General features: G+C 45.1%; 2 protein-coding genes and 4 pseudogenes across 2 annotated transcripts in view; 2 read left to right on the top strand and 4 right to left on the bottom strand.

Moving 5' to 3' along the window:
* Positions 1-9555, top strand: part of LOC132344347 (uncharacterized) — a 16783-nt gene extending 7228 nt beyond the window's left edge. The window contains 5 exon segments of the mRNA XM_059883836.1: positions 1-70; positions 1337-1418; positions 4427-4460; positions 5656-5780; positions 8789-9555. The exon segment at positions 1-70 is cut by the window's left edge and continues 54 nt beyond it. Coding sequence (XP_059739819.1) covers positions 1-70; positions 1337-1418; positions 4427-4460; positions 5656-5780; positions 8789-9409 — 932 coding nt within the window. The 3' untranslated portion in view covers positions 9410-9555.
* A 20602-nt stretch (positions 9556-30157) lies between these two features.
* Positions 30158-30924, bottom strand: LOC132344346 (endogenous retrovirus group PABLB member 1 Env polyprotein-like; annotated as a pseudogene).
* A 1772-nt stretch (positions 30925-32696) lies between these two features.
* LOC132344345 (endogenous retrovirus group PABLB member 1 Env polyprotein-like) lies at positions 32697-36634 on the bottom strand (annotated as a pseudogene).
* Positions 36635-41343: 4709 nt separating this feature from the next.
* On the bottom strand, positions 41344-42344 carry LOC132344344 (endogenous retrovirus group PABLB member 1 Env polyprotein-like; annotated as a pseudogene).
* Positions 42345-43977: 1633 nt separating this feature from the next.
* Positions 43978-48053, bottom strand: LOC132344343 (endogenous retrovirus group PABLB member 1 Env polyprotein-like; annotated as a pseudogene).
* Positions 48054-53586: 5533 nt separating this feature from the next.
* On the top strand, positions 53587-57632 carry LOC100138998 (casein kinase I). The gene is made up of 3 exons (XM_015461684.3): positions 53587-55423; positions 55693-56157; positions 56387-57632. Exon 3 carries the CDS (start codon positions 56388-56390, stop codon positions 57396-57398), a length of 1011 nt encoding a protein of 336 aa, XP_015317170.1. The 5' UTR covers positions 53587-55423; positions 55693-56157; position 56387; the 3' UTR covers positions 57399-57632.
* Positions 57633-71840: the final 14208 nt, after the last annotated feature.

Below are 71840 nucleotides of genomic sequence, written 5' to 3'. Positions count from 1 at the left end.
CAGACGCCTCTGGCCAACACTTCCAGGATCCAGCTCCAGCCAAACCGCCCAAGCTATACCCGCTCTCCCGGTGAGTACGGACAAGAAAGGGAGGGAGATGTTGGAATTAAGCAGAGAAGGAAATGGCAACCCACTCCAGTGTTCTTGCCTGGAGAATCCCAGGGATGGGGGAGCCTGGTGGGCTGCCGTCTCTGGGGTCACACAGACTTGGACATGACTGAAGCGACTTAGCAGCAGCAGCAGCAGCAGCAGCAGCAACAAGGCTAATCGGAGAAGGCAATGGCACCCCACTCCAGTACTCTTGCCTGGAAAATCCCATGGACCGAGGAGCCTGGTAGGCTGTAGTCCATGGGGTCGCTAAGAGTCGGACATGACTGAGCGACTTCACTTTCACTTTTCACTTTCCTGCATTGGAGAAGGAAATGGCAACCCACTCCAGTGTTCTTGCCTGGAGAATCCTAGGGATGGGGGAGCCTGGTGGGCTGCCGTCTATGGGATCACACAGAGTCGGACACGACTGCAGTGACTTAGCAGCGCTCTGCCAGAGAGCCGGAGGGAACGAAAGAGAACAGACAAGAGATTTACAATGCTAGCTGCTGCTCTGGGAAAGTCTATCTCGGGCCCTCCGGAAAACCTCATCTGCCCCAGGGACAGGAAAGTCCTTCAACCGGTCCCAGCGGAGGCCCCGGGCCCCATTACAGCCGAACCAGTGTGCCTGGTGCCAAGCTTTTGGCCACTGGAAGAATGAATGCCCTAAGGCAAGGAAGGAAGAGGAAGCTCCCGCAGTTGTGGGGCTTGCTGACCTGGAAATTAAATAGGGCTGCTGGGGCTCAGAGATATCAGGTCCCCAAGAACCCACGGTAGCCTTAAAGTGGGGGACCAAAACATTGACTTCATGGTGGATACAGGAGCAGAACTGTCGGTAGTAACAAAACCTGTGGCACCACTGTCCAAAAAGACTACCGCTGTAACTGGGGTATCAGGAGAAGAGATGATTAAATCGTTTTGCCAGCCCAGAAAATGTCAGATGGGGGGAGGGGGCACCAAGTGATTCATGAATTCCTCTACATTCCTGAGTGCCCAGTACCCCTGTTGGGAAGCGACTTGCTCTCCAAACTAGGAACACAAGTGACTTTCTCCTCTGAGGAGAGGCCCACCTTCCAGATGGACACTATGACTTACTTGCGCTCTCTCAATACCACCCCAAGATGAGTGGAGGTTGCATGAGCCTCCGAAGGAAGAACCGGGTGGGCTGGAAGAGCATGAGAGAGAGCTAACGCAATTATTCCCTGAGGTCTGGGCGGAAGACAACCCCCCTCCCCCCCCCCCACCCCAGGCTGGCTAAACATCAAGCACCAGTGATAATAGAACTCAAACCAGGCACCATCCCAGTTAGAAAGTGCCAGTACCCGCTACCAGTAGAGGCCTGGGCCAGCATACTGCCCCACATCAATAGATTGAAGCAGGCATTCTAGTAGAGTGCCAGTCGGCTTGGAATACGCCGATCCTGCCAGTCAAAAAGGAAGGAGGACAGGACTATAGGCCTGTACAAGATCTCAGGCTAGTCCAGACCCTAGTTGGGTCCTATATACTGATGGCACTAGCCTGATAAAACAAGGACAACGGCTGTCAGGTTAGCCAAAGAGGAAGGGGCTATCAAGACTGGAAAGGGATGGTGGGAATTGCCAAGTGGCAAATTATTGGTACCGGAGGAGCTGGCACACAATCTGGTAAGTCAAACACACCAAGCGACCCACCTAGGCCATGCTGCCTGCTCACAGGTTAATGCGGCCTCTCGGGTATTCAGACAAAAACCTCTGGATATTTAGCTGAAAGGCACGCTGCCCTTTGAACACCTGGGAGTGGACTTCACTGAAATGAAACCTCACTGACACTACCGTTACCTGCTGGTCATGGTATGTACGTTCTCGGGATGGGTAGAAGCTTTTCCTCCCTGGACTGAAAGAGCATCAGAAGTAGCCCGGTGCCTGCTTAGGGAAATAGTTCCCAGATTTGGACTTCCTACCAGCATTGGTTCAGACAATGACCCAGCTTTTGTAGCTGATTTAGTACAACAAGTAAGCAAAACTTTAAACATCAAATGGAAACTGCACACTGCATATAGGCCCAGAGTTCTGAGATGGTGGAATGAACCACCGGACATTAAAGAGACTCTCTAAGTGGATCTTAGAGACTGACTGCTCCTGGTGGACTTGCTCCCGACGGCTCTGCTCAGACTCAGGATGACCCCACGGTCCCAAGGCTATTCTCCATACGAAATTGTGTATGGGAGGCCCCCTCCCATAATAGAAACAGGTGTCAACAAATTTGCCTCAGCGTAAGGGGGAATAGGATTTCACAGCAGATGGAACTGGGTAAGGTAATAAATCGGTAACTAAGTTTGTACAAGAAAGGGTGCCGTTCCCCCTTGGGGAACAGATTCATGAGTTTATGCTTGGTGACCAAGTATGGGTCAAAGATTGGAAACATGATTGGCTAGCCCTTGGTGAAGGGCCCTTACTGTTATTCTAACTACCCTACTGCAGTTAAAGTTGCGGGTATTGTCCTTGGATCCATCATACGAGGGTGAAGAGAACATACCACGCAGACCCAAAAAAACGCTGAGTGACTGCACAGAGGGACCCCGCTGACCTCGAGAGGACTATGACCATCCTTAGCCAGAAGGAAAAGAAGATCCTGGATGAGCCCCTTCAGGATGAAGCCACACAATCAACTCCTGCTGCTTTGGCCTCCATCGACGTGGTTTTGAATTTTAAACTTCCATTTCAACTCAGGAACAATTTTTATTTCATGGGCATCATTTCCTACGTGGACTCCACAACACTTCCAACTGGCTGGGTATGGCAGGGCTATGCCTCTGTCAGCGATGGATGGTACGTTCCTTGGTGGGTGTCCACCACCTCGCCAAGAAGATTTTAAACCACTCTGCTCTTTTCTGGGATGACCGAAAAGAGACTTTCCTCTCTCTTGTCAATCATAACCTCTCCTTGCTCTCTTGGTGTAAGACCTACAGTCAATAGACTCGGCTCATGGGGTTACATTTGATATAAATGCCAGTGTAAACAAAAAGCCTAACCTACAACAAGCCCCAGTAAATCTACCTTATTTACATGCTAGGGGACAAGATCCGTGTTTCAATGGTATGCGTATATTGCTGCCTTATTCGTACCCTCTATAGGGACAACAGATATCATGATTAAAGTAGAGGCCTTGACTAATTTCACAAAACGGGCCCTCCTAGATAGAACAAAAGCCATCCAAGCCTTAAATGAAGAGCAAATCCAATGAGAAAAGCGGTAATTCATAATAGAATGGCTTTGGACATACTCACAGCCTGCTCAAGGAGAGACCAGTGCTATAATTAAGGTTGAATGTGGTGTATACATTCCTGACTTATCTGGCAACGTATCGACTGCTTTAGATGACATGAAAAACCAGGTAAAAGCAATGTCAAATGAAAACATTCCTTTCTGGACTTCGGTCCTATCTTGGGTGAAGGGCAATGGTGGAAAACTATATTTACCACTGTTACAGTTGCCTTGATAGTTTTGCTTTGTGGACCCTGAATTTTACAATGTATAATGAACTTTTGTAACCCGAAGGTTGATGTCATTCTCCAAATTGGCGGTCGGAGAGCCAGGGTGCAATATATCCCTATGAATGATGCTCATAATATGAGTTAAGAGCATCAAGAGGGGGGAATGAAGAAGGAATTCATAGGGCCTGGACTCCATCTTAGGCCTATTCATGCTGATCATGCTCAGGCCACCTTTCCAATGGACTCTGAACTCTGTGTTTAGTGCCTGTGAAAACAACAACAGAAGGATAAGACCCCTCCAGGCAGGGGAACCTTGAAGATCGTATCTGGGTTTACTCATCACCTAAGAGAAACATACACTGATCACCCTTCCTCCAGACAGGCCATAAATTTTTCTGTATCCATCTGAGTGTAACCTCGGGTTTATTGATTATTGGCTAATTGTTTGACTGTTTGAGCACATGAGCACATAGCACGTGAATGGTGGGATTATTGGGATTGTATTTTCCTTGGTTTATGTAAGTCTCAAGGAATCTGGGGTGGTGGGTTCAGACACGTACACATGGGGTATAAAAGATTTTCACAAGTGCTGGTCGGGGTCCTTGGCTAAGAGGAGACTCTGCCTTGGGCCTGCCGGTGTAATAAACTGCACTCCACTATCTGCATTGTCCTTCTGAGTGAGTTTGTTTCCCAGACGTGTGGGTACAACACTTGGTGCATTGGCCAGGAAACTCTTCACTTTGAGGAGACAGGTCTCATTTGAGGCCACCCTGAGGCTTTGTGGCTTGAATCTCCTAGAGGGGGGAAGGAGCCTTGCCCCTCTGGAAGAATTCAGCCTTTCAACGCCTGGTTTCTTCGCTTTGGCAGGTAGTGAAGGGCGGCAAGGGAACTGAGTGCTCAGGTGAGGAGGAACCCACCCGGCAGGGTGGAAGAGGGGGCCTGATCACCCCCCCTGGGAGGCACTAGAAGGGGCACGGACCCACAGGGGCCTGGAATAGGCAGGCAGCAGCGATTGCTTGGTACACAGGTCGACGAGCGTGCTACGGTTTAGGAAGGAAATTTGTGAAGGTCATTTAGGAGGTGTGTCCACGCTGTCTCAGGGAAAATTATTACCAGCGACCGCCAGGGGATTTTTAGGATAGGAAACTTTTCCTTGTATGCTCGTATTCTGCCCTCCCCCAGGAGGTGTCCTGTCTGCTGTGAAATTCTTGACCCCTTGGAATTGTTAGGCTAGAAGGAAGGGGATACATAAGTGAGTATGAATTGGCTTTCCTGGAGATGGCCTGGGACATGGGATATTTAACCCATCTGTGTTTTCATCCACACCTGATCAAGCCCACCAAGGCAGAATGGACTTTAAGGGAGAAACAGTCTTGGATCACGTGGGGTTCTGGTTCGATTGTGCTGACCGGCAGGTGAAGGCACGCTGATCCCCTTCTCCCTCTCTGGCAGGTAGGCTCTTCTCACCCCAGTTGGGAAGGAGGCAGAATGGCAATTTAAGTGTCATTGAGTGGAACTATCAGAAGTACATAGGGTACTGAGAACTTCGCAGACAGAACAAAAAGGAAAAGTAGAAGAAGGTAAGCAAGATGGGAGGAAGTGAATCTAAGGCAACTGTATTGGAGTGCATGATTAAAATTTAAAGAAGGGATTTGAAGGAGACTATGGGGTGAAGATGAAGCCTAACCGCCTCCACATACTCTGTGAGGTCGAATGGGCCCCTATGGGAGTAGGATGGCCACCAGAGAACACCATGAACTTAAAAATAGTGGAAGCAGTCTATACAGTAGTCACAGGAGAGCCAGGACACCTGGATCAATATCCATATATTGACTCATGGCTAGGGTTAGCTCAAGACCCTCCTACTTGGACAAGGCTCTGTATCCAGAAGGGAAAGGGAAAAATATTAATGGCACAAAAATTGACTGATGATAAAAAAGGAAATTCTACAGAATTTGGACGGGGACGACCTGACCCCTCCCCCATACTGGATAATGACGCGCCTGCCTCCCAGTGCTCCGCCAGGATGGGAGGCCGCCTTAATGCCCGATCCAGGGCCAGGTGAAGTCCTGCAGCAGCCGCTGCTCCTCCGCCAGCTCTCCCCGAGGTCGTAGAGCCGCCACCTCGGCAGGCTCCTCCAATCCCGGTGACAGACGCCTCTGGCCAACACTTCCAGGATCCAGCTCCAGCCAAACCGCCCAAGCTATACCCGCCTCTCCCGGTGAGTACGGACAAGAAAGGGAGGGAGATGTTGGAATTAAGCAGAGAAGGAAATGGCAACCCACTCCAGTGTTCTTGCCTGGAGAATCCCAGGGATGGGGGAGCCTGGTGGGCTGCCGTCTCTGGGGTCACACAGACTTGGACATGACTGAAGCGACTTAGCAGCAGCAGCAGCAGCAGCAGCAGCAACAAGGCTAATCGGAGAAGGCAATGGCACCCCACTCCAGTACTCTTGCCTGGAAAATCCCATGGACCGAGGAGCCTGGTAGGCTGTAGTCCATGGGGTCGCTAAGAGTCGGACATGACTGAGCGACTTCACTTTCACTTTTCACTTTCCTGCATTGGAGAAGGAAATGGCAACCCACTCCAGTGTTCTTGCCTGGAGAATCCTAGGGATGGGGGAGCCTGGTGGGCTGCCGTCTATGGGATCACACAGAGTCGGACACGACTGCAGTGACTTAGCAGCGCTCTGCCAGAGAGCCGGAGGGAACGAAAGAGAACAGACAAGAGATTTACAATGCTAGCTGCTGCTCTGGGAAAGTCTATCTCGGGCCCTCCGGAAAACCTCATCTGCCCCAGGGACAGGAAAGTCCTTCAACCGGTCCCAGCGGAGGCCCCGGGCCCCATTACAGCCGAACCAGTGTGCCTGGTGCCAAGCTTTTGGCCACTGGAAGAATGAATGCCCTAAGGCAAGGAAGGAAGAGGAAGCTCCCGCAGTTGTGGGGCTTGCTGACCTGGAAATTAAATAGGGCTGCTGGGGCTCAGAGATATCAGGTCCCCAAGAACCCACGGTAGCCTTAAAAGTGGGGGACCAAAACATTGACTTCATGGTGGATACAGGAGCAGAACTGTCGGTAGTAACAAAACCTGTGGCACCACTGTCCAAAAAGACTACCGCTGTAACTGGGGTATCAGGAGAAGAGATGATTAAATCGTTTTGCCAGCCCAGAAAATGTCAGATGGGGGGAGGGGGCACCAAGTGATTCATGAATTCCTCTACATTCCTGAGTGCCCAGTACCCCTGTTGGGAAGCGACTTGCTCTCCAAACTAGGAACACAAGTGACTTTCTCCTCTGAGGAGAGGCCCACCTTCCAGATGGACACTATGACTTACTTGCGCTCTCTCAATACCACCCCAAGATGAGTGGAGGTTGCATGAGCCTCCGAAGGAAGAACCGGGTGGGCTGGAAGAGCATGAGAGAGAGCTAACGCAATTATTCCCTGAGGTCTGGGCGGAAGACAACCCCCCTCCCCCCCCCCACCCCAGGCTGGCTAAACATCAAGCACCAGTGATAATAGAACTCAAACCAGGCACCATCCCAGTTAGAAAGTGCCAGTACCCGCTACCAGTAGAGGCCTGGGCCAGCATACTGCCCCACATCAATAGATTGAAGCAGGCATTCTAGTAGAGTGCCAGTCGGCTTGGAATACGCCGATCCTGCCAGTCAAAAAGGAAGGAGGACAGGACTATAGGCCTGTACAAGATCTCAGGCTAGTCCAGACCCTAGTTGGGTCCTATATACTGATGGCACTAGCCTGATAAAACAAGGACAACGGCTGTCAGGTTAGCCAAAGAGGAAGGGGCTATCAAGACTGGAAAGGGATGGTGGGAATTGCCAAGTGGCAAATTATTGGTACCGGAGGAGCTGGCACACAATCTGGTAAGTCAAACACACCAAGCGACCCACCTAGGCCATGCTGCCTGCTCACAGGTTAATGCGGCCTCTCGGGTATTCAGACAAAAACCTCTGGATATTTAGCTGAAAGGCACGCTGCCCTTTGAACACCTGGGAGTGGACTTCACTGAAATGAAACCTCACTGACACTACCGTTACCTGCTGGTCATGGTATGTACGTTCTCGGGATGGGTAGAAGCTTTTCCTCCCTGGACTGAAAGAGCATCAGAAGTAGCCCGGTGCCTGCTTAGGGAAATAGTTCCCAGATTTGGACTTCCTACCAGCATTGGTTCAGACAATGACCCAGCTTTTGTAGCTGATTTAGTACAACAAGTAAGCAAAACTTTAAACATCAAATGGAAACTGCACACTGCATATAGGCCCAGAGTTCTGAGATGGTGGAATGAACCAACCGGACATTAAAGAGACTCTCTAAGTGGATCTTAGAGACTGACTGCTCCTGGGTGGACTTGCTCCCGACGGCTCTGCTCAGACTCAGGATGACCCCACGGTCCCAAGGCTATTCTCCATACGAAATTGTGTATGGGAGGCCCCCTCCCATAATAGAACAGGTGTCAACAAATTTGCCTCAGGTAAGGGGGAATAGGATTTCACAGCAGATGGAACTGGGTAAGGTAATAAATCGGGTAACTAAGTTTGTACAAGAAAGGGTGCCGTTCCCCCTTGGGGAACAGATTCATGAGTTTATGCTTGGTGACCAAGTATGGGTCAAAGATTGGAAACATGATTGGCTAGCCCCTTGGTGAAAGGGCCCTTATGTTATTCTAACTACCCTTACTGCAGTTAAAGTTGCGGGTATTGTCCCTTGGATCCATCATACGAGGGTGAAGAGAACATACCACGCAGACCCAAAAAAACGCTGAGTGGACTGCACAGAGGGACCCCGCTGACCCTCGAGAGACTATGACCATCCTTAAGAAGAAGGAAAAGAAGATCCTGGATGAGCCCCTTCAGGATGAAGCCACACAATCAACTCCTGCTGCTTGGCCTCATCGACGTGGTTTTGAATTTAACTTCCATTTCAACTCAGGACAATGTTTTCATCTCATGGGCACATTCCTACGTGGACTTCCACAACACTTCCAACTGCTGGGTATGCAGGGCTATGCCTCTGTCAGCGATGGATGGACTTCCTTGGTGGGTGTCACCACTCTGCCAAGAAGATTTTAAACCACTCTGCTCTTTTCTGGGATGACGAAAAGAGACTTTCCTCTCTCTTGTCAATCATAACCTCTCCTTGCTCTCTTGGTGTAAGACCTACAGTCAATAGACTCGGCTCATGGGGTTACATTTGATATAAATGCCAGTGTAACAAAAGCCTAACCTACAACAAGCCCCAGTAAATCTACCTTATTTACATGCTAGGTGGACAAGATCCGTGTTTCAATGGTATGCGTATATTGCTGCCTTATTCGTACCCTCTATAGGGACAACAGATATCATGATTAAAGTAGAGGCCTTGACTAATTTCACAAAACGGGCCCTCCTAGATAGAACAAAAGCCATCCAAGCCTTAAATGAAGAGCAAATCCAAATGAGAAAAGCGGTAATTCATAATAGAATGGCTTTGGACATACTCACAGCTGCTCAAGGAGAGACCAGTGCTATAATTAAGGTTGAATGTGGTGTATACATTCCTGACTTATCTGGCAACGTATCGACTGCTTTAGATGACATGAAAAACCAGGTAAAAGCAATGTCAAATGAAAACATTCCTTTCTGGACTTCGGTCCTATCTTGGGTGAAGGGCAATGGGTGGAAAACTATATTTACCACTGTTACAGTTGCCTTGATAGTTTTGCTTTGTGGACCCTGAATTTTACAATGTATAATGAACTTTGTAACCCGAAGGTTGATGTCATTCTCCCAAATTGGCGGTCGGAGAGCCAGGGTGCAATATATCCCTATGAATGATGCTCATAATATGAGTTAAGAGCATCAAGAGGGGGGAATGAAGAAGGAATTCATAGGGCCTGGACTCCATCTTAGGCCTATTCATGCTGATCATGCTCAGCCACCTTTCCAATGGACTCTGAACTCTGTGTTTAGTGCCTGTGAAAACAACAACAGAAGGATAAGACCCCCTTCAGGCAGGGGAGCCTTGAAGATCGTATCTGGGTTACTCATCACCTAAGAGAAAACATACACTGATCACCCCTTCCTCCAGACAGGCCATAAATTTTTCTGTATCTATCGGAGTGTAACCTTGGGTTTATTGAGTATCGGCTAATTGTTTGACTGTTTGAGCACATGAGCGCATAGCACGTGAATGGTGGGGTTATTGGGATTGCATTTTCCTTGGTTTATGTAAGTCTCAAGGAATTTGGGGTGGTGGGTTCAGACACGTACACATGGGAATAAAAGATTTTCACAAATGCTGGTCGGGGTCCTTGGCTAAGAGGAGACTCTGCCTTGGGCCTGCCGGTGTAATAAACTGCACTCCACTATCTGCGTTGTCCTTCTGAGTGAGTTTGTTTCCCAGAACGCGTGGCTACAACACTCATAGAGTCACAGGGTAGCTGTGCATACCCAGTGAGAGGAGGTGGCTGTAGTTTTCAGCGTCATGTCCTGGTACAGGAACCTCTGAGCAGAGTCCAGGTGCTGCCACTCCTCTCTTCTGAAGTCCACGGTCATGTCCTCAAAGGACACTGACACCTGTAAACACAGCCCCATTTGGGGTGACCAGGTCAGCACAGGGGGATAAGGGAAAGATAGGAAATTGTTTTTAGTGATTTTTACCATAATACCCATAGGCTATGCCTTTCAGAGGCCTACTTACACGTAATGCATAGAATGAAAATATCTAGTCATAAATTTCTGCCACCCATTGTACATAACAGTCGTTCGTTTTTAAAAATTATACTTTTTATTTGCTATCTATTTTATACATAGTAGTGTGTATACCTGACTCAGTTTGCTGTAGAGCAGAAACTAACACAGCAGTGCAAACCAACTATACTCCAATAATAAATAAATAAACAGTGTGATTGAAAGGGGGGAAAATAATCATTTTGTCCAGGATTTGAAGTTTGTTCTACTTTGTTGCTCATGTTCATGGGAAATTTGTGTTTTATTCGTTTTTGAAGGAGGCATGTATACTTTATTAAAATGTATTTATTTATATATCCTTGGCTGTGCTGGGTCTTTGTTCCTGTGCATGGGCTTTCTCTAGTTGTGGCAAGCGGGGGCTACCATCTAGGTGTGGTGCGAGGGCGTCTCATTGCAGTGGCTTCTCTCATTGCAGAACACAGGCTCTGGAGCACACAGGCTTCAGTGGTTGGGGTGCACAGGCTCAGCAGTTTGGCTCCCGGGCTCTAGAGCGCAGCCTCAGTAGTTTTATCGCACAGGGTCACTTGAACGAGCGGCCCCTGCCTTGACAAGCGGACTCTTAACCATCGGATCAGCAAGAAAACTCAGCATCTACACTTTTTTTCCCTCAATTTACATAGCTCCCTCTACTGCTGCTTTCATTTAGTCTTCAAAAATACAGGCATTTTCTCTTGACGCCTTCCTTCTGGGTCAATTTTAACTTAATTCCATACTTGTCGGAAAACGTACTCTGTCTGATTTCAACATATGGTCTATCTAGAAGAATGTTTCATGTGTCCCCAGAAAAGAATGTGTGTTCAGCCAAGGATGGGTGCGGTGTTCTCTAATATAGAAGTCAACTTGGTCACTTTACTCATTTGTCCTCCACTTGTTCAACCAGTTCTTTGTCGACTTTTTGGTGAAAATGGAAACAGAGATGTTAGAAATTTATATTGCTATGCAAAGGAACTAGAATACACAAAGCAGAGATTAGCATGGAGGATTTCTATTATGTAATGTTAAGACTTACTGTAACGCTACAGTAATTCAGACAGTGTGGTATGGATGTAAGTACAGACACACATATTAATGAAACAGAATAGAGGGTCTAAAAAACGGATTTGCACACATATGGACAACTGTTTTATGAAAAAAGTGACAAAGTACTTCAATGGGGAAAAGGAAAGCCTGTTTTAAAAACTGTGCTGGAACAAATAGATAAACATTTTGGAGGAGAAAGCAAACCGTGATCCACACCACACACCATATACAAAAATTAACTTAAGTGTTCTCACCGCACACACAAACACACACACCCACACACAAAGTAACTCTGTGAGGTGAAGAATGTGCTGACGAACTTGACTGTGGTATGAAAACAGACATACAGATCAATGGGACGGAGGAGAAAATCCAGAAATAAACCCACACATTGATGGTCAATTGATTTTTACCAAAGGAGCCAAGAATATGAAAAGGGAAAGGACAGTCTCTTCAATTAATGGTTTGGCAAAACTGGACAGCCACATGCAATAGAATGAAACTGGAGCGCTCTCTTACACCACACATCAAAGTTAACTGAAAATGGATTAAAGACTTGACCATAAGACCCCAAACCATACAACTTCTGATGAAACCAAAGGTGGTAAGCTCCTAGACGTAACTGGTGGAGATAAATTATTGGATTTGACACCAATATCAAAGGCAACGAAAGCAAAAATAAACGAGTGGGAATATACCAAACTAAAAAGTTTATGCACAGCAATTGAGACCTTCCACAAAATGACAAGGCAGCTTACTGAATGGGAAAAATATTTGCAAATTGTATGTCTGATATGTGGTTAAAATCCAAAATATGTGGGGCTTCCCTGATGATTCAGATGACAAAGAGTCTGCCCGCAATGCAGGACACCCTGCTTAGATCCCTGGGTCGGGAAGATCCCCTGGAGAAGGAAATGGATTTAAGGAAATAGAATTCAAATCCACAGATTTAAAATCTGTGCCTTGGGTTGACAACACTTCAACACACCAAGAGAGATAACCAGGCATTCTGTGCCATCTGGGGGGATGAATTAACAAGCATTCAATACCACTTCTGAAGTACATTTGACTAAAATTCGAATCTGTTTTGATCAAGCCTCTAAAATTCTCAGTTCATATTAACGTATGGACATGGGAACTATGAAATAACACCACAAGAATACAATTAGGAAATTCCAAAAGGTGGAACATAGTTCACGGCAAATGGCCAGGTTGCTTCAACAAAAACATAGCCAGGGGTAGAGCCCATTATATCAGTTCCGGATTAAAAGGGACTTGAGAGATTATTGGGAGACTATCCTCCACAAATCTCATATTTCTGTATATCTTTCAAGCAGACCAAAGATTGCCTTTTTTCCAAACTATCTTTTTGAATATTTATATAGTGAACAGCCTCAAAAGATAGAGCCTCCCTCTCCAGAGCAAAGGGCAAGTTACACTGGAAATTATGCTCAAGACACTTCTTCCTCAAGGCAAGGATCAGGCAGGCTTACTAGCCTTTATGAAAGAGTCGACACCCATAAGCTAGGGGTGCTTCACCTATAACGGAACCTACTGCACACGCAGGATTTATCTGGCCTTCTGCAACACCCTGTGGGGACTGAGGCTTAGGGAACTCGTGGAAATGTTGATACTCTGGCTGCCACTAACGCTGTGAGTATTCCAGTCCTTTGTCTCTCACCCAGGAGACTCATGTTTTCTACCAGCAGGCATAACACCATGGCCAGCTAACTCGTTAGCTTTCACGGAGGATAAAATAGTAGACCCTATGCCTCAACTACGGAAGCCCACACACCTAGAGCCTGTTTTGGCAACAAAAGAAGCCTCCACGGTAAGTCCGCACACAACAACGAAGAGATGCCCCTGCTCGCTAGAGCTAGAGCGATGCCTACACGCCAATGAACACCCAGCACAGACAAAATTAATAAAATAAAAAAAAATAAATAAACGAACCCATACCTGCCAACATCTTGACTTTAGCCCAATGGGAGCCATTTAGGACTTCACAACTACAAGACTAACATTTTGTGTTGTTTTAAGCCAATGAGTTTATGGCAGTTTGTTACAGGAATGATAGAAAACGGACAGAGGCAAATTCAGGAGATTTGAGAGAAGTCTCTGGAATCAGTAGTGGAAATGTTGATCAAATTGTACGGTCAATAAACGGTCGTCCACTTTACTGCCAGTCAGTGAGGAGGAACTGAAGAAGTTATTGCATACGAAGTACCCTGAAGTAGGTTTAAAGACAGGCAATGGCACCCCACTCCAGTACTCTTGCCTGGAAAATCGCAGGGACAGGGGAGCCTGGTGGGCTGCCGTCTGTGGGGTCGCACAGAGTCGGACACGACTGAAGTGACTTAGCAGCCGCAGCGGCAGCACAGGATGAATATCATCCTAAGAAAAAGGTAAAAAATCATTAGGGAGGGTGGAGGAAAATGGAAGAGGAAATGGGAGAATTAAAGTCACTTTCTCTTTCACCAAACCCTCCTCCTCCTTTCTCTGCTGTCTCCCCTCATTTTGCTCCCTTTCCACGGCAGCTCTTCATCTTCACGCCTCAATCTGACTCGTAGTAAGGGCGAAGCTATGTTCTTCAAAATGGGCAGTTAAATAGTAGATTTCCCTGCAAAGAAGGACAAGGAGACAGTAATGAATTATCTCCCTGTGTGAGGTGTGTGTTTGTCATGCCCTAGCTCTGATTCCATTTCATGCTTAGCCTAGATTTTGACCTCCAGGAGTATTTTCTTATCCGCAAACTATACAGCTGGGAAAACAGAGATGATAAAGCAATATTATTAAGGAATAACTGGGAAAGGAAACCCAAGAGTCATCTAATTCTACATTTTTCCTGAAGACAGCTAGCCTTCCCTAACCACTTTGCCAATAAAGCAAATGCCATCAAGTAGCTACCCAGGGTCGAAACAGTACAAATCTACATGCTGTTCAACTCCCCTACATTATTCACTGAGGGCTTCTTTTCCTGAGCCCAGGGAAGACCGCAGAAGTTTGCGCAAGTACCTGGCAGTGTGTTTTCAGTTTACAGCCCTGCATATGGGGATGTGCAATTGTAGTTGCACAGAATTCTTCAAGCAGCAGCTTTGGTTGTTTGTTGGAGCAGGCATGTCAGGACCAGAATGTGATGCACCACATCAGGGGGAATGTGGCCAAAATAATGTAACTATGTAGGCAAAATCCACTACAATATTGTAAAGTAATTATCCTCCAATTAAAATAAATTAATTACTTTAAAAAAAAAGAAAAAAAGACTCTGACTCTATGCCACCTCCCACATAATGGAAGAACTAAATGCTCGAGGGACCCACTGAGAGGGCCTGCAAATGGCCATAGCTGAAGTCCTTCCAAGAAAAGTGAGCTGGGAGAAATCACAGTAGTGTATCCAGAAGACTAGTGATTTCCCAGTTGATTTCCATTGGCAGTTTGTTGAGGCTTCCCAAGATTTACCATCATGGATCCAGGGGTAGCTCAAAATCACCCACTGGTCTTATCTACTTTGTGTCAAGCTTGGAGAAGGAAATGGCAACCCACTTCAGTGTTCTTGCCTGGAGAATCCCAGGGACGGGGGAGCCTTGTGGGCTGTGGTCTATGGGGTCACACAGAGTCGGACACGACTGAAGCGACTTAGCAGCAGCAGCAGCAGCAGCAACAGGACCGAATGCTACATAAAACCTAGCAGGAGCTGCTCAATTTGGGGACAATGTAGAGAAAGAGGAAGGAGAAAAGAAGCAGTTAAATATCACTGTGTTAGCCACTTGGTTACAACTATTTTCTGAGGGAAGAAGCCCTACTCTGGACAACATGTGAAGGTAGCCAAGGTAGCCAAGGTAGATGGGAAAACTGTATGTCATTATTACATTATGCCAAGATACTGAAAGAGGGACTGTAGAAAGAGATTCCTGAGAATGCAGACCCTGCAGGAACAAGGGAATCAGGAAAGCCTAGGACGAAACCCTCGGCTAGGGAATAATAGGAAAAAGGCTCAAAGTCAACTGATTGAGGGAATCTTGGATGTAGAAACTGGTGAACCACAAGCTTCAATAAGTTGCCCTCAGGCTAATTATGCTTGCCTTTTCTGGTAAATATTGGTGCTGGAGAGGACTCTTGAGAGTCCCTTGGACTGCAAGGAGATCAAACCAGTGAATTCTAAAGGAAATCATCCCTGAATATTCATTGGAAGGACTGATGATGAAGCTGAAGCTTCAAAGGCATGATGTGGACAGGATCAGGAGCAGGGTGGGCAAGATCAAGGGCAGCATGTGGGTGGGCTCAGAGGCAGAGGTGGGTGAATTAGGGGCAGGGTTTGGGTGGGAAGCCACCAGGAAGCTCACTTGGCTGGGGTTGGTGACAAAGTGTGGGCAGGGTTCAGGGTGGGACCTCCTTCCTAGTTGTTAGCACCTCACTTTCAATCTCTCTCCAGAGCCACAAGACTCTTCTGTTATGTTTACAACCCACAGAATAAGAGGTACTGCAAGCAACTCCAGGTGTTATGCCCTGAGCACTCAAGGGACCCCAAGGTGAGACTTGTCCTTCTCTCCCTCATGAACTTCCATTCCTCACCTTCTCCGTACCACCACCTTCTTCCTCCGGTTCTCCATGCTTGAAATGTCTCCTATTCCTTCTTCCTTCTGCCTGAATGCCTTCATACCTTCTGGCTAACCTCTGTGGGTCCCTACCTCTCTTCCTGACCTCCCCTACATTCCCCTCTTCTTACTGATCAATCATCTTCTAGTCTCACTTTTCTGTCTGCCTGACTGCTGTTTCTTATTGATAACCTCCTTGCCTGACCACATCCCTCAACATTTCTCTCTTTCTGCCTGTCTAGCCTACATTACCTGGAAAATCCCATGGATGGAGGAGCCTGGTAGGCTTCAGTCCATGGGGTCGCTAAGAGTCGGACATGACTGAGTGACTTCACTTTGACTTTTCACTTTCGTGCATTGGAGGAGGAAATGGCAACCCACTCCATTGTTCTTGCCTTGAGAATCCCATGGACAGAGGAGCCTGGTGGGCTGCAGTCCATGGGGTCACACAGAGTCGGACACGACTGAAGGACTTAGCAGCAGCAGCAGCAGCCTACATTCCTCTGCTCCTCACTGTATAACCATTCCCTGTTTCTCCTGTCTCCTTGCTTGCCATCTACTTTCTTTTCCAAGCCCCTGCCTGACATTCCACCCCCAATCATCCCCAAAAGGCCACCCTCAATTCCTCTCTTTCGACTTTCTGACTTCCCTTCATTCTTATTCTCCCAACCTCACATCCCAAGTCACCTTCTCCCTGATTCTCACCCCCAAAATCCTTTCTTCTTCCTTGTTTGATCAGCCCCCATCCATCTTACCCTCCTGGCCTCATTCCTCACCTCGTCCATGTTTTATCAACCTCCATTCATCTAAGTCTCCCTGTCAGACCTCCCCTCCATCCTTCCCCTCCTTCCTGTTTAATCTCTTTCTAGTCTTCCATTCTTCCTGCTGATCACCTCCTTTTCTATACCCCTGCCTAACTTCTTCCTCCATTCTCCATGCTTGATCATACTCCTTTCCTTCCTTCTTCTTAACTTGTTGTTGTTCACCCTCTCAGTCATGTCTGACTCTTTGAGACCCCATGGACTCCAGCACACCAGGCTTCCCTGTCCTTCATCATCTCCTGGAGCTTGTTCAAACTCATGTTCATCGAGATGGTGACACCATCCAAACATCTCATCCTCTGTTGTCCCCTTCTCCTCCTGCCTTCAATCTTTCCTGGCATCAGGGTCTTTTCTAATGAGTCAGTGCTTCAAATCAGGGAGCCAAAGTTTTGGAGCTTCAGCTTTAGCATCAGTCCTTCCAATAAATATTGAGGGTTGATTTCCTTTAGGATTGACTGGTTTGATTTCCTTGAAGTGCAAGGCATTCTCAAGAGTCTTCTTCAACACCACAGTTCGAAAGCATCAATTCTCTGGCGTTCAGCCCTCTGTATGGTCCAACTCTCATATCCATACATGATTACTGAAAAACCACTAGCTTTGACTATATGGACCTTCATTGGCAAAGTAATATCTCTGCTTTAATACGCTGTCTAGGTTGGTCATAGCTTTCCTACCAAGGAGAAGGTCTTTTAATTTCATGGTTGAAGTCAGCATTTGTAGTGATTTCAGAGCCCAAGAAAATAAATTCTGTCAGTTTCCATTGTTCCCACATCTACTTGCCATGAAGTGATGGGACTGGGGGCCATGATCTTTGCTTTTTGAATGTTGAGTTTTAAGCCAGGTTTTTCACCCCCCCCCACTTTCACTTTCATCAAGAGTCTCTCTAGTTCCTCTTCACTTTCTGCCATAATTGTGGTGTCATATGCATATCTAAGGTTATTGATATTTCTCCCTGCAGTCTTGATTCCAGTTTGTGCTTCACCCAGCTAGGCATTTCACATGATGTACTCTGCATAGAAGTTAAATAAGCAGACTGACAATATACAGCCTTGATGTACATCTTTCCCAATTTGGAACCAGTCCATTGTTCCATGTCTGGTTATAACTGTTGCTTCTTGACCTGCATACAGATTTCTCAGGAGACAGGTAAGGTGGTCTGGTATTCCCATTTCTTTAAGAATTTTCTGCAGTTTGTTGTGATCTACATAGTCAAAGGTTTTAGCACAGTCAATGAAGCAGTAGTAGATGTTTTTTCCGGAATCCTCTTGCTTTTTCTATGATCTAGCAGATGTTGGCAATTTGTTCTCGGGCTCCTCTGCCTTTTCTAAATCCAGTTTGAACCACTGGAAGTTCTCAGTTGGCATACTGTTGAAGCCTATCTTGAAGAATTTTGAGCATTACTTTGCTAGTGTGTAAGAACATTCTTTGGCATTGCCTTTCTTTGGAATTGGAATGAAAACTGACCTTTTCCAGTCCTGTGGCCACTGTGGAGTTTTCCAAATTTGTTGGCATATTGAGTGCAGCAATTTAACAGCATCATCTTTTAGGACTTGAAATAGCTGAGCTGCAATTCCATCACCTCCACTAGCTTTGTTCATAGTTATGCTTCCTAAGGCCCACTTGACTTTGAACTCCACAATGTCTGAATCTAGGTGAGTGATCACACCATTGTATCATTAAGATATTTTTTTGTAGTTCTGTGTATTCTTGCCAACTCTTCTTAATAGCTTCTGCTTATGTTAGGTCTGTACTGTTTCTCTCCTTTATTTTATCCATCTTTGCATGAAATGTTCCTTTGATATCTCTAATTTTCTTGAAGTGATCTCTAGTCTTTCCCATTCTGTTGTTTTCCTCTATTTCTTTGCATTGATCACTTAGAAATGCTTTCTTATCTTTCCTTGCTATTATTTTGAACTCTGCATTCAGATGGGTATATCTTTCCTTTTCTCCTTTGCCTTTAGCTTCTTCTTTTCTCGGCTATTTGTAAGGCTTCCTCAGACAACTATTTTGCCTTTTTCTTGGGGATCATTTTTATCACTGCGTCCTGTACAATGTTAAGAACCTCCATCCATAGTTCTTTAGGCACTCTATCAGATCTAATCCCTTGAATCTATTTTGTCACTCCCACTGTATAATTGTAGGGATTTAATTTAGGTCATATCTGAATGGCCTAGTGGTTTTCCCTACTTTCTTTAGTTTAAGTCTGAATTTTGCAATAAGGAGTTCATGGTCTGAGCCACAGTCAGCTCCCACTCGTTTTTTTACTGACTGTATAGAGCTTTTCCATCTTCTGTTGCAAAGAATATAATTAATCTGATTTCGGTATTGAGCATCTGGTGATGTCCATTCCATGTGTAGAGTTGTCTCTTGCATTGTTTTGCATTCCAGTCCCCTATGATGAAAAGGACATCTTTCTTTGGTGTTAATTCTAGAAGGTGTTGTAGGTCATCGTGGAGCCATTCAAATTCAGGTTCTTCAACATTAGTGGTTGAGGCACAGACTTGGATTACTGTGATATTGAATGGTTTGCCTTGGAAACGAACAGAGATCATTCTGTCGTTTTTGAGATTGCACCCAAGTACTGCATATCTGACAATTTTGTTGGCTATGAGGGCTACTCCATTTCTTCTAACGGATTTTTATGCACAGTAGTAGCTAAAATGGTCATCTGAATCAAATTTGCCCATTCTGGGCCACTGTAGTTCACTGATTCCTGAAATGTCAATCTTCACTCTTGCCATCTCTTGTTTGACCACTTCCAATTCACCTTGATTCATGGACCTAACATTCCAGGTTCCTATGAAATATTGTTCTTTACAGCATCAGACTTTACTTCCATCACCAGTCACATGAAAATTGGGTGTTGTTTTCGCTTTGGATCCAACTCTTAATACATTCTGGAGTTGTTTCTCCATTCTTCTCCAGTAGCATACTGGGCACCTACTGACCTGGGGAGTTTATATTTCAGTGTCATAACTTTTTGACACTTTTTGAAAACCCTCTTACACTGTTGGTGGGAATGCAAAGTAGTACAGCCACTATGGAGAAGAGTGTGGAGATTCCTTAAAAAACTGGAAATAGAACTGCCATATGACCCAACAATCCCACTGCTGGGCATACACACCGAGGAAAGCAGAATTGAAAGAGACACATGTACCCCAATGTTCATTGCTGCACTGTTTCTAATAGCCAGGACATGGAAGCAACCTAGAAGTCCATCAGCAAATGAATGGATAAGAAAGCTGTGGTACATATTCACAATGGAGTATTACTCAGCCATTAAAAAGAATACATTTGAATCAGTTCTAATGAGGTGGATGAAACTGGAGCCTATTATACAGAGTGAAGTAAGCCAGAAAGAAAAACACCAATACAGTATACTAACACATATATATGGAATTTAGAAAGATGGTAACGATAAGCCTATATGAGAGACAGAAAAAGAGACAGAGATGTATAGAACAGTCTTTTGGATTTTGTGGGAGAAGGGGAGGGTGGGCTGATCTGAGAGGATAGCACTGAAACATGTATATTATCCTATGTGAAACAGATCGCCAGTCCAGGTTCAATGTATCATACAGGTGCTCGGGCTGGTGCACTGGGATGACCCAGAGGGATGGGATGGGGAGGGAGGTGGGAGGGGGGTTCAGGATGGGGAACACATGTAAAACCCATGGCTGATTCATATCAACGATCTGTTTCTTTGAACTCTTTTTCACACACTTTGAACAAAACCCACTGAAACGTCTCCACAAAACTATTAATGTCAGTACTTGACCTGGTTTCTCCATTTTTCCACTAGAAAATTTAAGAATAAAATATTATTTCTCTATTCTTAAAGATTTTTCATAGATATAGGATGGAAAGTAATTATATACCAGGCAATCTAAAAGCATTATTTGTAAAGAAATATTTCTGGAAAGAAAGCAAAAAATGATTAATATTGGTTGTCCTCAGGGAAGAGAACTGGGGAGAGGACTTGTGCACATCTTTTCATGTGCTTATTTGCTATCTGTAGATAATCTTTGATAAAGCATCTGTGCATACATTTTGGACATTAATTGGGTAGGTAGTTTTCTTATTTGTAGCATTTCTGAGAGATTGTCATATATTCTGGATACGAGCCCTTTATCATTAAAATGTATTTTGCAAACAGTTTCTCCTAGTCTGTAACTTGTCTTCTGAAAAACAGAAGTTCTTAATTTTATGAACCAGAGTCTATTAATGGACCATATTTTTTGGTGTCATACCTAACAAATCTTTGCTTAACTCAAGGTCACAAATAATTTCCCTTATGTTTTTTGTAGAAGTTTTATAATTTTACACTTAGGCCAATGATCCATTTTGAGCTAATTTTCATATATCATATGAAATATAGATCCAAGTTCATGTAATTTTTTGTACATGCATTTCCACTTTTTGAAGAGAATGTACCTTTTGGACAGAAGAATACAAAATGTACAGAAAATACAACACAGTACTTTTGCATCTTTGTCAAAAGTTAACATATATATATGGGGCTATCTATCCACCCTCTACTTACTTGTCTTGATGCCAGTATCACACTGTCTTGCGACCCCACGGACTGTATGTAGCCTGCCAGGCTCCTCTGTCCATGGGACTCTCCAGGCAAGAATACTGGAGTGAGTTGCCAGTATTTCCTTCTCCAGGGGATCTTCCTGACCCAGGAATTGAACCCAGGTCTCCAGCATGGCAGGAAGATTCTTACCGACTGAGCTACAAGGGAAACCCCTGTCTTTATTACTGCACCTTTATAATAAGTCCTCATGAGAGTTATACATCATGAGAAACGCTGGGCTGGATGAAGCACCAGCTGTAATCAAGATTTCCGGGAGAAATATCAATAACTTCAGATATGCAGATGACACCACCCTTATGGCAAAAAGTGAATAAGAACTAAAGAGCCTCTTGAGGAGAGTGAAAAAGTTGGCTTAAAGCTCAACATTCAGAAAACGAAGATCATGGTATCCAGTCCCATCACTTCATGGCAAATAGATGGGGAAGCAGTGGAAACAGTGAGAGACTATTTTGGGGGGCTCCAAAATCACTGCCGATGGTGACTACAGCCGTGAAATTAAAAGACATTTACTCCTTGGAAGAAAAGTTATGACCAACCTCGGCAGCACATTAAAAATCAGAGACATTACTTAGCCAACAAAAGCCCATCTAGTCAAGGCTATGGTTTTTCCAGTAGTCACGGATGGATGTGAGAGTTGGACTGTAAAGAAAGCTGAGTGCCGAAGAATTGATGCTTTTGAACTGTGTTGTTGGGGAAGACTCTTGAGAGTCCCTTGGACTGCAAGGAGATCCAACCAGTCCATCCTAAAGGAAATCAATCCTGAATATTCATTGGAAGGACTGATGTTGAAGCTGAAACTCCAATACTTTGACCACCTGATGTGAAGAGCTGACTCATTTGAAAAGACCCTGATGCTGGGAAAGATTGGAGGCAGGAGGAGAAGGGGACGACAAAAGATGAGATGGTTGGATGGCATCACCGACTCAATGGACATGCGTTTTAGTAAACTCCAGGAGTTGGTGATGGACAGGGAGGCCTGGCGTGCTGCAGTCCATGGGGTCACAGTCAGACGCGACTGAGCAACTGAACTGAACTGAATAATAAGTCTTAAAGTCAGGGAGTGTAAGTCAGGCAAAACTCTGTCTTTTTATTCAAAGCTGTTTAGGCTATTTGGGTCCTTTGAATTTCCATATAAATTTTAGAATCATCTTAGTCAATTTCGACAAGAAAAGCTTGGTGGCACTATGATTGGCAATGTGCTAAATGCCTAGATCAGTTGGGGAGGAATTGACATCTTAACAATACTGTGTTTGCTGATCCATGAACACAGTATACATCTCTCCATTTATTTACATCCTTAAGAGTCTTTGGATTCCCTAAGTTCTCTCAGCAAGTTTTCTGTTTTTGGTATATAAATCTTACATGTCTCTTGTCAGGTTTGTCCATAAGTATTTGATATTTTTAATGCAATTATAAATGGTATTATAATAAGTATATGGAAATGCAATCAATTTTTGATAAATTGACCATGAGTCTTGAAACCTTACTAAGCTTATTTATTAATTTGAGTAGCTTTTAAATAAATAGATTCCATAAGGATTTTCTATGGAGACAATCATGTTTTACTTCACCCTTTCTAATCTGAATGCATTTTCTTTCTTTTTTGTTCTTGCTGCACTGGCTAGAATCTCTAATACAATGTTGAATACATGTGCCAAGAGGACATCCTTGACTTGTTCTTGATCCTAAGGGGAAAATATTCAATTTTTCACCCTTAAATATGATGTTAGCTATAGGTTTTTCACAGATGCCCTTTACCAAATTGGGGACATTGCCTTCTATTCCTAGTATACTGAGTTTTGTTTTGTTTTATTTTTTTTAATTAGTGTACCAACTTTGTCTAGTTGCAGTGAGTGGGGGCTACTCTTAGTTGCGGTGCATGGGCTTTGCATTGTGATGGCTTCTTGTTGCTGAGCACAGGCTCCGGGTGAGCAGGCCTTAGTGGTTGTGGCACACCGGCTCCAGAGCATGGGCTCAGTAGTTGTGGCACATGGTCTTAGCTGCTCTGGGGCATGTGGAAGCCTCCCAGACTAGAAACTGAACCCATTTCCCCTCCATTGACAGGCAGATTCCTGTCTACTGTACCACCAGGGAAGTCCCTAACAACATTTAATACATTGTGTTTTCATTTTCATCTAGTTCAAACTACTTTTTAAATTTCTCTTTTGATTTATTCTTTAATGCATGGGTTATCTAGATGTGTGTTATTCAGTTTTCAGTTACTTAGGGATTTTGCAATTATCTTTCTATTGGTTTCTAACTCAGTTCTACTGTGGCTAGAGAACATACTTTGTATAACTTGAATATCTTAATACTTATTGAGATGTATTTTTATGGGCAAAATTATAGTCTGCTTTGTAAAAGTTCTGTGTGCACTTAAAGGGAAAGGAATGTGGACTCTACCGTTATTTAGTGGAGTGTTCTATAAAAGCCGATTAGGCCAACTTGCTTAATAGAGTTGATCAGATCTTATGTATCTTTATTGATTTTCTGTCCACTTTTCTATCAAATACTTAGAGTATTGTTGAAATCTCCAATTATAAATGCTGACTTCTCTAATTCTTGCAGTTTTAAACAGTTGATTATCTTTTAAAGAGATCCAAATAATAAGAAAAATGTTTATTGCTTCCTGAATTCTGCTTCATGAATTTTGAAGCTCTATTATCACATGCATAAGCACTAAGGATTAGTTTGGATTCTTCTGATTAGTGTTAGCATGGTACACTATGCTTTTTTGTAGAAATTGACTAAGATGATTCTAAAATTTGTATGGAAATTCAAACTGTTTTTAAAAATCCTTTTTATTTTGTATTGAGGTATAGCTGATTAGCCATCTTGTGATAGTTTCAAGTGAACAGCGGAGGGACTCAGCCATACATATACATGTATCCATTCTCCCCAAAGCTCAGCTCCCATCCAAGCTGCCACGTAATGAGCAGAGTTCCATGTGCTCTACAGTAGGCCCTTACTGATTATTGATTTTAAATCGAACCGTGTGTACATGTCCATACCAAACTCCCTAAATATTCCGTCCCTCTGGCAAAGCCTAATACATGTTTTGCCATCCTTCTACTTTTAACCTAATCTTGTCTTTTATATTTAAAGTGGATTTCTTGCTTTTTTTTACCCACTTGAAAATCTATTTTCCACTTACATATAATAAGATTATAGATGCGGTTGTGTTTAAATCTACCATATGGCTATTTGTTTTCTATTTGTTCTATCAATTCCTTGGTCCTTTCCCCCTTTATTTCTGTCTTATTTTAAATTAATTATTTTTTATGATTCCATTTTGTATTCTTTGTTATGTTTAAGAGCTTTAATACTTCCTTGTTTTATTTTAGTGGTTGCTTTAGGGTTTATAGTGTTGATATCATTAGCTTATTACAATTTAATGTCTTGACATTATGCCATTTTATGTATAATTCAAGAACCTTACAACAACATACTTCCATGTCCTTTCCCACGTTTTGTGCTATGGTTGTCATATATTTAAATTTGAGTATGTTATAAATGGCATGACTCATTGATATTCTAATTTTAAACAGTTGATGATCTTTTAAAAAGATCCAAACAATGAAATCAATATTTATATTTACCCATGTAGTTACCATTTTTGATGCTCTTCATTCCTTTGTGTAGATGTAGATTTCCATCTGGCATCATTTGCCTTCTGCCTTAAGGAACTCTTTTGGTAGTGCAGGTCAGCACAGAAAACAGCAAAATTCTGTAAAGCAATTATCCTTCAATACAAAAATAAATTTTACAAAAGAGTATCAGATGCTGCAGAGAAGTCATTCGTGAAAAGAAGAGTCAGTGAGGCAAACTTCATTTCTGTCTTATTTTAAGAAATTGCCACAGCCACCTCAACCTTCAGCAAAAACCATCCTGATCAACCAGTAGCCATCATCATCAAGGCAGGACCTTCCGTCAGTAAAATGATTCTGACTCACCTAAGACTCAGATGATGGTTAGCCTCATTTAGGCATAAGTGCTCTGCTGCGCTCAGTCATGTTTGACTCTTTGCAACACTATGAACTGTAACCTGCCAGGCTCCTCTGTACATGCGATGTTCCAGGCAAGAATACTGGAGAGGGTTACCATTTCATCCTCCAGAGGATCTTCCCGACCCAGGGATCGACACACCGTCTCTTGTGTCTCCTCTGCTGGCAGGTGGATTCTTTATCATTCAGCCACCTGTGAAGCCCTTAAAGAATAAAGTTTTTAATTAATTAATTTACATTGTTTTTAAGATACAATGCTGTTGAACACTTAGTAGACTACAATACGATATGAAGGTAACTTTTACATGCATTCAGAAACCAAAAATTTGTGTCTCGCTTTATTGCAATATTCACTTTATTGCGGTGGTCTGGAATACTCACAATATCCCTGAGGTATGCCTGTACTAGTTGTTGCAATAAGAGGCTTGAGAGTGTGTACAATAAGTTACACTTGAGACTGACCACAGTTTGCTGAGGAAGCCCCCTACCTGGAAGAGTTAAGACTAACTGTAACACTGTTGAGGCTGCTGCTGCTGCTGCTAAGTCGCTTCAGTCCTGTCTGACTCTGTGCGACCCCATAGACGGCAGCCCACCAGGCTTCCCCGTCCCTGGGATTCTCCAGGCAAGAACACTGGAGTGGGTTGCCATTTCCTTCTCCAATGCATGAAAGTGAAAAGTGAAAGTGAAGTCGCTCAGTCCTGTCTGACTCTTAGCGACCCCATGGACTGCAGCCTACCACGCTCCTCCATCCATGGGATTTTCCAGGCAAGAGTACTGGAGTGGGGTGCCATTGCCTGTCTTTAAACCTACTTCAGGGTACTTCGTATGCAATAACTTCTTCAGTTCCTCCTCACTGACTGGCAGTAAAGTGGACGACCGTTTATTGACCGTACAATTTGATCAACATTTCCACTACTGATTCCAGAGACTTCTCTCAAATCTCCTGAATTTGCCTCTGTCCGTTTTCTATCATTCCTGTAACAAACTGCCATAAACTCATTGGCTTAAAACAACACAAAATGTTAGTCTTGTAGTTGTGAAGTCCTAAATGGCTCCCATTGGGCTAAAGTCAAGATGTTGGCAGGTATGGGTTCGTTTATTTATTTTTTTTTATTTTATTAATTTTGTCTGTGCTGGGTGTTCATTGGCGTGTAGGCATCGCTCTAGCTCTAGCGAGCAGGGGCATCTCTTCGTTGTTGTGTGCGGACTTACCGTGGAGGCTTCTTTTGTTGCCAAAACAGGCTCTAGGTGTGTGGGCTTCCGTAGTTGAGGCATAGGGTCTACTATTTTATCCTCCGTGAAAGCTAACGAGTTAGCTGGCCATGGTGTTATGCCTGCTGGTAGAAAACATGAGTCTCCTGGGTGAGAGACAAAGGACTGGAATACTCACAGCGTTAGTGGCAGCCAGAGTATCAACATTTCCACGAGTTCCCTAAGCCTCAGTCCCCACAGGGTGTTGCAGAAGGCCAGATAAATCCTGCGTGTGCAGTAGGTTCCGTTATAGGTGAAGCACCCCTAGCTTATGGGTGTCGACTCTTTCATAAAGGCTAGTAAGCCTGCCTGATCCTTGCCTTGAGGAAGAAGTGTCTTGAGCATAATTTCCAGTGTAACTTGCCCTTTGCTCTGGAGAGGGAGGCTCTATCTTTTGAGGCTGTTCACTATATAAATATTCAAAAAGATAGTTTGGAAAAAAGGCAATCTTTGGTCTGCTTGAAAGATATACAGAAATATGAGATTTGTGGAGGATAGTCTCCCAATAATCTCTCAAGTCCCTTTTAATCCGGAACTGATATAATGGGCTCTACCCCTGGCTATGTTTTTGTTGAAGCAACCTGGCCATTTGCCGTGAACTATGTTCCACCTTTTGGAATTTCCTAATTGTATTCTTGTGGTGTTATTTCATAGTTCCCATGTCCATACGTTAATATGAACTGAGAATTTTAGAGGCTTGATCAAAACAGATTCGAATTTTAGTCAAATGTACTTCAGAAGTGGTATTGAATGCTTGTTAATTCATCCCCCCAGATGGCACAGAATGCCTGGTTATCTCTCTTGGTGTGTTGAAGTGTTGTCAACCCAAGGCACAGATTTTAAATCTGTGGATTTGAATTCTATTTCCTTAAATCCATTTCCTTCTCCAGGGGATCTTCCCGACCCAGGGATCTAAGCAGGGTGTCCTGCATTGCGGGCAGACTCTTTGTCATCTGAATCATCAGGGAAGCCCCACATATTTTGGATTTTAACCACATATCAGACATACAATTTGCAAATATTTTTCCCATTCAGTAAGCTGCCTTGTCATTTTGTGGAAGGTCTCAATTGCTGTGCATAAACTTTTTAGTTTGGTATATTCCCACTCGTTTATTTTTGCTTTCGTTGCCTTTGATATTGGTGTCAAATCCAATAATTTATCTCCACCAGTTACGTCTAGGAGCTTACCACCTTTGGTTTCATCAGAAGTTGTATGGTTTGGGGTCTTATGGTCAAGTCTTTAATCCATTTTCAGTTAACTTTGATGTGTGGTGTAAGAGAGCGCTCCAGTTTCATTCTATTGCATGTGGCTGTCCAGTTTTGCCAAACCATTAATTGAAGAGACTGTCCTTTCCCTTTTCATATTCTTGGCTCCTTTGGTAAAAATCAATTGACCATCAATGTGTGGGTTTATTTCTGGATTTTCTCCTCCGTCCCATTGATCTGTATGTCTGTTTTCATACCACAGTCAAGTTCGTCAGCACATTCTTCACCTCACAGAGTTACTTTGTGTGTGGGTGTGTGTGTTTGTGTGTGCGGTGAGAACACTTAAGTTAATTTTTGTATATGGTGTGTGGTGTGGATCACGGTTTGCTTTCTCCTCCAAAATGTTTATCTATTTGTTCCAGCACAGTTTTTAAAACAGGCTTTCCTTTTCCCCATTGAAGTACTTTGTCACTTTTTTCATAAAACAGTTGTCCATATGTGTGCAAATCCGTTTTTTAGACCCTCTATTCTGTTTCATTAATATGTGTGTCTGTACTTACATCCATACCACACTGTCTGAATTACTGTAGCGTTACAGTAAGTCTTAACATTACATAATAGAAATCCTCCATGCTAATCTCTGCTTTGTGTATTCTAGTTCCTTTGCATAGCAATATAAATTTCTAACATCTCTGTTTCCATTTTCACCAAAAAGTCGACAAAGAACTGGTTGAACAAGTGGAGGACAAATGAGTAAAGTGACCAAGTTGACTTCTATATTAGAGAACACCGCACCCATCCTTGGCTGAACACACATTCTTTTCTGGGGACACATGAAACATTCTTCTAGATAGACCATATGTTGAAATCAGACAGAGTACGTTTTCCGACAAGTATGGAATTAAGTTAAAATTGACCCAGAAGGAAGGCGTCAAGAGAAAATGCCTGTATTTTTGAAGACTAAATGAAAGCAGCAGTAGAGGGAGCTATGTAAATTGAGGGAAAAAAGTGTAGATGCTGAGTTTTCTTGCTGATCCGATGGTTAAGAGTCCGCTTGTCAAGGCAGGGGCCGCTCGTTCAAGTGACCCTGTGCGATAAAACTACTGAGGCTGCGCTCTAGAGCCCGGGAGCCAAACTGCTGAGCCTGTGCACCCCAACCACTGAAGCCTGTGTGCTCCAGAGCCTGTGTTCTGCAATGAGAGAAGCCACTGCAATGAGACGCCCTCGCACCACACCTAGATGGTAGCCCCCGCTTGCCACAACTAGAGAAAGCCCATGCACAGGAACAAAGACCCAGCACAGCCAAGGATATATAAATAAATACATTTTAATAAAGTATACATGCCTCCTTCAAAAACGAATAAAACACAAATTTCCCATGAACATGAGCAACAAAGTAGAACAAACTTCAAATCCTGGACAAAATGATTATTTTCCCCCCTTTCAATCACACTGTTTATTTATTTATTATTGGAGTATAGTTGGTTTGCACTGCTGTGTTAGTTTCTGCTCTACAGCAAACTGAGTCAGGTATACACACTACTATGTATAAAATAGATAGCAAATAAAAAGTATAATTTTTAAAAACGAACGACTGTTATGTACAATGGGTGGCAGAAATTTATGACTAGATATTTTCATTCTATGCATTACGTGTAAGTAGGCCTCTGAAAGGCATAGCCTATGGGTATTATGGTAAAAATCACTAAAAACAATTTCCTATCTTTCCCTTATCCCCCTGTGCTGACCTGGTCACCCCAAATGGGGCTGTGTTTACAGGTGTCAGTGTCCTTTGAGGACATGACCGTGAACTTCAGAAGAGAGGAGTGGCAGCACCTGGACTCTGCTCAGAGGTTCCTGTACCAGGACATGACGCTGAAAACTACAGCCACCTCCTCTCACTGGGTATGCACAGCTACCCTGTGACTCTATGAGTGTTGTAGCCACGCGTTCTGGGAAACAAACTCACTCAGAAGGACAACGCAGATAGTGGAGTGCAGTTTATTACACCGGCAGGCCCAAGGCAGAGTCTCCTCTTAGCCAAGGACCCCGACCAGCATTTGTGAAAATCTTTTATTCCCATGTGTACGTGTCTGAACCCACCACCCCAAATTCCTTGAGACTTACATAAACCAAGGAAAATGCAATCCCAATAACCCCACCATTCACGTGCTATGCGCTCATGTGCTCAAACAGTCAAACAATTAGCCGATACTCAATAAACCCAAGGTTACACTCCGATAGATACAGAAAAATTTATGGCCTGTCTGGAGGAAGGGGTGATCAGTGTATGTTTTCTCTTAGGTGATGAGTAACCCAGATACGATCTTCAAGGCTCCCCTGCCTGAAGGGGGTCTTATCCTTCTGTTGTTGTTTTCACAGGCACTAAACACAGAGTTCAGAGTCCATTGGAAAGGTGGCTGAGCATGATCAGCATGAATAGGCCTAAGATGGAGTCCAGGCCCTATGAATTCCTTCTTCATTCCCCCCTCTTGATGCTCTTAACTCATATTATGAGCATCATTCATAGGGATATATTGCACCCTGGCTCTCCGACCGCCAATTTGGGAGAATGACATCAACCTTCGGGTTACAAAGTTCATTATACATTGTAAAATTCAGGGTCCACAAAGCAAAACTATCAAGGCAACTGTAACAGTGGTAAATATAGTTTTCCACCCATTGCCCTTCACCCAAGATAGGACCGAAGTCCAGAAAGGAATGTTTTCATTTGACATTGCTTTTACCTGGTTTTTCATGTCATCTAAAGCAGTCGATACGTTGCCAGATAAGTCAGGAATGTATACACCACATTCAACCTTAATTATAGCACTGGTCTCTCCTTGAGCAGCTGTGAGTATGTCCAAAGCCATTCTATTATGAATTACCGCTTTTCTCATTTGGATTTGCTCTTCATTTAAGGCTTGGATGGCTTTTGTTCTATCTAGGAGGGCCCGTTTTGTGAAATTAGTCAAGGCCTCTACTTTAATCATGATATCTGTTGTCCCTATAGAGGGTACGAATAAGGCAGCAATATACGCATACCATTGAAACACGGATCTTGTCCACCTAGCATGTAAATAAGGTAGATTTACTGGGGCTTGTTGTAGGTTAGGCTTTTGTTACACTGGCATTTATATCAAATGTAACCCCATGAGCCGAGTCTATTGACTGTAGGTCTTACACCAAGAGAGCAAGGAGAGGTTATGATTGACAAGAGAGAGGAAAGTCTCTTTTCGTCATCCCAGAAAAGAGCAGAGTGGTTTAAAATCTTCTTGGCAGAGTGGTGACACCCACCAAGGAAGTCCATCCATCGCTGACAGAGGCATAGCCCTGCATACCCAGCAGTTGGAAGTGTTGTGGAAGTCCACGTAGGAATGTGCCCATGAGATGAAAACATTGTCCTGAGTTGAAATGGAAGTTAAATTCAAAACCACGTCGATGAGGCCAAGCAGCAGGAGTTGATTGTGTGGCTTCATCCTGAAGGGGCTCATCCAGGATCTTCTTTTCCTTCTTCTTAAGGATGGTCATAGTCTCTCGAGGGTCAGCGGGGTCCCTCTGTGCAGTCCACTCAGCGTTTTTTTGGGTCTGCGTGGTATGTTCTCTTCACCCTCGTATGATGGATCCAAGGGACAATACCCGCAACTTTAACTGCAGTAAGGGTAGTTAGAATAACATAAGGGCCCTTTCACCAAGGGGCTAGCCAATCATGTTTCCAATCTTTGACCCATACTTGGTCACCAAGCATAAACTCATGAATCTGTTCCCCAAGGGGGAACGGCACCCTTTCTTGTACAAACTTAGTTACCCGATTTATTACCTTACCCAGTTCCATCTGCTGTGAAATCCTATTCCCCCTTACCTGAGGCAAATTTGTTGACACCTGTTCTATTATGGGAGGGGGCCTCCCATACACAATTTCGTATGGAGAATAGCCTTGGGACCGTGGGGTCATCCTGAGTCTGAGCAGAGCCGTCGGGAGCAAGTCCACCCAGGAGCAGTCAGTCTCTAAGATCCACTTAGAGAGTCTCTTTAATGTCCGGTTGGTTCATTCCACCATCTCAGAACTCTGGGCCTATATGCAGTGTGCAGTTTCCATTTGATGTTTAAAGTTTTGCTTACTTGTTGTACTAAATCAGCTACAAAAGCTGGGTCATTGTCTGAACCAATGCTGGTAGGAAGTCCAAATCTGGGAACTATTTCCCTAAGCAGGCACCGGGCTACTTCTGATGCTCTTTCAGTCCAGGGAGGAAAAGCTTCTACCCATCCCGAGAACGTACATACCATGACCAGCAGGTAACGGTAGTGTCAGTGAGGTTTCATTTCAGTGAAGTCCACTCCCAGGTGTTCAAAGGGCAGCGTGCCTTTCAGCTAAATATCCAGAGGTTTTTGTCTGAATACCCGAGAGGCCGCATTAACCTGTGAGCAGGCAGCATGGCCTAGGTGGGTCGCTTGGTGTGTTTGACTTACCAGATTGTGTGCCAGCTCCTCCGGTACCAATAATTTGCCACTTGGCAATTCCCACCATCCCTTTCCAGTCTTGATAGCCCCTTCCTCTTTGGCTAACCTGACAGCCGTTGTCCTTGTTTTATCAGGCTAGTGCCATCAGTATATAGGACCCAACTAGGGTCTGGACTAGCCTGAGATCTTGTACAGGCCTATAGTCCTGTCCTCCTTCCTTTTTGACTGGCAGGATCGGCGTATTCCAAGCCGACTGGCACTCTACTAGAATGCCTGCTTCAATCTATTGATGTGGGGCAGTATGCTGGCCCAGGCCTCTACTGGTAGCGGGTACTGGCACTTTCTAACTGGGATGGTGCCTGGTTTGAGTTCTATTATCACTGGTGCTTGATGTTTAGCCAGCCTGGGGTGGGGGGGGGGGAGGGGGGTTGTCTTCCGCCCAGACCTCAGGGAATAATTGCGTTAGCTCTCTCTCATGCTCTTCCAGCCCACCCGGTTCTTCCTTCGGAGGCTCATGCAACCTCCACTCATCTTGGGGTGGTATTGAGAGAGCGCAAGTAAGTCATAGTGTCCATCTGGAAGGTGGGCCTCTCCTCAGAGGAGAAAGTCACTTGTGTTCCTAGTTTGGAGAGCAAGTCGCTTCCCAACAGGGGTACTGGGCACTCAGGAATGTAGAGGAATTCATGAATCACTTGGTGCCCCCTCCCCCCATCTGACATTTTCTGGGCTGGCAAAACGATTTAATCATCTCTTCTCCTGATACCCCAGTTACAGCGGTAGTCTTTTTGGACAGTGGTGCCACAGGTTTTGTTACTACCGACAGTTCTGCTCCTGTATCCACCATGAAGTCAATGTTTTGGTCCCCCACTTTTAAGGCTACCGTGGGTTCTTGGGGACCTGATATCTCTGAGCCCCAGCAGCCCTATTTAATTTCCAGGTCAGCAAGCCCCACAACTGCGGGAGCTTCCTCTTCCTTCCTTGCCTTAGGGCATTCATTCTTCCAGTGGCCAAAAGCTTGGCACCAGGCACACTGGTTCGGCTGTAATGGGGCCCGGGGCCTCCGCTGGGACCGGTTGAAGGACTTTCCTGTCCCTGGGGCAGATGAGGTTTTCCGGAGGGCCCGAGATAGACTTTCCCAGAGCAGCAGCTAGCATTGTAAATCTCTTGTCTGTTCTCTTTCGTTCCCTCCGGCTCTCTGGCAGAGCGCTGCTAAGTCACTGCAGTCGTGTCCGACTCTGTGTGATCCCATAGACGGCAGCCCACCAGGCTCCCCCATCCCTAGGATTCTCCAGGCAAGAACACTGGAGTGGGTTGCCATTTCCTTCTCCAATGCAGGAAAGTGAAAAGTGAAAGTGAAGTCGCTCAGTCATGTCCGACTCTTAGCGACCCCATGGACTACAGCCTACCAGGCTCCTCGGTCCATGGGATTTTCCAGGCAAGAGTACTGGAGTGGGGTGCCATTGCCTTCTCCGATTAGCCTTGTTGCTGCTGCTGCTGCTGCTGCTGCTGCTAAGTCGCTTCAGTCATGTCCAAGTCTGTGTGACCCCAGAGACGGCAGCCCACCAGGCTCCCCCATCCCTGGGATTCTCCAGGCAAGAACACTGGAGTGGGTTGCCATTTCCTTCTCTGCTTAATTCCAACATCTCCCTCCCTTTCTTGTCCGTACTCACCGGGAGAGGCGGGTATAGCTTGGGCGGTTTGGCTGGAGCTGGATCCTGGAAGTGTTGGCCAGAGGCGTCTGTCACCGGGATTGGAGGAGCCTGCCGAGGTGGCGGCTCTACGACCTCGGGGAGAGCTGGCGGAGGAGCAGCGGCTGCTGCAGGACTTCACCTGGCCCTGGATCGGGCATTAAGGCGGCCTCCCATCCTGGCGGAGCACTGGGAGGCAGGCGCGTCATTATCCAGTATGGGGGAGGGGTCAGGTCGTCCCCGTCCAAATTCTGTAGAATTTCCTTTTTTATCATCAGTCAATTTTTGTGCCATTAATATTTTTCCCTTTCCCTTCTGGATACAGAGCCTTGTCCAAGTAGGAGGGTCTTGAGCTAACCCTAGCCATGAGTCAATATATGGATATTGATCCAGGTGTCCTGGCTCTCCTGTGACTACTGTATAGACTGCTTCCACTATTTTTAAGTTCATGGTGTTCTCTGGTGGCCATCCTACTCCCATAGGGGCCCATTCGACCTCACAGAGTATGTGGAGGCGGTTAGGCTTCATCTTCACCCCATAGTCTCCTTCAAATCCCTTCTTTAAATTTTAATCATGCACTCCAATACAGTTGCCTTAGATTCACTTCCTCCCATCTTGCTTACCTTCTTCTACTTTTCCTTTTTGTTCTGTCTGCGAAGTTCTCAGTACCCTATGTACTTCTGATAGTTCCACTCAATGACACTTAAATTGCCATTCTGCCTCCTTCCCAACTGGGGTGAGAAGAGCCTTACCTGCCAGAGAGGGAGAAGGGGGATCAGCGTGCCTTCACCTGCCGGTCAGCACAATCGAACCAGAACCCCACGTGATCCAAGACTGTTTCTCCCTTAAAGTCCATTCTGCCTTGGTGGGCTTGATCAGGTGTGGATGAAAACACAGATGGGTTAAATATCCCATGTCCCAGGCCATCTCCAGGAAAGCCAATTCATACTCACTTATGTATCCCCTTCCTTCTAGCCTAACAATTCCAAGGGGTCAAGAATTTCACAGCAGACAGGACACCTCCTGGGGGAGGGCAGAATACGAGCATACAAGGAAAAGTTTCCTATCCTAAAAATCCCCTGGCGGTCGCTGGTAATAATTTTCCCTGAGACAGCGTGGACACACCTCCTAAATGACCTTCACAAATTTCCTTCCTAAACCGTAGCACGCTCGTCGACCTGTGTACCAAGCAATCGCTGCTGCCTGCCTATTCCAGGCCCCTGTGGGTCCGTGCCCCTTCTAGTGCCTCCCAGGGGGGGTGATCAGGCCCCCTCTTCCACCCTGCCGGGTGGGTTCCTCCTCACCTGAGCACTCAGTTCCCTTGCCGCCCTTCACTACCTGCCAAAGCGAAGAAACCAGGCGTTGAAAGGCTGAATTCTTCCAGAGGGGCAAGGCTCCTTCCCCCCTCTAGGAGATTCAAGCCACAAAGCCTCAGGGTGGCCTCAAATGAGACCTGTCTCCTCAAAGTGAAGAGTTTCCTGGCCAATGCACCAAGTGTTGTACCCACACGTTCTGGGAAACAAACTCACTCAGAAGGACAATGCAGATAGTGGAGTGCAGTTTATTACACCGGCAGGCCCAAGGCAGAGTCTCCTCTTAGCCAAGGACCCCGACCAGCACTTGTGAAAATCTTTTATACCCCATGTGTACGTGTCTGAACCCACCACCCCAGATTCCTTGAGACTTACATAAACCAAGGAAAATACAATCCCAATAATCCCACCATTCACGTGCTATGTGCTCATGTGCTCAAACAGTCAAACAATTAGCCAATAATCAATAAACCCGAGGTTACACTCAGATGGATACAGAAAAATTTATGGCCTGTCTGGAGGAAGGGGTGATCAGTGTATGTTTTCTCTTAGGTGATGAGTAACCCAGATACGATCTTCAAGGTTCCCCTGCCTGGAGGGGGTCTTATCCTTCTGTTGTTGTTTTCACAGGCACTAAACACAGAGTTCAGAGTCCATTGGAAAGGTGGCTGAGCATGATCAGCATGAATAGGCCTAAGATGGAGTCCAGGCCCTATGAATTCCTTCTTCATTCCCCCCTCTTGATGCTCTTAACTCATATTATGAGCATCATTCATAGGGATATATTGCACCCTGGCTCTCCGACCGCCAATTTGGGAGAATGACATCAACCTTCGGGTTACAAAGTTCATTATACATTGTAAAATTCAGGGTCCACAAAGCAAAACTATCAAGGCAACTGTAACAGTGGTAAATATAGTTTTCCACCCATTGCCCTTCACCCAAGATAGGACCGAAGTCCAGAAAGGAATGTTTTCATTTGACATTGCTTTTACCTGGTTTTTCATGTCATCTAAAGCAGTCGATACGTTGCCAGATAAGTCAGGAATGTATACACCACATTCAACCTTAATTATAGCACTGGTCTCTCCTTGAGCAGCTGTGAGTATGTCCAAAGCCATTCTATTATGAATTACCGCTTTTCTCATTTGGATTTGCTCTTCATTTAAGGCTTGGATGGCTTTTGTTCTATCTAGGAGGGCCCGTTTTGTGAAATTAGTCAAGGCCTCTACTTTAATCATGATATCTGTTGTCCCTATAGAGGGTACGAATAAGGCAGCAATATACGCATACCATTGAAACACGGATCTTGTCCACCTAGCATGTAAATAAGGTAGATTTACTGGGGCTTGTTGTAGGTTAGGCTTTTGTTACACTGGCATTTATATCAAATGTAACCCCATGAGCCGAGTCTATTGACTGTAGGTCTTACACCAAGAGAGCAAGGAGAGGTTATGATTGACAAGAGAGAGGAAAGTCTCTTTTCGTCATCCCAGAAAAGAGCAGAGTGGTTTAAAATCTTCTTGGCAGAGTGGTGACACCCACCAAGGAAGTCCATCCATCGCTGACAGAGGCATAGCCCTGCATACCCAGCAGTTGGAAGTGTTGTGGAAGTCCACGTAGGAATGTGCCCATGAGATGAAAACATTGTCCTGAGTTGAAATGGAAGTTAAATTCAAAACCACGTCGATGAGGCCAAGCAGCAGGAGTTGATTGTGTGGCTTCATCCTGAAGGGGCTCATCCAGGATCTTCTTTTCCTTCTTCTTAAGGATGGTCATAGTCTCTCGAGGGTCAGCGGGGTCCCTCTGTGCAGTCCACTCAGCGTTTTTTTGGGTCTGCGTGGTATGTTCTCTTCACCCTCGTATGATGGATCCAAGGGACAATACCCGCAACTTTAACTGCAGTAAGGGTAGTTAGAATAACATAAGGGCCCTTTCACCAAGGGGCTAGCCAATCATGTTTCCAATCTTTGACCCATACTTGGTCACCAAGCATAAACTCATGAATCTGTTCCCCAAGGGGGAACGGCACCCTTTCTTGTACAAACTTAGTTACCCGATTTATTACCTTACCCAGTTCCATCTGCTGTGAAATCCTATTCCCCCTTACCTGAGGCAAATTTGTTGACACCTGTTCTATTATGGGAGGGGGCCTCCCATACACAATTTCGTATGGAGAATAGCCTTGGGACCGTGGGGTCATCCTGAGTCTGAGCAGAGCCGTCGGGAGCAAGTCCACCCAGGAGCAGTCAGTCTCTAAGATCCACTTAGAGAGTCTCTTTAATGTCCGGTTGGTTCATTCCACCATCTCAGAACTCTGGGCCTATATGCAGTGTGCAGTTTCCATTTGATGTTTAAAGTTTTGCTTACTTGTTGTACTAAATCAGCTACAAAAGCTGGGTCATTGTCTGAACCAATGCTGGTAGGAAGTCCAAATCTGGGAACTATTTCCCTAAGCAGGCACCGGGCTACTTCTGATGCTCTTTCAGTCCAGGGAGGAAAAGCTTCTACCCATCCCGAGAACGTACATACCATGACCAGCAGGTAACGGTAGTGTCAGTGAGGTTTCATTTCAGTGAAGTCCACTCCCAGGTGTTCAAAGGGCAGCGTGCCTTTCAGCTAAATATCCAGAGGTTTTTGTCTGAATACCCGAGAGGCCGCATTAACCTGTGAGCAGGCAGCATGGCCTAGGTGGGTCGCTTGGTGTGTTTGACTTACCAGATTGTGTGCCAGCTCCTCCGGTACCAATAATTTGCCACTTGGCAATTCCCACCATCCCTTTCCAGTCTTGATAGCCCCTTCCTCTTTGGCTAACCTGACAGCCGTTGTCCTTGTTTTATCAGGCTAGTGCCATCAGTATATAGGACCCAACTAGGGTCTGGACTAGCCTGAGATCTTGTACAGGCCTATAGTCCTGTCCTCCTTCCTTTTTGACTGGCAGGATCGGCGTATTCCAAGCCGACTGGCACTCTACTAGAATGCCTGCTTCAATCTATTGATGTGGGGCAGTATGCTGGCCCAGGCCTCTACTGGTAGCGGGTACTGGCACTTTCTAACTGGGATGGTGCCTGGTTTGAGTTCTATTATCACTGGTGCTTGATGTTTAGCCAGCCTGGGGTGGGGGGGGGGGGAGGGGGGTTGTCTTCCGCCCAGACCTCAGGGAATAATTGCGTTAGCTCTCTCTCATGCTCTTCCAGCCCACCCGGTTCTTCCTTCGGAGGCTCATGCAACCTCCACTCATCTTGGGGTGGTATTGAGAGAGCGCAAGTAAGTCATAGTGTCCATCTGGAAGGTGGGCCTCTCCTCAGAGGAGAAAGTCACTTGTGTTCCTAGTTTGGAGAGCAAGTCGCTTCCCAACAGGGGTACTGGGCACTCAGGAATGTAGAGGAATTCATGAATCACTTGGTGCCCCCTCCCCCCATCTGACATTTTCTGGGCTGGCAAAACGATTTAATCATCTCTTCTCCTGATACCCCAGTTACAGCGGTAGTCTTTTTGGACAGTGGTGCCACAGGTTTTGTTACTACCGACAGTTCTGCTCCTGTATCCACCATGAAGTCAATGTTTTGGTCCCCCACTTTTAAGGCTACCGTGGGTTCTTGGGGACCTGATATCTCTGAGCCCCAGCAGCCCTATTTAATTTCCAGGTCAGCAAGCCCCACAACTGCGGGAGCTTCCTCTTCCTTCCTTGCCTTAGGGCATTCATTCTTCCAGTGGCCAAAAGCTTGGCACCAGGCACACTGGTTCGGCTGTAATGGGGCCCGGGGCCTCCGCTGGGACCGGTTGAAGGACTTTCCTGTCCCTGGGGCAGATGAGGTTTTCCGGAGGGCCCGAGATAGACTTTCCCAGAGCAGCAGCTAGCATTGTAAATCTCTTGTCTGTTCTCTTTCGTTCCCTCCGGCTCTCTGGCAGAGCGCTGCTAAGTCACTGCAGTCGTGTCCGACTCTGTGTGATCCCATAGACGGCAGCCCACCAGGCTCCCCCATCCCTAGGATTCTCCAGGCAAGAACACTGGAGTGGGTTGCCATTTCCTTCTCCAATGCAGGAAAGTGAAAAGTGAAAGTGAAGTCGCTCAGTCATGTCCGACTCTTAGCGACCCCATGGACTACAGCCTACCAGGCTCCTCGGTCCATGGGATTTTCCAGGCAAGAGTACTGGAGTGGGGTGCCATTGCCTTCTCCGATTAGCCTTGTTGCTGCTGCTGCTGCTGCTGCTGCTGCTAAGTCGCTTCAGTCATGTCCAAGTCTGTGTGACCCCAGAGACGGCAGCCCACCAGGCTCCCCCATCCCTGGGATTCTCCAGGCAAGAACACTGGAGTGGGTTGCCATTTCCTTCTCTGCTTAATTCCAACATCTCCCTCCCTTTCTTGTCCGTACTCACCGGGAGAGGCGGGTATAGCTTGGGCGGTTTGGCTGGAGCTGGATCCTGGAAGTGTTGGCCAGAGGCGTCTGTCACCGGGATTGGAGGAGCCTGCCGAGGTGGCGGCTCTACGACCTCGGGGAGAGCTGGCGGAGGAGCAGCGGCTGCTGCAGGACTTCACCTGGCCCTGGATCGGGCATTAAGGCGGCCTCCCATCCTGGCGGAGCACTGGGAGGCAGGCGCGTCATTATCCAGTATGGGGGAGGGGTCAGGTCGTCCCCGTCCAAATTCTGTAGAATTTCCTTTTTTATCATCAGTCAATTTTTGTGCCATTAATATTTTTCCCTTTCCCTTCTGGATACAGAGCCTTGTCCAAGTAGGAGGGTCTTGAGCTAACCCTAGCCATGAGTCAATATATGGATATTGATCCAGGTGTCCTGGCTCTCCTGTGACTACTGTATAGACTGCTTCCACTATTTTTAAGTTCATGGTGTTCTCTGGTGGCCATCCTACTCCCATAGGGGCCCATTCGACCTCACAGAGTATGTGGAGGCGGTTAGGCTTCATCTTCACCCCATAGTCTCCTTCAAATCCCTTCTTTAAATTTTAATCATGCACTCCAATACAGTTGCCTTAGATTCACTTCCTCCCATCTTGCTTACCTTCTTCTACTTTTCCTTTTTGTTCTGTCTGCGAAGTTCTCAGTACCCTATGTACTTCTGATAGTTCCACTCAATGACACTTAAATTGCCATTCTGCCTCCTTCCCAACTGGGGTGAGAAGAGCCTTACCTGCCAGAGAGGGAGAAGGGGGATCAGCGTGCCTTCACCTGCCGGTCAGCACAATCGAACCAGAACCCCACGTGATCCAAGACTGTTTCTCCCTTAAAGTCCATTCTGCCTTGGTGGGCTTGATCAGGTGTGGATGAAAACACAGATGGGTTAAATATCCCATGTCCCAGGCCATCTCCAGGAAAGCCAATTCATACTCACTTATGTATCCCCTTCCTTCTAGCCTAACAATTCCAAGGGGTCAAGAATTTCACAGCAGACAGGACACCTCCTGGGGGAGGGCAGAATACGAGCATACAAGGAAAAGTTTCCTATCCTAAAAATCCCCTGGCGGTCGCTGGTAATAATTTTCCCTGAGACAGCGTGGACACACCTCCTAAATGACCTTCACAAATTTCCTTCCTAAACCGTAGCACGCTCGTCGACCTGTGTACCAAGCAATCGCTGCTGCCTGCCTATTCCAGGCCCCTGTGGGTCCGTGCCCCTTCTAGTGCCTCCCAGGGGGGGTGATCAGGCCCCCTCTTCCACCCTGCCGGGTGGGTTCCTCCTCACCTGAGCACTCAGTTCCCTTGCCGCCCTTCACTACCTGCCAAAGCGAAGAAACCAGGCGTTGAAAGGCTGAATTCTTCCAGAGGGGCAAGGCTCCTTCCCCCCTCTAGGAGATTCAAGCCACAAAGCCTCAGGGTGGCCTCAAATGAGACCTGTCTCCTCAAAGTGAAGAGTTTCCTGGCCAATGCACCAAGTGTTGTACCCACACGTTCTGGGAAACAAACTCACTCAGAAGGACAATGCAGATAGTGGAGTGCAGTTTATTACACCGGCAGGCCCAAGGCAGAGTCTCCTCTTAGCCAAGGACCCCGACCAGCACTTGTGAAAATCTTTTATACCCATGTGTACGTGTCTGAACCCACCACCCCAGATTCCTTGAGACTTACATAAACCAAGGAAAATACAATCCCAATAATCCCACCATTCACGTGCTATGTGCTCATGTGCTCAAACAGTCAAACAATTAGCCAATAATCAATAAACCCGAGGTTACACTCAGATGGATACAGAAAAATTTATGGCCTGTCTGGAGGAAGGGGTGATCAGTGTATGTTTTCTCTTAGGTGATGAGTAACCCAGATACGATCTTCAAGGTTCCCCTGCCTGGAGGGGGTCTTATCCTTCTGTTGTTGTTTTCACAGGCACTAAACACAGAGTTCAGAGTCCATTGGAAAGGTGGCTGAGCATGATCAGCATGAATAGGCCTAAGATGGAGTCCAGGCCCTATGAATTCCTTCTTCATTCCCCCCTCTTGATGCTCTTAACTCATATTATGAGCATCATTCATAGGGATATATTGCACCCTGGCTCTCCGACCGCCAATTTGGGAGAATGACATCAACCTTCGGGTTACAAAGTTCATTATACATTGTAAAATTCAGGGTCCACAAAGCAAAACTATCAAGGCAACTGTAACAGTGGTAAATATAGTTTTCCACCCATTGCCCTTCACCCAAGATAGGACCGAAGTCCAGAAAGGAATGTTTTCATTTGACATTGCTTTTACCTGGTTTTTCATGTCATCTAAAGCAGTCGATACGTTGCCAGATAAGTCAGGAATGTATACACCACATTCAACCTTAATTATAGCACTGGTCTCTCCTTGAGCAGCTGTGAGTATGTCCAAAGCCATTCTATTATGAATTACCGCTTTTCTCATTTGGATTTGCTCTTCATTTAAGGCTTGGATGGCTTTTGTTCTATCTAGGAGGGCCCGTTTTGTGAAATTAGTCAAGGCCTCTACTTTAATCATGATATCTGTTGTCCCTATAGAGGGTACGAATAAGGCAGCAATATACGCATACCATTGAAACACGGATCTTGTCCACCTAGCATGTAAATAAGGTAGATTTACTGGGGCTTGTTGTAGGTTAGGCTTTTGTTACACTGGCATTTATATCAAATGTAACCCCATGAGCCGAGTCTATTGACTGTAGGTCTTACACCAAGAGAGCAAGGAGAGGTTATGATTGACAAGAGAGAGGAAAGTCTCTTTTCGTCATCCCAGAAAAGAGCAGAGTGGTTTAAAATCTTCTTGGCAGAGTGGTGACACCCACCAAGGAAGTCCATCCATCGCTGACAGAGGCATAGCCCTGCATACCCAGCAGTTGGAAGTGTTGTGGAAGTCCACGTAGGAATGTGCCCATGAGATGAAAACATTGTCCTGAGTTGAAATGGAAGTTAAATTCAAAACCACGTCGATGAGGCCAAGCAGCAGGAGTTGATTGTGTGGCTTCATCCTGAAGGGGCTCATCCAGGATCTTCTTTTCCTTCTTCTTAAGGATGGTCATAGTCTCTCGAGGGTCAGCGGGGTCCCTCTGTGCAGTCCACTCAGCGTTTTTTTGGGTCTGCGTGGTATGTTCTCTTCACCCTCGTATGATGGATCCAAGGGACAATACCCGCAACTTTAACTGCAGTAAGGGTAGTTAGAATAACATAAGGGCCCTTTCACCAAGGGGCTAGCCAATCATGTTTCCAATCTTTGACCCATACTTGGTCACCAAGCATAAACTCATGAATCTGTTCCCCAAGGGGGAACGGCACCCTTTCTTGTACAAACTTAGTTACCCGATTTATTACCTTACCCAGTTCCATCTGCTGTGAAATCCTATTCCCCCTTACCTGAGGCAAATTTGTTGACACCTGTTCTATTATGGGAGGGGGCCTCCCATACACAATTTCGTATGGAGAATAGCCTTGGGACCGTGGGGTCATCCTGAGTCTGAGCAGAGCCGTCGGGAGCAAGTCCACCCAGGAGCAGTCAGTCTCTAAGATCCACTTAGAGAGTCTCTTTAATGTCCGGTTGGTTCATTCCACCATCTCAGAACTCTGGGCCTATATGCAGTGTGCAGTTTCCATTTGATGTTTAAAGTTTTGCTTACTTGTTGTACTAAATCAGCTACAAAAGCTGGGTCATTGTCTGAACCAATGCTGGTAGGAAGTCCAAATCTGGGAACTATTTCCCTAAGCAGGCACCGGGCTACTTCTGATGCTCTTTCAGTCCAGGGAGGAAAAGCTTCTACCCATCCCGAGAACGTACATACCATGACCAGCAGGTAACGGTAGTGTCAGTGAGGTTTCATTTCAGTGAAGTCCACTCCCAGGTGTTCAAAGGGCAGCGTGCCTTTCAGCTAAATATCCAGAGGTTTTTGTCTGAATACCCGAGAGGCCGCATTAACCTGTGAGCAGGCAGCATGGCCTAGGTGGGTCGCTTGGTGTGTTTGACTTACCAGATTGTGTGCCAGCTCCTCCGGTACCAATAATTTGCCACTTGGCAATTCCCACCATCCCTTTCCAGTCTTGATAGCCCCTTCCTCTTTGGCTAACCTGACAGCCGTTGTCCTTGTTTTATCAGGCTAGTGCCATCAGTATATAGGACCCAACTAGGGTCTGGACTAGCCTGAGATCTTGTACAGGCCTATAGTCCTGTCCTCCTTCCTTTTTGACTGGCAGGATCGGCGTATTCCAAGCCGACTGGCACTCTACTAGAATGCCTGCTTCAATCTATTGATGTGGGGCAGTATGCTGGCCCAGGCCTCTACTGGTAGCGGGTACTGGCACTTTCTAACTGGGATGGTGCCTGGTTTGAGTTCTATTATCACTGGTGCTTGATGTTTAGCCAGCCTGGGGTGGGGGGGGGGAGGGGGGTTGTCTTCCGCCCAGACCTCAGGGAATAATTGCGTTAGCTCTCTCTCATGCTCTTCCAGCCCACCCGGTTCTTCCTTCGGAGGCTCATGCAACCTCCACTCATCTTGGGGTGGTATTGAGAGAGCGCAAGTAAGTCATAGTGTCCATCTGGAAGGTGGGCCTCTCCTCAGAGGAGAAAGTCACTTGTGTTCCTAGTTTGGAGAGCAAGTCGCTTCCCAACAGGGGTACTGGGCACTCAGGAATGTAGAGGAATTCATGAATCACTTGGTGCCCCCTCCCCCCATCTGACATTTTCTGGGCTGGCAAAACGATTTAATCATCTCTTCTCCTGATACCCCAGTTACAGCGGTAGTCTTTTTGGACAGTGGTGCCACAGGTTTTGTTACTACCGACAGTTCTGCTCCTGTATCCACCATGAAGTCAATGTTTTGGTCCCCCACTTTTAAGGCTACCGTGGGTTCTTGGGGACCTGATATCTCTGAGCCCCAGCAGCCCTATTTAATTTCCAGGTCAGCAAGCCCCACAACTGCGGGAGCTTCCTCTTCCTTCCTTGCCTTAGGGCATTCATTCTTCCAGTGGCCAAAAGCTTGGCACCAGGCACACTGGTTCGGCTGTAATGGGGCCCGGGGCCTCCGCTGGGACCGGTTGAAGGACTTTCCTGTCCCTGGGGCAGATGAGGTTTTCCGGAGGGCCCGAGATAGACTTTCCCAGAGCAGCAGCTAGCATTGTAAATCTCTTGTCTGTTCTCTTTCGTTCCCTCCGGCTCTCTGGCAGAGCGCTGCTAAGTCACTGCAGTCGTGTCCGACTCTGTGTGATCCCATAGACGGCAGCCCACCAGGCTCCCCCATCCCTAGGATTCTCCAGGCAAGAACACTGGAGTGGGTTGCCATTTCCTTCTCCAATGCAGGAAAGTGAAAAGTGAAAGTGAAGTCGCTCAGTCATGTCCGACTCTTAGCGACCCCATGGACTACAGCCTACCAGGCTCCTCGGTCCATGGGATTTTCCAGGCAAGAGTACTGGAGTGGGGTGCCATTGCCTTCTCCGATTAGCCTTGTTGCTGCTGCTGCTGCTGCTGCTGCTGCTAAGTCGCTTCAGTCATGTCCAAGTCTGTGTGACCCCAGAGACGGCAGCCCACCAGGCTCCCCCATCCCTGGGATTCTCCAGGCAAGAACACTGGAGTGGGTTGCCATTTCCTTCTCTGCTTAATTCCAACATCTCCCTCCCTTTCTTGTCCGTACTCACCGGGAGAGGCGGGTATAGCTTGGGCGGTTTGGCTGGAGCTGGATCCTGGAAGTGTTGGCCAGAGGCGTCTGTCACCGGGATTGGAGGAGCCTGCCGAGGTGGCGGCTCTACGACCTCGGGGAGAGCTGGCGGAGGAGCAGCGGCTGCTGCAGGACTTCACCTGGCCCTGGATCGGGCATTAAGGCGGCCTCCCATCCTGGCGGAGCACTGGGAGGCAGGCGCGTCATTATCCAGTATGGGGGAGGGGTCAGGTCGTCCCCGTCCAAATTCTGTAGAATTTCCTTTTTTATCATCAGTCAATTTTTGTGCCATTAATATTTTTCCCTTTCCCTTCTGGATACAGAGCCTTGTCCAAGTAGGAGGGTCTTGAGCTAACCCTAGCCATGAGTCAATATATGGATATTGATCCAGGTGTCCTGGCTCTCCTGTGACTACTGTATAGACTGCTTCCACTATTTTTAAGTTCATGGTGTTCTCTGGTGGCCATCCTACTCCCATAGGGGCCCATTCGACCTCACAGAGTATGTGGAGGCGGTTAGGCTTCATCTTCACCCCATAGTCTCCTTCAAATCCCTTCTTTAAATTTTAATCATGCACTCCAATACAGTTGCCTTAGATTCACTTCCTCCCATCTTGCTTACCTTCTTCTACTTTTCCTTTTTGTTCTGTCTGCGAAGTTCTCAGTACCCTATGTACTTCTGATAGTTCCACTCAATGACACTTAAATTGCCATTCTGCCTCCTTCCCAACTGGGGTGAGAAGAGCCTTACCTGCCAGAGAGGGAGAAGGGGGATCAGCGTGCCTTCACCTGCCGGTCAGCACAATCGAACCAGAACCCCACGTGATCCAAGACTGTTTCTCCCTTAAAGTCCATTCTGCCTTGGTGGGCTTGATCAGGTGTGGATGAAAACACAGATGGGTTAAATATCCCATGTCCCAGGCCATCTCCAGGAAAGCCAATTCATACTCACTTATGTATCCCCTTCCTTCTAGCCTAACAATTCCAAGGGGTCAAGAATTTCACAGCAGACAGGACACCTCCTGGGGGAGGGCAGAATACGAGCATACAAGGAAAAGTTTCCTATCCTAAAAATCCCCTGGCGGTCGCTGGTAATAATTTTCCCTGAGACAGCGTGGACACACCTCCTAAATGACCTTCACAAATTTCCTTCCTAAACCGTAGCACGCTCGTCGACCTGTGTACCAAGCAATCGCTGCTGCCTGCCTATTCCAGGCCCCTGTGGGTCCGTGCCCCTTCTAGTGCCTCCCAGGGGGGGTGATCAGGCCCCCTCTTCCACCCTGCCGGGTGGGTTCCTCCTCACCTGAGCACTCAGTTCCCTTGCCGCCCTTCACTACCTGCCAAAGCGAAGAAACCAGGCGTTGAAAGGCTGAATTCTTCCAGAGGGGCAAGGCTCCTTCCCCCCTCTAGGAGATTCAAGCCACAAAGCCTCAGGGTGGCCTCAAATGAGACCTGTCTCCTCAAAGTGAAGAGTTTCCTGGCCAATGCACCAAGTGTTGTACCCACACGTTCTGGGAAACAAACTCACTCAGAAGGACAATGCAGATAGTGGAGTGCAGTTTATTACACCGGCAGGCCCAAGGCAGAGTCTCCTCTTAGCCAAGGACCCCGACCAGCACTTGTGAAAATCTTTTATACCCCATGTGTACGTGTCTGAACCCACCACCCCAGATTCCTTGAGACTTACATAAACCAAGGAAAATACAATCCCAATAATCCCACCATTCACGTGCTATGTGCTCATGTGCTCAAACAGTCAAACAATTAGCCAATAATCAATAAACCCGAGGTTACACTCAGATGGATACAGAAAAATTTATGGCCTGTCTGGAGGAAGGGGTGATCAGTGTATGTTTTCTCTTAGGTGATGAGTAACCCAGATACGATCTTCAAGGTTCCCCTGCCTGGAGGGGGTCTTATCCTTCTGTTGTTGTTTTCACAGGCACTAAACACAGAGTTCAGAGTCCATTGGAAAGGTGGCTGAGCATGATCAGCATGAATAGGCCTAAGATGGAGTCCAGGCCCTATGAATTCCTTCTTCATTCCCCCCTCTTGATGCTCTTAACTCATATTATGAGCATCATTCATAGGGATATATTGCACCCTGGCTCTCCGACCGCCAATTTGGGAGAATGACATCAACCTTCGGGTTACAAAGTTCATTATACATTGTAAAATTCAGGGTCCACAAAGCAAAACTATCAAGGCAACTGTAACAGTGGTAAATATAGTTTTCCACCCATTGCCCTTCACCCAAGATAGGACCGAAGTCCAGAAAGGAATGTTTTCATTTGACATTGCTTTTACCTGGTTTTTCATGTCATCTAAAGCAGTCGATACGTTGCCAGATAAGTCAGGAATGTATACACCACATTCAACCTTAATTATAGCACTGGTCTCTCCTTGAGCAGCTGTGAGTATGTCCAAAGCCATTCTATTATGAATTACCGCTTTTCTCATTTGGATTTGCTCTTCATTTAAGGCTTGGATGGCTTTTGTTCTATCTAGGAGGGCCCGTTTTGTGAAATTAGTCAAGGCCTCTACTTTAATCATGATATCTGTTGTCCCTATAGAGGGTACGAATAAGGCAGCAATATACGCATACCATTGAAACACGGATCTTGTCCACCTAGCATGTAAATAAGGTAGATTTACTGGGGCTTGTTGTAGGTTAGGCTTTTGTTACACTGGCATTTATATCAAATGTAACCCCATGAGCCGAGTCTATTGACTGTAGGTCTTACACCAAGAGAGCAAGGAGAGGTTATGATTGACAAGAGAGAGGAAAGTCTCTTTTCGTCATCCCAGAAAAGAGCAGAGTGGTTTAAAATCTTCTTGGCAGAGTGGTGACACCCACCAAGGAAGTCCATCCATCGCTGACAGAGGCATAGCCCTGCATACCCAGCAGTTGGAAGTGTTGTGGAAGTCCACGTAGGAATGTGCCCATGAGATGAAAACATTGTCCTGAGTTGAAATGGAAGTTAAATTCAAAACCACGTCGATGAGGCCAAGCAGCAGGAGTTGATTGTGTGGCTTCATCCTGAAGGGGCTCATCCAGGATCTTCTTTTCCTTCTTCTTAAGGATGGTCATAGTCTCTCGAGGGTCAGCGGGGTCCCTCTGTGCAGTCCACTCAGCGTTTTTTTGGGTCTGCGTGGTATGTTCTCTTCACCCTCGTATGATGGATCCAAGGGACAATACCCGCAACTTTAACTGCAGTAAGGGTAGTTAGAATAACATAAGGGCCCTTTCACCAAGGGGCTAGCCAATCATGTTTCCAATCTTTGACCCATACTTGGTCACCAAGCATAAACTCATGAATCTGTTCCCCAAGGGGGAACGGCACCCTTTCTTGTACAAACTTAGTTACCCGATTTATTACCTTACCCAGTTCCATCTGCTGTGAAATCCTATTCCCCCTTACCTGAGGCAAATTTGTTGACACCTGTTCTATTATGGGAGGGGGCCTCCCATACACAATTTCGTATGGAGAATAGCCTTGGGACCGTGGGGTCATCCTGAGTCTGAGCAGAGCCGTCGGGAGCAAGTCCACCCAGGAGCAGTCAGTCTCTAAGATCCACTTAGAGAGTCTCTTTAATGTCCGGTTGGTTCATTCCACCATCTCAGAACTCTGGGCCTATATGCAGTGTGCAGTTTCCATTTGATGTTTAAAGTTTTGCTTACTTGTTGTACTAAATCAGCTACAAAAGCTGGGTCATTGTCTGAACCAATGCTGGTAGGAAGTCCAAATCTGGGAACTATTTCCCTAAGCAGGCACCGGGCTACTTCTGATGCTCTTTCAGTCCAGGGAGGAAAAGCTTCTACCCATCCCGAGAACGTACATACCATGACCAGCAGGTAACGGTAGTGTCAGTGAGGTTTCATTTCAGTGAAGTCCACTCCCAGGTGTTCAAAGGGCAGCGTGCCTTTCAGCTAAATATCCAGAGGTTTTTGTCTGAATACCCGAGAGGCCGCATTAACCTGTGAGCAGGCAGCATGGCCTAGGTGGGTCGCTTGGTGTGTTTGACTTACCAGATTGTGTGCCAGCTCCTCCGGTACCAATAATTTGCCACTTGGCAATTCCCACCATCCCTTTCCAGTCTTGATAGCCCCTTCCTCTTTGGCTAACCTGACAGCCGTTGTCCTTGTTTTATCAGGCTAGTGCCATCAGTATATAGGACCCAACTAGGGTCTGGACTAGCCTGAGATCTTGTACAGGCCTATAGTCCTGTCCTCCTTCCTTTTTGACTGGCAGGATCGGCGTATTCCAAGCCGACTGGCACTCTACTAGAATGCCTGCTTCAATCTATTGATGTGGGGCAGTATGCTGGCCCAGGCCTCTACTGGTAGCGGGTACTGGCACTTTCTAACTGGGATGGTGCCTGGTTTGAGTTCTATTATCACTGGTGCTTGATGTTTAGCCAGCCTGGGGTGGGGGGGAGGGGGGGGTTGTCTTCCGCCCAGACCTCAGGGAATAATTGCGTTAGCTCTCTCTCATGCTCTTCCAGCCCACCCGGTTCTTCCTTCGGAGGCTCATGCAACCTCCACTCATCTTGGGGTGGTATTGAGAGAGCGCAAGTAAGTCATAGTGTCCATCTGGAAGGTGGGCCTCTCCTCAGAGGAGAAAGTCACTTGTGTTCCTAGTTTGGAGAGCAAGTCGCTTCCCAACAGGGGTACTGGGCACTCAGGAATGTAGAGGAATTCATGAATCACTTGGTGCCCCCTCCCCCCATCTGACATTTTCTGGGCTGGCAAAACGATTTAATCATCTCTTCTCCTGATACCCCAGTTACAGCGGTAGTCTTTTTGGACAGTGGTGCCACAGGTTTTGTTACTACCGACAGTTCTGCTCCTGTATCCACCATGAAGTCAATGTTTTGGTCCCCCACTTTTAAGGCTACCGTGGGTTCTTGGGGACCTGATATCTCTGAGCCCCAGCAGCCCTATTTAATTTCCAGGTCAGCAAGCCCCACAACTGCGGGAGCTTCCTCTTCCTTCCTTGCCTTAGGGCATTCATTCTTCCAGTGGCCAAAAGCTTGGCACCAGGCACACTGGTTCGGCTGTAATGGGGCCCGGGGCCTCCGCTGGGACCGGTTGAAGGACTTTCCTGTCCCTGGGGCAGATGAGGTTTTCCGGAGGGCCCGAGATAGACTTTCCCAGAGCAGCAGCTAGCATTGTAAATCTCTTGTCTGTTCTCTTTCGTTCCCTCCGGCTCTCTGGCAGAGCGCTGCTAAGTCACTGCAGTCGTGTCCGACTCTGTGTGATCCCATAGACGGCAGCCCACCAGGCTCCCCCATCCCTAGGATTCTCCAGGCAAGAACACTGGAGTGGGTTGCCATTTCCTTCTCCAATGCAGGAAAGTGAAAAGTGAAAGTGAAGTCGCTCAGTCATGTCCGACTCTTAGCGACCCCATGGACTACAGCCTACCAGGCTCCTCGGTCCATGGGATTTTCCAGGCAAGAGTACTGGAGTGGGGTGCCATTGCCTTCTCCGATTAGCCTTGTTGCTGCTGCTGCTGCTGCTGCTGCTGCTAAGTCGCTTCAGTCATGTCCAAGTCTGTGTGACCCCAGAGACGGCAGCCCACCAGGCTCCCCCATCCCTGGGATTCTCCAGGCAAGAACACTGGAGTGGGTTGCCATTTCCTTCTCTGCTTAATTCCAACATCTCCCTCCCTTTCTTGTCCGTACTCACCGGGAGAGGCGGGTATAGCTTGGGCGGTTTGGCTGGAGCTGGATCCTGGAAGTGTTGGCCAGAGGCGTCTGTCACCGGGATTGGAGGAGCCTGCCGAGGTGGCGGCTCTACGACCTCGGGGAGAGCTGGCGGAGGAGCAGCGGCTGCTGCAGGACTTCACCTGGCCCTGGATCGGGCATTAAGGCGGCCTCCCATCCTGGCGGAGCACTGGGAGGCAGGCGCGTCATTATCCAGTATGGGGGAGGGGTCAGGTCGTCCCCGTCCAAATTCTGTAGAATTTCCTTTTTTATCATCAGTCAATTTTTGTGCCATTAATATTTTTCCCTTTCCCTTCTGGATACAGAGCCTTGTCCAAGTAGGAGGGTCTTGAGCTAACCCTAGCCATGAGTCAATATATGGATATTGATCCAGGTGTCCTGGCTCTCCTGTGACTACTGTATAGACTGCTTCCACTATTTTTAAGTTCATGGTGTTCTCTGGTGGCCATCCTACTCCCATAGGGGCCCATTCGACCTCACAGAGTATGTGGAGGCGGTTAGGCTTCATCTTCACCCCATAGTCTCCTTCAAATCCCTTCTTTAAATTTTAATCATGCACTCCAATACAGTTGCCTTAGATTCACTTCCTCCCATCTTGCTTACCTTCTTCTACTTTTCCTTTTTGTTCTGTCTGCGAAGTTCTCAGTACCCTATGTACTTCTGATAGTTCCACTCAATGACACTTAAATTGCCATTCTGCCTCCTTCCCAACTGGGGTGAGAAGAGCCTTACCTGCCAGAGAGGGAGAAGGGGGATCAGCGTGCCTTCACCTGCCGGTCAGCACAATCGAACCAGAACCCCACGTGATCCAAGACTGTTTCTCCCTTAAAGTCCATTCTGCCTTGGTGGGCTTGATCAGGTGTGGATGAAAACACAGATGGGTTAAATATCCCATGTCCCAGGCCATCTCCAGGAAAGCCAATTCATACTCACTTATGTATCCCCTTCCTTCTAGCCTAACAATTCCAAGGGGTCAAGAATTTCACAGCAGACAGGACACCTCCTGGGGGAGGGCAGAATACGAGCATACAAGGAAAAGTTTCCTATCCTAAAAATCCCCTGGCGGTCGCTGGTAATAATTTTCCCTGAGACAGCGTGGACACACCTCCTAAATGACCTTCACAAATTTCCTTCCTAAACCGTAGCACGCTCGTCGACCTGTGTACCAAGCAATCGCTGCTGCCTGCCTATTCCAGGCCCCTGTGGGTCCGTGCCCCTTCTAGTGCCTCCCAGGGGGGGTGATCAGGCCCCCTCTTCCACCCTGCCGGGTGGGTTCCTCCTCACCTGAGCACTCAGTTCCCTTGCCGCCCTTCACTACCTGCCAAAGCGAAGAAACCAGGCGTTGAAAGGCTGAATTCTTCCAGAGGGGCAAGGCTCCTTCCCCCCTCTAGGAGATTCAAGCCACAAAGCCTCAGGGTGGCCTCAAATGAGACCTGTCTCCTCAAAGTGAAGAGTTTCCTGGCCAATGCACCAAGTGTTGTACCCACACGTTCTGGGAAACAAACTCACTCAGAAGGACAATGCAGATAGTGGAGTGCAGTTTATTACACCGGCAGGCCCAAGGCAGAGTCTCCTCTTAGCCAAGGACCCCGACCAGCACTTGTGAAAATCTTTTATACCCCATGTGTACGTGTCTGAACCCACCACCCCAGATTCCTTGAGACTTACATAAACCAAGGAAAATACAATCCCAATAATCCCACCATTCACGTGCTATGTGCTCATGTGCTCAAACAGTCAAACAATTAGCCAATAATCAATAAACCCGAGGTTACACTCAGATGGATACAGAAAAATTTATGGCCTGTCTGGAGGAAGGGGTGATCAGTGTATGTTTTCTCTTAGGTGATGAGTAACCCAGATACGATCTTCAAGGTTCCCCTGTCTGGAGGGGGTCTTACCCTTCTGTTGTTGTTTTCATAGGCACTAAACACAGAGTTCAGAGTCCATTGGAAAGGCAGCCTAGCGTGATCAGCATGAACAGGCCTAACGTGGAGTCCAGGCCCTATGAATTCCTTCTTCAGAACAAAGGAAAAGAAAGATACAATCAAAGTTAACCCATGATTCATATGCCTTAAGCCTAGGTAGTTAACAGTGGACAATTATCAATAGGCCTGAGGTCATACCCCAATAAGCATAATAGAATTTATGATTCTATTCGGTTACACAGATAATTAGGGTATTCTTTCAGGCAACAGAGAGTCTAGGTACAAGCCCTGGGGCTCTTCCATCCAGGGGGCCTGGTTTTCCAGTTGGTATGTTGTTTCCATAGATACTGGGCATACAGCTCAAAGTCCACAGTCCGGCCCAAGATGGAGTCCTGCTTTCAAGATGGAGCCTGTTCTCTCTGTTTCCTCCTTCCTGAGGACTCTGTTATGAGTAAAATTGTGTCCATCCAAGAAAATATGTTGACGTCCTAACCCCCACTATTTCTGAATGTGACCTTAATTAAAAATAGGGCCTGAGATGGTAACAGGGAGGAAGGCCAGAAGTCCCAGAGCAGCAGGAGAAAATAAACTGTAAGTGGCAGACTTTTTTTTTTTTTTTTTTCTTCTCTATATGTGTTGACGACACCTAGTTCTGCCTTGAGCTAACCAATATGTTTTTCTTACAGAAAAGTTTTTCTTAAGCTATGTTAATGAAACCATGTATTTGCTTTGGAACCTGCCTTTCTTCAAAATGGTTCTGCCTAAGACTAACTACTTTTTTTTTTTTTTTCTTTTCTCAACCCTTGGGCTGATAATGGCTCAAGAAACCAGTATTCATGTCAATTGTTTTATGGCCGGGGGATGACACACCTTGGTCCATCCTATCTCAAAAATGCATATTGTGGGAGAGGGGCCTGGTGAAACTCCCTCAGCCTTGAGGTGTCTCTCTTATCTGATTAATAAGCTTGCTAACAGACATAAAACACCTTGCCAGAAACTAGCAAGGGGGCATTCTTTCTGCCCCTTTCTGATGTCCATGTCAGCAGCTTTCTCTCTCTCTCTCTCTCTCTCTCTTATATTTTAATAAAATTCTGTTACCCAAAAGGTTCCAGTGGGGAAGCCTCGTCTCTTGCCCTGGATCGAATTCCTCTCCTCCAGAGACCACGAATCCCGGCATAGCACACAGCTCACAGCAGGAACCTGTCGGGTCTTTCCAGAAGTAATCAATCTAGAACGAGGTCGTTAGGTGGGCCCTAATCCAATATGCCTGGCTTTCTTACAAAAAAGGGAAGTGCAGACACAGAGACACACAAACACACAAGAGAGACCGTGTGGAGGCACACAAGGAGTAGATGACCGTGTGATTGGAGTGATGCGTCTATAGGACAAGAGATGCCTGAGGCCACCAGAAACCAGGAGAGGGGCATGGAACACATCCCTCCCTAGCACCTTCAACAAGAGCATGACCTGGTTGACACCTTGGTTTTAGACTTCTGGCCCTCAGAACTGCAAGGCAAGAAATTCTTATTGTTCTGAGCCACACGGTTTGTGATACTTTGTTACAACAGTCCTAGGAAACGGCTTTCTGTACTTGGGAGTGGAGTGCTATTATAAGAAACACCTAAAAAGACATGAAGTGACTTTGGAATTGGGCAGCGGGTAGAGGCTGGAGAAATTTGTAGGTGCTTGACAGAAAAAGTCTAGCTTGCCTCAGAGAAACAGGTGGGAGAAATAGGCATAACTGTGTTTTTGCTGAGGTCTCAGATACCCTTCCCAGGTGACGCTAGTGGTAAAGATTCCTCCGGCCGATGCTGGAGACTCGAGTTCCATCCCCGGGTCAAGAAGATCCCCCAGAGAAGGAAAGGGCAACCCACTCCAGTTTTCTTGCCTGGAGAATCTCACGGACAGAGGAGCCTGGCGGGCTCCAGTTCATGGGGTTACAAAGAGTCGGACAGGACTGAAGCGAATTAGCACACAGCACTGGCCAAAGAAAGAAATGAATTCTAGGTATTTCCTAAAAGAACTAGAAGATTTAGAAAAGCTAATTTCATCTTAATTTCTGAATAATAATTTACTGATTGAATTTAACACATGATGAATAAGAGAAATTAACAGCTTTAGATATTTTTACCCTGCACAATGTTAGGTATAACTAGGTATTTAATAAGCATAGCATATCATGACGAAAATCATTAAAGACAACTAACTTCCTAGTTCTCTTCCATCCAGCCCCCGGTGCTGACCATGTCACCTTGAATGGGACTGTATTGTAACAGGGGTCGTTCGAGGACGTCCCTGTGGACTTGAGCAGGGAGGAGTGGCCGCACGTGGACCCTGTACAGAGGTGCCTGTACCAGGATGTGACACTGGAGACCTACAGCCAACTGTGCGCAGTGGGTGAGTAAGCACAGCTGCCCTGTGCCCCTGCCAGGGGCCTCAGAGACGCTGCTTCCATTCTCAGCTGCTGAATGCTCTGGGGCATCTGAAGTGTGTAATGGTGTCATCTTTGATTTGCCCGAGATACTTCAGTCCTTTTACACTTCTGTGATTATTACTCTATTCCCAGGGAAATGGTATTACTTTCCTGAAGAGCAAATAGAAGCGTGGTTGAAAGGCCCTGAAACCCAATTAACTGGACCCAATCCTGTATCGTGTCCTGTTCACAGGGAACCAAGTTCCCAAACCAGAGGTCATCTTCAAGCTGGAGCAAGGAGAGGGCCCCTGGACGTTGGAGGAGGAAACCCCACATCAGAGCTGCTCAGATGTGTGACCTGAGTAGATGGGGGACGTGGAGTAGATCTGTTTTTCTAGGACAGGCTGATGCCTTTGAAAGGCTCTGCAGATAATCTGTCTTGAACGTTCTAAGAGCGCCCGTGATTCCCTTCCCAGAGTTCTCTGCGTCACGAAGCGCCTTCCTGGAACCCGGGGCATTTTGTGTTGGCTGCAGCCATTGTAACAAGATGGCAGCGTCGGCGGAGTGACCAGGGGTCCTTCCTGGCGGGAGCCGGCGGCAGTGGTGGTAGCGGTATCGCCGCCATAACTTCACGGCTCCCCTGTACCAGCCCCCGAAGTCGCCGTGAAGGCGAGGCCGTTAACGGGAAGCCAGAAGCCAGAGGCTCAGCCTGCTAACGGTAAGAACCCCCTCAACAGTCTGTGGGCTGGTGAAAAGAAACCCGACAGTAGCGGCGGTCAGGTTCCCCTTGGCCGATTCTGGGCCCTGTGACGCTGAGAAACAGCCAGCGTTTTCTGTTTCAAAACCTACCTGCCTTCACAACCTTGCTCCGTGGACGAGCCCTAGGGGCGTCCATCGTCCCCTTAGAGGTGTCAGAGCTTAACCCCAACCCCATCTTTGTCTCTCAGGATGGCGAGCAGCAGTGGACCCAAGGCCGATGTCCTTGTCGGAGGGAGATATAAACTGGTACGGGAGATCGGTTCTGGCTCCTTTGGGCACGTTCATTTGGCGATAGACCTCACCAACCACGAGCAGGTGGCAGTAAAATTAGAATCGCAGAATACCAGGCAGCCGCGGTTGTTATATGAGAAGGAACTCTATAATATTCTTCAAGGTGGGGTTGGCATCCCCCAGATACGGTGGTATGGTCAGGAAACAGACTATAATGTGCTAGTCATGGATCTTCTGGGACCCAGCCTTGAAGATCTCTTCAATTTCTGTTCAAGAAGGTTCTCAATGAAAACTGTACTTATGTTAGCTGATCAGATGATCAGTAGAATCGAATATGTGCATACACAGAATCTTATACACAGAGACATTAAACCAGAAAACTTCCTAATGGGTACTGGGCAGCAGTGGAAGGAGTTATTCCTTATTGATTTTGGTTTGGCCAAGAAGTACAGAGACAACAGAACAGGGCAACACATACCCTACAGATCCGGTAAAAGTCTCACTGGCACTCCTTCCTTTGCTAGTATCAGTGCCCATATTGGTATTGAACAGAGTCGCCGAGATGACATGGAATCAATAGGACATGTTTTGATGTATTTTAATAGAGGCAGCCTGCCATGGCAAGGCCTAAAGGCTGCAACAATGAAGCAAAAATGTGAACAGATTAGTGAAATGAAGATGACCACACCTGTTGATGTTTTATGTAAGGGGTTTCCTGCAGAATTTGCCATGTACTTAAAGCACTGTCGCGGGCTGTCCTTTGAGGAAGCCCCGGATTACAGGTACCTGAGGCAGCTGTTCCACATGCTTTTCAGGAAGCTGAATTACCAATATGACTATGCATTTGATTGGATAGTGTTAAAGCAGAAAGCAGAACAGCAGGCTGCCTCTTCAAGTGGGGAGGGTCAGCAGGCCCAAACCCCCACAGGCAAAAGTGACAAAACCAAAAGTGAAATGAAACATTCTTAAATTTGAATCAAGGAACAGAAGACAGAGCAGAAGATGAGCCGCAAATTCATTTCCCTGTCAACTGGCTCTGGTCAGCAGAGATATTGTCTCCTGAGTTGAAGGCTCTGTAATTAATTAAATATGGTATCCAGTTTTCTATTTCACTTTTTGAAGTGGAAAAGTTCACTAAATGCTTGACACACGCAAATTGGTGGGGAAATTGTACCTATGCCAATTTTAATTAAAATCTTTTATTTTGAACTATACTGCTTTGAGAGATCTCATTTCAGAAGAGTAGCCTGTGCAGTTGCTATGGTCGTTAATGCATTCTGAGGGTTTATCCATCTCTAGGGTTTGCAAGTTGTTCACTTAAAACATTCTTAATATGGTTGACTTCTTGTTTGCGAGCCACCTGATATGGTAGTAATCAAGATTCCAAGTTCGAGCATATGAACGATTCTGCTTGCTTACTTGAACTAGAAATAACAGCCTCTGAAGTGAAGACTTAAGAAAAGCTTAGTGACTACTAGATTATCCTTAGGACTCGGCATTAACTCTATAATGTTGTTGGTATTTAAAAAAAGCTTGTTTGTCACAGAATTTTAGTTAACATCTTAAACTGAACATGTATATATGTTGCTTAGATAAACGTAGTCATACTGTAAACATCTACATGACCTGGGATTTGTTTTTATTTTGAAATGGGAGCTTTTTGGTTTACAGATTCATTAAAAACTGTGAACTGTTTCTTTAAAAACAAAAAACAAGCTCTAAACTTTTAGAGTTGCTTAGACAGGGCTAACAGAAGCCCCTTTGATACTTAAATGCCATGTCCTAGTATGACTCTTGCCAATATCCACTGTCTTCTTTGCTTGGCTTTTTTGGCGGGAGAGCTATCTGCACTTCCCCCATCCCTGTAGTCTAGATCAAGGTGCTACCGTCTCAAGCACCTTGCTTTCTTAGTTATTTTTTTCCTTCCCTAATATTTTGTGCTTCTTCTGCCCTGCCTGCCCCTCCCCCGCCATAGATTTTTGTCCTTATGCAATGGGAACCCATATATCTGCTTCCTTTCAAAACCACCAATTCCTGCTCTTGCTCCTGCCAATCCCTTTCCATTTCCTCTCCAGCTTCTCCATGTCATCTAGAACCAGTCTCATTTCATTTCACATATGTCAACAGCGACCTCAGATTCTGTACTCTTTCTCATCACCCTATGTCTCATCCTCAGTTGCTAACTTCCTGGTGTTTGTGCTTCAATTTCTCTTATATAGTCAGCTACTTGGAATGTTAATTGTATTTCTTATCCATGTGAGATTCCTTTCTTTGAAGCGCTTGTTCTTATTGTTCTATCAATTTGTAAGTGTAGCTATTTTGTGTTTTCCTTGTTGATGAGTACCTTGTTCTCTTTTTACAAACTTTTTTCCTTCCATTCCCTCTAACTGAAGGGCCCTGTCTACTGTCCTCTGCTCTTCCCTTCCTTAAGGGAATCTTCCATCCATTCTGAACACGTTTTATTTTCCTATTATTCTACTGACTCATATAGTGATACCTTCAGTCCTTGCATTATGACTGTACCCTAGTACCAGAATTTACCTATGTAGAGTGACATTTCTCACAGCTGTGCAGTTCCTTCATTCTCAATATATTATTAACTGAAATCATTGTTGCCCAAATCAGATATTTTTCTCCCATGTTCTTCACTCTGCAATTCCTCTTTTTTCTCTTTTTGAAATTATTTAAATGCCCCCCACTTTTTAAGTTTCATCCATGTCACCACAAAGCAAGTCCATGTTTTATCCTGGATTATTCTGTTCCTAATGGGATTAACTGATTCCATTTTTTAACAAGTTCATTTTAGGTGCTACTGACAGATTTCATTACCTAAACCATGACATTTATCTTGTACCAGCTTTATGAAATAAAATTGCAGTTACTCCCTATTATGTAGTACATGATAATGAAACTTTCCTCTTAATGACAACAGGCCCCTTATTTCCAACTGAAACTTATCTTCCAGCACTCATGTTTAACTCCAGTTTTCTTAATGTTTCCTGCATAGGAAATTTCTGTGTCTAGGCTATTGATTATTTAGGGCTCTATTTAGATATAGGCTTCGCCTGTTCCATAAAATTGGGCCCTTAATCACTCCAGTATCTAATATTCTTTTCCTTTTCTAACCCCCACCATCCCATAGAAACCCAGAACAAATAAAAACTTTTTCCCCCTTTATTTTAATTTTTAATTGAAAACTTTTGGAGAGATGATACATTCACAGAGATTGAAATTCAGAAAGTGTGAAAGAGTATACAGTAAAAAAATCTCACTCTCACACCTACTCCCCAGTTCTCTTCCCTGGGGACTACCAATGTTAATCATTTTTTACTTTCTTTCCAGAAGTATTTCTTTACAAGCAGTGCTTTTAGATTGTCTGGTATATGATTATTTCCCATCCTATATCTATGAAAAATCTTTAAGAATAGAAAAATGATATTTTATTCTTAAATTTTCTAGTGGAAAAATGGAGAAACCGGGTCAAGTACTGACATTAATAGTTTTGTGTAGATGCTTCAGTGGGTTTTCTTAAAAGTGTGTCAAAAAGAGTTCAAAGAATCAGATTGTTAGTAGGAAGGGGTGAAATGGCTTGAGAACAAAACAGAAATTCAGCCTTGTTCATTAATCACTCTAGTGAAGCAGACAAATCTCACTCAAAAAGCATCAAGGTGGGCAGCATAGTGTCTTCTTTCAAAATTCGGAGAAAATTATGTCTCCCTAAGGTTGTGGTGAGACTGTGGACTAATCAGAGCGTAATGCTGTTAACTGATCTGTGAATCACATATAGATTTTGAACTGGCACAACAGAGCAGAAAGAGCCAAATTAATAGAAGAAGGGTATGTGAATAATTATTGGATTGGGGAATATGCTGGATTTTTTGAGGACATGTTCATGACTAGCAGAATGCAAACTCACATCCATAGCTATGGTTCCAGACTGATGACTCTATTTATGTGCTGATAAGGAAGTCTGTGGGCTCGGAATGTTAAAGATAATTATTTTCAGCACAGGCATTAACTTTTTACATTGAATAGTGGTAGCTGTAACTAAATATTATTGGCTCTAGTGAATTTTGTACACATACACTAAATGAAGTAGAAAGTTGGAAAAAGTTCTCAATCCATGTCTATGAATCGGGATGCTTAAGATCTATAGAATAAATGAAATGAGGCTTGTGGCTATAAAGAGTACAGCATAGGAGTGAAAGAATAGTGAAGTTTGGCAGGGATAAGACAAAGTTCTAGATTTCACTATTTTAGCCTAACCAAAAGAAGAAAACAAACTGGATTTCATGATCTGATCAGGCTCAGTATTTTAAAATTTTGTATAATGGGATAATAGCATAACTTATTTGTTCTATTTAATATTATAAAACTATTGTATTTCATCTTCTGTACAAAGCATCAGTGATTTCCCCTTCCAGCTGAATTGGTACATTACTTAGAGTAAAGATGAGCTGCTGGAAGAACTAAATGGGTACCAGATCGTCTATGTAAGTGGATACATGCTGTCTTGTTTTAATCTCTCCTGCACATGACCCATGTCATCTTGGGAAAATTATATACCTGTTCTGGGCTTTAGTTTCCTCTTTCAATCTAGCTCATATGGTTTCTGGGAGAATTAAATGAGTTTGTATGCGTGTACATACTTCTGTGTCACTTAGAACAGTGCCTGGCATGTCCTAAAAGCTATTTAAGTACATAGCATGTAGTAAGAACCATATGAGTGTTTTCTGTCATCGTCATCGTCATCATCATCATCTGGGTTGCCTGTGTCCAACCTGGATCCGTTGGATGTAACTCCTCTATATTTGGCTGCTGCTTCTGCTGCTGCTGAGTTGCTTCAGTCATGTCTGACGCTTAGCGACCCCATGGACTGCAGTCTACCAGGCTCCTCCGTCCATGGGAGTTTCCAGGCAAGAGTACTGGAGTGGGTTGCCATTGCCTTCTCCCTATATTTGGCTAACTGTATTAAATTTGAATTTTGCCTCCTCTTTCTCCTTTTAAGAGAGAAACATGGGATTGGAATCATACACTCGATAACTACTGTAAAAGCTTCATTTCACAATGAGAAACGATGAATTCAAGAGGAATTATTCATTGTTTCTTTTAATTAAAATGATTACTCATTTTAGATAAAAAACTGTGACAATACGGTGACCAGATAAATATAAGGAAAACCAAAATAGACCTTTGTGTCATGTTGCTTTCATCAATAAGAACACATTGGATAAGTATACAGATTGTGAATATAAGTACACTGGAAAAATAACTTACATGATCCCATAGTTAGTTCATAAGAACAACCCCTTAAAAGTGACTCATTTGGGAATGGTTTGACGTAGACCTTAAACTTACAAGTTCTAATATAAGTAACATAGGCAAACCTTGAGAAGATTATCGGTTCTGGTTAAATTTTACTTTTTCCTTTTTCTATACCATGTCAGTTCTCATCTAAATGAGAAATTCTGAGAACCTAATCAGTGTGGGAAAGCCCTCAGCCAGAAACAAGAACACATTCCTCATTGAAAATTTCTTACTGGGAAGATAGCCTATGTATGCAGTGAATGTGGAAAGGTCCTCACTCAGAAGCCAACACCTCTTTGTCCATCCGATTAGTCATTCTGTGGAAAACCCCTATGAATGCAATCAGTGTGGTGAAACTTTCATTCATCAGTGGGTAGTGAGGTTGCATCAGAGAATTCATTCAGGAGAGAAACTCTGCATATGCACTGATGTAGGCAGGCTTTTATCCCAAAGACCCACTTGGTTGCACATCAAAAAATTCATAGTGGAGAGAAGCCATATGAATACAGTGACTATGGGACATCTTTCCCTTCCAAATCACAACTGCGTGAGCATAGCAAAACTCACACAGGGAAAAAACCCATACCTGCACAAGATGTGGGAAGGTCTTCACCAAAAGATCAAACCTCCTTATATACCAGAAGTTTTGGACTGGACAAAGAGCTTATGTTTATGCTGAATGTGGAAGGGCCTTCACTTAGAAGTCAATCTTGATGACACATCAGAGAATTCATACTGGTGAAAAACTTTATGAATGCAGTGACTGTGGTAAAATCTTTACACAGAAGTCACACCTCACTGTACACCTGAATGTTTATACTGGCAGGAAACCTTCCGTATGTACTGAATGAGAAACATCCTGAACTCCCCATGACCACTCTAGTAACACCTCCCCATTCTTCTCTAATGCTATCTTACCTTTGGTACCTTACGAACCTTCCTGACTTCCCCAGTCCTGCATTGGTATATCTCAGAAGGGGACTGTTCTATCCTGAATTATCACCCTCTCCCATAATTGTATCTCTTAGGAGATAATTTCTCTCTTGCACCCATGCCATATACTGAGGGCACCACTGTGGCACTAAAAATATCCCAGAACTCTATATATCTCAGATCCAAACACTCCCCTATCCTACTCCGGGAAGCTTTCTGGACCAGGGATCAAACCTGTGTCCCTTGTGTTGGCAAGTGGATTCTTATCCACTGTGCAACCAGTGAAGTCCTTAATGAGTTTTAATCCTAGTAGTATATGCTGGGGAGTTCTTCGTTTTCTCTCCAATCTATTTGACTTTACTGATTTTTGACATTTTAATTCTTCCTCAGCATTCTGAGAAATGCTTTCCCATTAGAAGCACTGATCCTGGCTTCTATACTCCTGGGTGAGAAAAAAAAAATAATAATAATCCTAGTAGTATAAAACATAGTATGCCTATTACTAAATACCTAATATAAAATAACATTTTGTAGAAGAATATATAATTGAAATTTATGCAATTCACTGTGTTCATGCAGTAATAGTTATTCTTTACTAAAAATGAGGACTACATAGACAGAAGAATGGATAGAAAAGATATGATATATACGCTTCCCGGGTTGCGCTAGTGGTAAAGAACCCGCTTGCCAATGCAGAAGACGTAAGAGACGTGGGTTTGATCCCTGAATTGGGAAGATCCCCTGGAGTAGGCAGTGGCAACCCAGTCTGGTATTCTTGCCTGGAGAATCCCCATGGACAGAGAAGTCTGGCCTGCTACAGTCTACGGGGTCGCAAAGAGTCAGACATGACTGAAGCGACTGAGTATACTCAGCCATCAAAAAAGAATGAAATAATTCCATTTGCAGCAATGTGGATGGACCTAGAGATTATTATACTAAATGAAATAGAGGAGGACAAATACCACATGATGTCACTTATATGTGGGGTCTAGAACATGAGAGTCCCTTGCACTGCAAGGAGATCCAAACAGTCCATCCTAAAGAAAATCAGTCCTGAATATTCATTGGCAGGATTGATGCTGAAGCTGAAACTCCAGTACTTTGGCCACCTGATGCGAAGAGCTGACTCATTTGAAAAGACCCTGATGCTGGGAAAGATTGAAGGTGGGAGGAGAAGGGGACGACAGAGGATGAGATGGTTGGATGGCATCACGGACTCAATGGACATGAGTTTGAGTACACTCTGGGAGTTGGTGATGGACAGGGAGGCCTGGCGTGCTGCAGTCCATAGGGTCGCAAAGAGTTGGACGTGACTGAGCGACTGAATTGAACTGAACTGAGAACATGACACAAACGAACTTCCTACAAAATAGAAACAGACTCACAGAGAGACATAGAGGACAGACTTGTCTTAGGCAAGGGAGAGGGGAAGGGAGAGGGATGGATTGGGAATTTGGGGTTAGCAAATACAAACTAGTACATATCCAGTGGACTACCAACAAGGTCCTACTTATAGCACAGGGAATGCTATTCAATATCCTGTGAAAAACTATAATGGAAAAGAATACTTTAAAATGTATGCATATGTATAACTTTGGCATACAGCAGAAATGAACACAATAGTGTATTAATAAATCAACTATACTTCAATAAAAATATTGATAAAAATGAGGACTAAATTAAGCCCTCTTAAATCCTCCAGCTAGTTTGAGAAACACTAGAAACACCTTTCCTAGGCAGTAAAGTACCAGATGTTATGCTGGGAACTGAGTAGGGAGAACTATATCATAGACACACTTGGCCCTGTAGCAACCCTGAAATGTGAAAAGCAAATACAGGTAGGTAGGAAAGGTAAATTCTCCATGGGCGGGGGGCAGTTTACTAGTGTTGGAGAAGCTTAAATTGGATGACAAGTAATGTAATGAAAAGTGCGAAAGTGTAGAAGTTTAAAAAACAAATGATCTCACATAGCTCTATGTCAAAGAAAGGTATATGTGACATTCAGGGAAGCAAAATGAATTAAAAATCTGAGGACAAATGCCGGATTCCATCGTAGAAAAAGTTAGCATTGTTTCCTTGATCTAATGGGTCACCATGGAGGGATTATATATGCAGGGAAGATACATGAACTAAGTTTTGTACCTTTGAAGAATTATACTCACTGTTGCAATTGTATTTTATATTTCATCATGTTTAAATGGAGATGTTTAAAAACAACATTAAAAGAGGAACTGACCGTAAACCGAGTCCTTGCACAGAATTTTAAGTCCAGACTGAAAATGGCATACTCTAAGACCAAATTTTAAACATTTAAATTTTCCAGTTTTAGGCAGGAGTGGCTGAGAAGTTAAAAATTATATATACTTAAGTGTACAATGGTGGTGTTTTAATATAAATATAGTCTTTTCACTTTGACCTACCTAAGGCCCAAGTAGTGTCAAAAGTTCCAGAGGAAAATTCAAATGTAGGATGGTTTGCACCTATATGAAATGAAATCGTCAGTGAGGTGTGCACATGAAGAACCATATCCACTGAGTTCTGCTTTGGCCCTATGACCTCAGCACTTTTAGCTGGTCCTAAGCCAGCGGTTCTCAAACTTGAACATGTATCAGAATCACCTAGAGGGTGCGTCAGCACACATATTGCGAAACTTCATACCCAAAAGTCTGGTGTAGGACCTGAGAATTTGCATTTCTGCCAATCTCTCAAATGATGCTGCCTCCGCTAGTCCAAGTAACATACTGTGAGAACCATTATCAAAAAGACGGCTGTGTCAAACCCTACTATAATACACTTACAACAAGGTTACTATCGACAACACTCTTTTTCATTAGGCCGACCCCTTGTCCAGTTTACACCTGTTGTTTGGTATAACCATTATTACTATTATTAATGGCTGCAATGCACAGCTTGTGAGATCTTAGTTCCCTGACCAGAAATTGAACCCTGATCCTCAGCAGTGAGACCACAGAGTCCTAACTACTGGACCTCCAGGAAGGAAGTCCCCCAGCATAATTGTTAACGATGCCTCTTTCCCATTCTAAAGTGTCCTGATTTAGATGATAAAGTACAAGGTTAACACGCCTACACTCCATAAGGAGATCAAACTTGTTTTTGAAATTCAGTTATCGTAAAACACTTCTCTTGGAAGAATTGGCATATTTTATACCTGTGACCAATGCAAATCTTACAAATGACTGTATATCTTTTCCAGCTACATCTGATAGGAAGGTAAGAAAGAAGCTTATATCTCGATTTTAATTACTCTGCAGGACTATCAGGCACAAATGTCTACAGTCGAAATAGATCCTGGTGCTGACTTTGTTCATCCTGTATCTCCTCTGACCTAAATTTATAGAGTCATACCTGGACATTTTGCTTCAGGGATTCTTAAAGTCCCCCTAAAGACACTGGGAAAGCAATGGGTGCAAAAAAACAGACACATGAATTAATGATAACTCATTAAAAACTTGGTTATTTCCTGCTTTTATTGGGAAGGGGCTTGGGTCTGTGAAGTCAGGAGCATTGTAGAGATCAGATCCACCAGCCTGGAAATACCCATACTTCAGCTGGGGGTCGCATCCTGTGGGAGAGCCAAGGAGCACCACATTTCTATGGCCACAAGCTGTGTATCTGTAACTGATATGATTGCGTGACACCTAGAAAAGGCAGGTTTCTCGCTGGGACCAAGTGTACAACTATCTGCTCCTAAGTTGTTAAGTATCTGTCTTTACACCCTGATCCAAGACTTCAATTTCTATAAAACAGTCATGTATATGCACAAATTTTAAATGCAGAAATGTCGCTACAGTGGTGTTAATTGTCAAAACCAAAACTATCCTTCATACATGTTTACTAACAGTATCTTGGTATTAAAAATACGCTACATGCAAAAACTCAATATTAAGAAACAGTTAAAATTGTACACAAAAATATTTGCTGACAGAGAAATATTTAAGTTACAGTAAAGAGAAAAAAAAGGTTAACAATTCTAGTTTTCACTTAAAGTGTGTGCATATATTAGTATATTAAAAACTCATAAGCAGAAACACTGAAGCCCATACCCAGAAAAAAATGCCTGAAAGCATAAACATCAAAATGTTAGTAGGATTGATAGTTAGGAGGTAATAGAGTTAGTTCAGTTCAGTTCAGTCAGTTCAGTCGCTCTGTCATGTCCGACTCCTTGCAACCCCATGGACTGCAACATGCCAGGACCCCTTGTCCATCACCAACTCCTGGAGTTTACTCAAAGTCTATTGAGTCCATGATGCCATCCAACCATCTCATCCTCTGTCATCCCCTTCTCCTCCCGCCTTCAATCTTTCCCAGCATCATGGTCTTTTCAAATGAATCAGTTCTTCCCATCAGGTGGCCAAAGTGTTGGAGTTTCAGCTTCAGTATCAGTCCTTCTAATGAATATTCAGGACTGATTTCCTTTAGGATTGACTGGTTTGATCCCCTTGCAGTCCAAGGGACTCTCAAGAGTCTTCTCCAACACCACAGTTCAAAAGCATCAGTTCTTTGGCACTCAGCTTTTTTATAGTCCCAAACTCACATCTGTACATGACTACTGGAAAAACCATAGCCTTAACTAGATGGACCTTTGTGGACAAAGTAATGTCTCTGCTTTTTAATATGCTGTCTAGCTTGGTCATAACTTTCCTTCCAAGGAGTAAGCGTCTTTTAATTTCATGGCTGGAATCACCATCTGCAGTGATTTTGGAGCTCAAAAAAATAAAGTCTGACACTGTTTCCACTGTTTCCCCATCTACTTCCCATGAAGTGATGGGACCAGATGCCATGATCTTAGTTTTTTGAATGTTGAGCTTTAAGCCAACTTTTTCACTCTCCTCCTTAACTTTCATCAAGAGGCTTTTTAGTTCCTCTTCACTTTCTGCCATAAGGGTGGTGTCATCTGCATATCTGAGGTTATTGATATTTCTCCAGGCAATCTTGATTCCAGCTTGTGCTTCTTCCAGCCCAGCGTTTCTTATGATGTACTCTGCATATAAGTTAAATAGGCAGGGTGACAATATACAGCCTTGACGTACTCCTTATCCTATTTGGAACCAGGCTGTTGTTCCATGTCCAGTTCTAACTGTTGCCTCCTGACCTGCATACACGTTTCTCAAGAGACAGGTCAGGTGGTCTGGTATTCCCATCTCTTTCAGAATTTTCCAAAGTTTATTGTGATCCACACAGCCAAAGGCTTTGGCATAGTCAATACAGCAGAAATAGATGTTTTTCTGGAACTCTCTTGCTTTTTCCATGATCCAGCGGATGTTGGCAATTTGATCTCTGGTTCCTCTGCCTTTTCTAAAACCAGCTTGAACATCTGGAAGTTCACGGTTCACGTATTGCTGAAGCCTGGCTTGGAGAATTTTGAGCATTACTTTACTAGTGTGTGAGATGAGTGCAATTGTGTGGTAGTTTGAGTATTCTTTGGCATTGCCTTTCTTTGGGATTGGAATGAAAACTGACCTTTTCCAGTCCTGTGGCCATTGCTGAGTTTTCCAAATTTGCTGGCATATTGAGTTCAGTACATTCACAGCATCATCTTTCAGGATTTGAAATAGCTCAACTGGAATCCCATCCCCTCCACTAGCTTTGTTCATAGTGATGCTTTCTAAGGCCCACTTGACTTCACATTCCAGGATGTCTGGAAAAATAGAAAGGGGGTCTAGGTGAGTGATCACACAATTGTGATTATCTGGGTCGTGAAGCTCTTTTTTGTACAGTTCTTCTGTGTATTCTTGCCACCTCTTCTTAATATCTTCTGCTTCTGTTAGGTTCATACCATTTCTGTTTTTTATGTTTACTAATATAAATAGTAAACATAAAATAATAAGGCATAGAATTAGCATAGAATTGGTATAAGGTTAAGACTCTATGGATTGCAAGGAACGTTCATGACACAAACCACATTATCTAACCACTGAGAAATTAGGTTAGAAATCAATTTTTAAAAAAGGATTAACTTTTTATTGCAAAATAGAAAAGTGCTTCAAAGTGCTTACACAGGTGAAATGAAAAAAAAATCATAACTGAAATTTTAAAATACTTATTAATGAACAATAATGATAATACAATACAACATATCTTGTGGATCTTAGATGGAAATGTTTAGCCTTCAGGCTTAAATTAGAAAAAGAGGGGTTGACTAATAATTCGCTGGGCATCTGATGTAAAAAATCCCATCATTGAATTAACAGTAGCCCCATCACCAAGGTAGATTCCCCCCATCACTCAACTCAGAATAGCCAACCAAACCCTTTCAAAATCACCCCTGACCAGCGCTAACCTGTAACCCTGACAACTCCTTTGCTTCCGAGTTCCAACCTCTAACAACCTGGTATTTAGTGGAGAGGCAAGGTAAGTCGAAAGCTCATGCTCAAGAGCACTTGGGAAGCCATGTTCCCCAGTCGACAGGCCGCTTTCATGCAGAGTTCATTAGAGTGCCTTTACACTTTGCAGATTTGCTGGGCTTCTAATATGGCTACATTCAAGTGTCATTGCTTCTTAGGGACCGCCATCGTGGAAGGGTGTCCTTGCACTACAGTGGAAGAAGCTTTTGCCTCCTGTCTCACCCAGCAGGCCAGTGGGGCTGCCCTGGGAGAAGGTAGCCTGCCCCTTATTTGGGTAAACTTCCTGGTGCAGGAAGGTCTTTGGGGTTAGGCTCTGAGGAGCTGCTAAAGGCAATACATGGGTGAGAGGGGCGCCATTACTAATGAAAAGAGTAAGAATAACCCAGAATAAGTCCAGGAGATACTGTTATAGCAGAAATTGATTAAGCCTGCTTCCAATATGCTAGGTCTTATTCTTTTAAGCCCACTCAGCCATTTTGTCGAAAATGTTTCTCTTTTTCACTTAATTACATTTTGAAAATGATTATTTCTAACCAAAGCTGTACATTGCACGTGGTGTTTGCTTCTCTGAGAAAGCGCTCCCTAACACTCCCTTCTTTTGTAAGCATTCTTTATTCCAGAAAGTCACAGTGTGATAGCTTCAAGGTCTGCCAAAACCCACCCAAGACTGCCTGACACCAACTTTGACCATGTAAAAGTTTTCCGAGAGGAAAGAAGAATGCAAGCTTGCATCTGCCCTACTCCTTACCTGCAACACTCCCTTCCCCTCCTGAACTATAAGACCCCCTTTCTATTTTTCCCAAGGGAGGGCACAGTCTTGAGGGCACTAGGCTACTGTGGCCTCCTTTGCCTGGCAAAGCAATAAAAGCTACTCTTTTCTACTTCACTCAAAAGTCTGTCTTTGCATTTCTTTTCGGCATTGGAGAACATGATAGCCTATGGTGAACGGTGTCGGATTCTTGATCTCCAGAGAAGATTTAGCTTCGGGACCAGGGACCAGGCTTGATCACTCAAGAGCTTTTGTGTAGCAGAGTTTTATTAAAGTATGGAAAGGGACAGAGAAAGCTTCTGACATAGACATCAGAAGGGGGACAGAGTGCCCCCCCCCGGCTAGTGTTAGCAAGGGAGTCATATACTTTTAAAATTAGTTATTACAATAAATCAAAAGAATCTCTCCAGGTTTTAAAGATCTTACTAGACCCACTCCCATAATTTACAGTTTAAGATAACAGGATTAGCCAGAAGGTTTTCAGGAAGGACAAACTGTCCTCAAGCAGGATACATTGTTATAAAATCCTTAGTACAGAGTGTGAACTGAGTTGTTTGTTGTGTAATCATCAGTTCTGGGCTTAAAGAAAAAAAAACAAAACGTTTTATGTAACTAAGGAATGTAGAGAAAGAAAGGAAAAAAGGTGTTTGTCCTTTCCTCCTCCTTGAGAATTCCAGACCCCTATCACCTCTTTGAGAGCCCCAGGCCCCTTTCTCCTCCTTGGGGACCCCGGACTTCTTCTTAACCTGCCTAGGAACTGACCCTCTCTTTCCCCTTTTTCTTTTAGGAGAATTATGTTGCCAAGGGAAAGGGGCGTCATTTTCATTCCATAACTACTTCCTACTGTTGAGGGGCATGATCCCTAAATTGTTGAGGCAACACATTCTCCTAACCCTCATATTGAGGGTCTCTGATCCAGGGGCTCCAAGTAATAGTTGGAGGAGGTTGTGGCACTGGTAGGAGCCTGGACAATCATTTGCAACTTAAAAGCTTTCAAACGGTTAGAAACAAATCCAGTTACACAGTTACAGATGCAGGGAGCAAACAGCAAAAACAGAACAATTAGAATTATTACGATTAAGATTGTGTTCTACCATGGGGAGCTAGTTAACGTTTCCCAAAGTGAGGTGACTGAGGCTCCAGGAGGATCCATAGCCTGAATCATCTTGTTCATGTGTTTAGTAAAGTAAGTAACATTAGTACTCATAACTAGTATATATGTACAACATTGGGTATGAATAATGGCACAAGTTCCTCCTTGTGCAGCCGTTAGAATATCTATGGCCAATCTGTTTTGTACAACCACCTTTCTAATTTGTATTTGTTCAGTATTAAGGGCTGAAGGTTAGTCAAAGCATCAACTCGTAGCATAACATCTGATGTGTAGTTCCCAGAGAGGAAACGAATATTATAGCCAGATAACCATACCAGTGAAATACAGATCTTGCCCAATGAGTTTTAAGGTGTGGCAGATTAGTAGGCTTCTCTGAAAACTCTGAAGCCGTGAGTAAAAGTTAGACCTAGGGTGCATCTTCCTATCCAGCCAGGGGGAAGCCACACCCATAGGTAAGAGCCACGTATCCAGTGGGTCCCATTTGGAGTAAACCCGTGTGACTGAGGGATCCAATCCCAATCAGTTCCTGGCCAGGCAAAAGGAGGACCTACGCTGAGATTGGAAAACACAGGAATGATTGTACTGTATATTTCTTGAGGCAAAAACCCCAGTTGTTTCCAATCATTATAAGTAAGTTGTCAGCTAACTTCTGGGGATGGCTCTATTTTTCCCCCAGCATATGGGAGCATTAGATAGTAGGCGTCCCCTTTTAGGAGTCAGCCATATGACCTCATCCCATATTTGATAAACATCAGGTAGAAAACCACCAGATCTAGACCCATTTACCTTCTTATGTGCTGTAAAATAGTCTAAACCGAGTTAAAACATAATCAAAGTTAAAAGTTACATTATGTCCATAGTTACATCAGTCCATCTTAGGATTGTCAGATGTCATCTGATCAAGAAGAGGTGTCACATATGAT

The sequence above is a fragment of the Bos taurus genome, chromosome X (assembly GCF_002263795.3).
Source record: "Bos taurus isolate L1 Dominette 01449 registration number 42190680 breed Hereford chromosome X, ARS-UCD2.0, whole genome shotgun sequence".
NCBI lineage: Eukaryota > Metazoa > Chordata > Mammalia > Artiodactyla > Bovidae > Bos > Bos taurus.
Note: the sequence above shows the minus strand (reverse complement) of the source record. Positions and strands in the feature narration are given on the sequence as shown.

Bases quoted from the DNA above. Each gene is read 5' to 3' on its own strand.
- LOC100138998 (XM_015461684.3), top strand. From the start codon at position 56,388: ATGGCGAGCAGCAGTGGACCCAAGGCCGATGTCCTTGTCGGAGGGAGA.